Below are 71,926 nucleotides of genomic sequence, written 5' to 3'. Positions count from 1 at the left end.
TTTCTCACAGCAACCTACCTGGAGAATCAGATTTCTGGGGGAAATGCAGGGTCAGAGAAGTGAAGTGTTTTCCTGTATGATCAGGCCCAGCCGGATGGCTGCTCTCTTGCTCTCTGTACATCCCCTGCCTGATCAGTCCCTGCCTCACCTACACCCCACTCACCTGACTGACCTCCCTCTTAATCATAAAGCCAAATCAGTAAATGCCTACATACTCCCCCCACCCCACACCCCATCACCTCAGCTCGCAGGACTTTGGTTCCCCGACCAGGGCCACGATAGTGAAAGCGCGCAGTCTTAACCACTGGACCACAGGGAAGTCCCTGTTCTAATCTTTAGATTAGGACTGTCTCCACTGTGACAGTTTATCAAAGGGACTGTGAGGGGAGTGCTCCTCTGCCAGTTTTCCTGGCAACTTGTGAACCAACCTGATGTCAGTTCTTCCTGGAACAGGCAACCTCCCTCTTCCCTGTGAGAAATGGAATATTTCCTGCCATGTCAATAAAGGATGTCACAGTCATCAGTGATTGCAGCCACAGTCTATGGTAAGCTGGTGAGCCCCGAGGGAACTCAGGAAGGAAACAGAGAATACCTGCCATCTAGCAGCATCAGACTGCAGCTGTTCCCCACGGTGAGCCCTGAGGGAACTCAGGGTGAGAAAACACAGGACACTGGCCTTGGGTAGCTAAGGTGCATATCAAAGGAATGATTGCAATGAGCCCAGACTCTTGCATCTTCCCATACACAGAAAAGCGCTAAATTCCTTAACTTGAGATTTCTAATTTTCTTTTCTTTTTTAAATTTTTATTTTAAAATATATTTATTTATGGCTGCATCGGGTCTTCGTCGCTGGCGCGGACTTTCTCTAGTTGCGGCGAGCAGGGGCTACTCTTCCTTGAGATGTGTGGGCTTCTCATTGTGGTGGCTTCTCTTGTTGCAGAGCACGGGCTCTAGGTGCGAAGGCTTCAGTAGTTGCGGCATGTGGACTCAGTAGTTATGGCGCACGGTCTTTGTTGCTCCGTGGCATGTGGGATCTTCCCGGACCAGGGCTCGAACACGTGTCCCCTGCATTGGCAGGCGAATTCTTAACCACTGTGCCACCAGGGAAGTCCCTAGTTTTCTTAACAGTAATCTTTTGTTCCTACCACCTGCCCTTTGTTGCAAAACTCCTGTATATCCTAGCTCCCCCCTCGCCTCCTCGGAGCAGTTCTTTCAAGGTTACTTGAGATGCTGCCACCCGGGCTTCAAGTTCGAAAAATTTCCACTGCATAAAACATAACTCTCAACTTTTAGGTTGTATGTATTTTTTTAGTCGACACCTGGTAGCGAAGACAGCTGCCCTGTCCTGCCCGCCATCTGCTGCACACAGTGGGGTGTGGCACCAAGAACTTTATGCTTCAGGTGGGTGAGATCCCCCCACATATTAGACATGTCTCTGCTGCTGACCTCAGGCATTCCTCAGTCTTGAGGCTGGGCAAGTACAGGGCTTGCAGGACTGCTGGATGCAGCCCAACACTTCCCCAAGGTCACACAGCAGGAAAGTTTTAGGGTCTAGAGGCTGAATACAAACTCCCAAGACTGACCCCAGAGCTGGGTTTAAACATTTTATCAGGGCACGTGAAGCGCTTCACGCCCCACCAGGGCTGGTGGCAGACAGCAAGGACCCAGGGAGGCCCAGCTGCTGCTGTTGCTGCTGCTTTTTGCGTTGTTTGAATTCTAATCATGACCGTTTTCCCTCATTCCTCTGAATCCCAGAGCACTCACTGTCTGTCTGCACAGTCCTCAAGGGGAGGCCATCGTCTGTCAGCTCCTCGGGCCTCTCCCATGGGAGGCGTTTCTCTCAGCCACAATTTCATTATGTCCAAAGGCTGCGTCAGCTTCCACCTTGAGCCCAGCACACAGTCGGCTGACCAAGAAACTGGTCTGAAAGAGAACTAAATGAAAAGCAGAGAGCTCTTCACACGCATGTTGACTGAAAAAAAATGCACAACCTAAAAGTTGAGAATTCTGTTTTATTTGGCGGGTTTTCTGAGGACTTCAAGCCCGGGAGGCAGCCTCTCAGATAGTTGAAAAGGTCAGGGAAGAGCCAGGATCTAGAGGAGTTTTTGCAACAAAGACCGTGTAGTCGGAACATCAAAAGATTTTTGTTAATTAAAGAAAAGCAGGACTTCCTTGGTGGCGCAGTGATTAAGAATCCGCCTGCCAATGCAGGGGACTTGGGTTCGAGCCCTGGTCCGGGAAGATCTCACTTGCCACAGAGCAACTAAGCCCGTGCGCCCCAACTACTGAAGCCTGTGCACATAGAACCCGTACTTCACCACAAGAGAAGCCACCACGAGGAACCCGTGCATCTGCAAAGATAGAGCAGCCCCCGCTTGGCACAACTAGAGAAAGTCCTCATGCAGCAGTGAAGACCCAACACAGCCAAAAATAAATTTAAAAAATAAAGAAAAGCAGATATCTCAAGTTAAGGAATTTAGTGCTTTTCTATATATGGGAATAAGCAGGAGTCTGGGCCCATTGAAATCATTCCCTTAATCTGCACCTTAACTACCCAGGGCCAGTATCCTGAGTGCCTGAGTGGGGGGCGGGGGCAGGTCTGCTTCCTGCAAAAACAACTTAGGAATGTGTGTCAGGCCTTTATATCTTACGTGGCGGATTTACAGCCCCGCTTTTGTCCTTTGGAAACTATGTACATACATCAGTGGAACAGAGATAGAGCTACTCTTTTAGTCCTATGGGTCTCTGGTTATTGACTCAAAGACCAGAGCCTTGGGGAATTCCCTGGCAGTCCAGTGGTTAAGACTCCGCACTTCCACTTCAGGGGGCCCAGGTTCCGAAGGCGGCGTGGTGAAGCACCCCCCCACCCCGCAAAAAAAACAAAAAACCCGAAGTCTTCAGGTGTTGGGCCTGTTTGCTCAAGGTCATCCCCCAGTCATTTTCCAAGATGGCCATGCTCTTGTCTTCCTGTCTCGATTATACATATATGTCTGTGTCTTATTAAGATATTTAATATGTCAAAGTGCTGCATTTGGGGGTAGCATGTATAGGGAGTGTGAGTTATGCATGTCTCACCTGGATGGACTCTGACCTTTTGACCTGATGAAGTCATAGAGAACACCTGTCAGAAACTCAAGCTATTTATCTGACTCTTACCCTAAAATAACTCGGGATTCCTTAAGGACAAATATTTTCTGAGTGAGAGTCAATTACACTTCTCAATCAGGCAACTTTAAAAACCTCAGGGCTTTTTCCTTTTTAAGCCCCTGACTCTTTTTCTTCCCTGAACACTCTTTAGGGGTTACCTGTATCTGTGTCTCCTGAATTGCAAGTCTTAAGACTCCAAATAAACTCTTTTTAAAATTTGAAGCCTCTTGCATTGTATGTATATAGATATATATTTTTTAATTTATTAATTAATTTATTTTTGGCTGCACTGGGTCTTTGTTGCTGCACGTGGGCTTTCTCTAGCTGCGGCGAGCAGGGGCTATTCGTCGTTGCAGTGCGCAGGCTTCTCATCGTGTTGGCTTCTCGTTGTGATGCACAGGCTCTAGGCGTGGGGCCTTCAGCAGTTGTAACGCATGGGCTTCAGTAGCGCAGGCTCAGTAGTTGTGGCACAAGGGCTTAGTTGCTCCGCTGCGTGTGGGATCTTCCTAGACCACGGCTCAAACCCGTGTCCCCTGCATTGGCAGGCAGATTCTTAACCATAGTGCCCCCAGGGAAGTCCCTTGCATTATATTTTTTGCTACAGGCATGTAACAGGCATTCTACTGGCATGTAAAAAGCAATTAGATAATGTCGATGAAATACTGGTAGTCAGTTTAAGAAAGAAATAGAGGGATTTCCCTGGTGGTTCAGTGGTTAAGACTCTGAGCTCCCAGTGCAGGGAGCCCAGGATCCCTGGTCAGGGAACTAGATCCCGCATGCATGACGCAACTAAGTGTTCGCACGACTCAACTAAATATCCCGCACGCTGCAACAAAGATCCTGCGTGCCACAACTAAGACCCTATGCAGCCAAATAAATAAATAAATATTAAAAAAAAAAAAAGAAATAGAATATTGTGGGCAGTCTTGTGGGCATGACTGGCCCATAGACTAGTTGGTTGTCAGGCCCTGACTTGTTTGGAGGCTGCCGTCTTCTGGTGGGTGGGACACCTAACCTCTACACAGCTAAGGGCCTGGGCAGAGGAAGGGTTGAGCTTGTGGGCAAAGATGGGCAAGATAAGAATTTTGAGAATGACCACTGCTCTGCTAGATCAGAGAAGGTTGCAGGACAGGCCGGGAACTGAGAACATCACTAGATTTACCTCTGTAGTTGCCATGTGTTTAACAGCAAGAGGAACTGGATTGTAATAATCTATTTTCCTGTTTAAGACAATTACTTATATTTGGAAAGTGAATCAATTAAATTGTTCAATGATGATAGTATTTAGAAATGTCCCTTTGGATGTAAATGCCCAGGAAGCCCTGTGTTTCTCTCATTGTAGCCATATCACTGTCAGGACTTGAATATTTTATTCATTTGTCATCCACATGGCTTCCTTCCTCACTTCACTCTAGACTCATTCTGTATTCCCTCCTCTGAGAGGCCTTCCCAGGCTGCCCCTTCTAAAGTTGCCCCAGGGAATTCCCTGGTGGTCCAGTGGTTAAGACTCCGTACTCTCACTGCCAAGGGCCCAGGTTCAACCCCTAGTCAGGGAACTAAGATCCCGCAAGCCGTGAGGTGTGGGGGCAGGGGAGGGGGAATTGCCCCAAACTCTCTAGTCTCCTCTGTTTTATTTTTGCTTTACTTCAGAATCCTTAGGACCATTTTACATTTTCTTGATTGATTGATTGATGTGGGATCTTAGTTCCTTGACCAGGTATCGAACCCCTTTCCTTCTGCATTGAGAGAACGGAGTCTTAACCACTGCACCACCAGGAAAGTCCATTTATTTATTTATTTTAAATTGAAGTATAGTTGATTTACAGTGTTGTGTTAATTTCTGCTGTTCAGGACAGTGATTCAGTTACACATATATAAACATTCTTTTTCATATTCTTTTCCATTATGGTTTATTACAGGATATTGGATATAGTTTCCTGTGCTATACAGTAGGACCTTGTGATTTATCCACTCTATATATAATTTTTTACATCTGATAATCCCGCACTCACACTCCTTCCTTCCCCCATCCCCCCTCTCCCTTGGCAGTTACAAGTCTGTTCTCTATGTCTGGTAGTCTTTTTCTCTTTCGTAGATAGGTTCAGTTGTGTCATATTTTATTTTATTTTATTTTATTTTATTTTTATTTTTTATTTTTTTGCCGTATGTGGGCCTCTCACTGTTGTGGTCTCTCCTGTTGCGGAGCACAGGCTCCGGACGCACAGGCTCAGTGGCCATGGCTCACAGACCAAGCCACTCTGCGGCATGTGGGATCTTCCCGGACCGGGACATGAACCCGTGTCCCCTGCATCGGCAGGCAGACTCTCAACCACTGCACCACCAGGGAAGCCCAGTTGTGTCATATTTTAGATTCCACATATAAGTGATAGCATATGGTATTTGCCTTTCTCTTTCTGATTTACTTAGTATGATAATCTCTGGGTCCATCCATTTTGCTGCAAATGGCATTATTTCATTCTTTTTTATGGCTGAGTAGTATTCCATTGTATATACATGCCACATCTTCTTTATGCATTCATCTGTTGATGGACATTTAGGTTGTTTCCATGTCTTGACTATTGTGAATAATGCTTCTGTGAACATAGGGGTGCATGTATCTTTTTTTTTTTTTGTGGTACGCAGGCCTCTCACTGTTGTGGCCTCTCCTGTTGCAGAGCACAGGCTCCGGAGGCGCAAGCTCAGCGGCTATGGCTCACAGGCCTAGCTACTCCTCAGCACGTGGGATCTTCCTGGACCAGGGCACGAACCTGTGTCCCCTGCATTGGCAGGCGGACTCTCAACCACTGTGCCACCAGGGAAGCCCAGGGGTGCGTGTATCGTTTTGAACTATAGTTTTGTCGGGATATATGCCCCAGGAGTGGGATTGCAGGATCATATACTAGTTCTATATTTAGTTTTTTGAGGAACCACCATACTGTTTTCCATTGTGGCTGCACCAACTTACATTCCCACCAACAGTGTAGGAGGGTTCCCTTTTCTCTACACCCTTTCCAACATTTATTATTTGTAGACATTTTAATGGTGGTCATTCTGACTGGTGTGAGGTGGTACCTCATCATAGTTTTGATTTGTATTTCTCTCATAACTAAGGATGTTGTGCATCTTTTCATTTGTCTATTGGCCATGTGTATTGGGTTGGCCAAGAATTCCTTTGGTTTTTAAGTAAAAATAAAGGACATTTTTCATGTTCAAGAACTTTATTTATTTATTTATTTTTTTCAGACAACCTCAATGGTATTTTTATTTTTTTTATTTTTTATTTTTTCAAGAACTTTATTGAACAGTGTATTCACCCTTTTGTTCCACTACCTTCTACCATTTTTCAGGCAACTTCATAATTCCACCTTCTCAAAACTTTTTATCTTTTTGAGCAAAGAACTGTTCCAGGTGCCTTTTACAGTCTTCAGGGAACTGAATTTTTTTCCATTAATAGAATTTTGTAAAGACTGAAATAAATGGAAATCCAAAGATTCAATGTCTGTTGAATATGGCGGATGAATCAGAACTTCCCAGCCAGGCTATAACAGTTTCTGCCTGGTCATCAAAGAAACATGTGGTCTTGTGTTATCCTGATGGAAGATTATGTATTTTCTGTTGACTAATTCCGTACGCTTCCGTCGAGTGCTGCTTTCAGTTGGTCTAATTGGGAGCAGTACTTGTTGGAAATAATCATTTGGTTTTCTGAAAAGTGCTCATAATAGAGAACTGCCTTCCAATCCCACCATATACACGTCACCTTCTTTGGTCGAAGACGGTGCTTTGGTGTGGTTCGTGGTGGTTCATTTTGCTCGCCCCATGATCTCTTCCATTCCACATTATTATACAGTATCCACTTTTCATTGACCATCACAATTTGTTTTAAAAACAGAATGTTTTCATTACATTTCAGTAGAGAATCGTGTGAGGAAACATGGTCAAGAAGGTTTTTTTCACTCAATTTATGTGGAACCCAAACATCAAAGCGATTAACATAACCAATCTGGTGCAAATGACTTTCAGCACTTGATTTGGATATTTCGAGTATGTCAGCTATCTCCTGCATGGCATAATGTTGATTGTTCTCGATATCTCAGTTTGATCGCTATCACGTTTAAGTGTTCTACCTGATCATGGAACATCATCCGGCGAGAAATCTCCAGCACAAAACTTTGCAAACCACTTTTGACACATTTGATCAGTCACAGCACTTTCTCCATACACTGCACACATCTGTCCTTTCTGTGTTTCATTTGCGTTTTTACCTTTCTTGAAATAATAAAGCATAATATGCCGAAAATGATGCTTTTTTCTTCCATCTTCAATATTAAAATGGCTGCAAAACAATTCACCAATTTTGATGTTTTTTTCTTTAAATGCACTCTGATACGACAGCTCTCATTATACAATCTAACAAAATTGTTTCGAATGAAATTAAAGACAACTAAGCACAATCAGAGCCATCTTACGGAAAATACCGAACGAATTTTTTGGCCAGCCCAATTTTTTTTTTCCCCCGTTGAGAAATGTTTATTTAGGTCTTTTGCCCATTCCTATTGATCACTTATTTAGTTTCTTTGTGAGAATATGACTCCATCCCTGAAACATGACCTCCTTTTCATTTCACCCAAAAATATGCCTTTTTGACATATTTATTTTGAACTAAAGGAAATTAAGAAGCAGTTAATGCAAGAAAGGCACTGTGTTCTCCTCCTATTTGCCTAAAAGCAGGACGTAAATTTACAAATGACAAAAATTAATCACAAGAGACAACTTTAGACCCTTATTAGCCTGGAGACAACACAAAAGGATTTACATAACAAACTTTGCTAACTAGTGGCAAAAAACAAAATTCATCTGATTAAATTTGAAGATCTAATTGGCTCTATTGAATGATTCATGTATCAGGGACCATCCCATCTAGCGATTAGAAAGGAGTTCCAAAGGGCTACAGAAAGGGAAAGGTTTTTTTTTTTTTTTTTTTTTTTTTTTTTGCGGTACACGGGCCTCTCACTGTTGTGGCCTCTCCCGTTGCGGAGCACAGGCTCCGGACGCGCATGCTCAGCGGCCATGGCTCACGGGCCCAGCCGCTCCGCGGCATGTGGGATCCTCCCAGACCGGGGCACGAACCCGTGTCCCCTGCATCGGCAGGCGGACTCTCAACCACTGCGCCACCAGGGAAGCCCAAGGGAAAGGTTTTTAAGGGCAGAGAGGGGGGTGAGACAAGGAGGTCATAAAGAACGAATTTGTGAATACTGATAAAGGGAAACCTCACTAATACGTGGTCAAGAGGCCAGAAGGGGAGCTCTCAGGAAGTACCACTGAACATCAACTACAGGAAGAATTGTCAATTATAAACTCCAACAGAAGAATCATCAACAGGAAAGAATCATCAGTTACAGGCCCCAACAGGAAAAGATGTACATCGCATCTCCTACAAGAAACCTAGTACCCCAGCAACTCCACCAATGAGAAACACTCATTACCCTAAACTCTCGCTTTTCTCCAATAGACTTTCTTTCAAAATAATGCCTACTGACTTCCTCCCTTTTTCTGTAAAATAACATCCCTCTCCTTTGTTGGACTTGCCTATGGTTTTTGCCATTGCTTACTTGTTCTGATTTATAATTCTCTGCTATTTCTGAATAAACCCATTTCTGCTGGTAAAATAACTGTTTTATTTTATTATTATTTTTTAAAATTAATTAATTTATTTTTGGCTGCATTGGGTCTTTGTTGCTGTGTGCTTGTTTTCTCTAGTTGTGGTGAGCAGGGGCTACCCTTCACTGTGGTGCACAGGCTTCTCATTGTGGTGGTTTCTCTTGTTGCAGAGCATGGGCTCTAGGAGCCTGGGCTTCAGTAGCTGTGGCACATTGGCTCAGTAGTTGTGGCTCACGGGCTGTAGAGAGCAGGCTCAGTAGTTGTGGTGCACGGGCTTAGTTGCTCCGTGGCATGTGGGGTCTTCCCAGAGCAAGGCTTGAGCCCGTGTCCCCTGCACTGGCAGACAGATTCTTAACCACTGCACCACGAGGGAAGCCCCTAACTATTTTATTTTTAAGGTCAACAGATTATTTCACGAAGGGCACTCTCCTTTGGGAGATAAAAAGCGTCTAGCCGGCATATTACCTCACTAGTGCTGGCCAGGAAATTCAGACTGACTGGTTAAGATTACATTCTTAGGAGAAGCTAAAACTGCAGTTAGGTTTGATATTAAGTCTTGCTATGCTGACATGCATTTAGCACAAGTGACTCCATTTGGGGCCTGTTGTCTCTTTTTTTTTTTTTTTTTTTGCGGTACGCGGGCCTCTCACTGCTGTGGCCTCTCCCATTGTGGAGCACAGGCTCCGGACGTGCAGGCTCAGCGGCCATGGCTCACGGGCGCAGCCGCTCCGCGGCATGTGGGGTCTTCCCGGACCGGGGCACGAACCCGTGTCCCCTGCATCGGCAGGCGGACTCTCAACCACTGCGCCACCAGGGAAGCCCCTGTCTCTTTTTTTTTAACATTAGCTCTTACCCAACGTTACTTTCCCACATTATTTGGCATCCCTAGCGACTCAAGTACTTTTTCCTTTCTTTGTCACACCTCAAATGTATTGTTCTTTGTCGAAGGTAATATATAAGATTGAATTCTAAGCCACTTCTTTTTCTTTTTTTAATGTCCTAAATTATTTATTAGGTAAGAATTTTACAAACATTACTTATATTAGCAGTAACAGTGGAGCCGGAGAGTAACTGCACCTTCTCCAAACTTGCGGCCCTTTCTAAGGCCGCGGTTCTTTCTGCCTGCAGATGTCAGCCCTCACATCTCCCTGTGTCTAACTCAATTCTTTGAGTTACTCAACCCTGTCTCTCTCATGTATGTATAAACATGTCAATAAACACCTGTTTGTTTTTCTCTTGTTATTGCCTTTTGTTACAGAGCTTGAGCTGAAAAGGTAAAAACTGGGTAGAGGAAAGTTTCCCCACCTACATCTCCAAATACTTTACAATGCTGAAGAACTGCAGACAACACTCCCCTGCAGTCCGCCTTCGGCCCCTTTAAGAGGAAAGGAAGCCCCTCCCTTCACTCTTGAAGCCTGGACGCCTTTTCCCAGCGTCCCTGGAGGTGCCTAGGGCTTTTGCTCCGCGGGGGCGGATGAGGAGTGCCCCTTCCCGCAGGCCTGTGGAATTATGGGAACTACATTGCCCAGAACACACTGCACCAGAAGAAGAGCAGTGTTGCTTCAATGAAAGACCAGGACAGGGGCATTTCCGGTCTTAGGAAGCGTGTCAGGGCTGGACTTCCGGCTACTTCCTGGTTGAGGCCACTTTTGTTTCCCTCGGACTTGTTTACCGTGTCAGAGGCTGTAGATCTCTAAGTAGAGGTAGGGACTGCTGCTCCCGGCCCCGCTCTGCCCACAGAGTCCGATGGCGGCAGCGGCGCTGAGGAACCCGCCTCAGGTAAACGCTCGTCCTGCGGGCCCTCACCGCCCTCCCCCTACCAGACATGGAAGACCCGAGTGCGGGGCGCCTGCTCACGTACCCGCAGCCCAGGCCGCGGTGTCCAGGAAGATGGGGTCCCTATTTCTCACAGAGAGTGTGATGGCGCGTGGGAGAGGGTTACAGGCGGAGGTACCGGCATGTATAAAGGCTTTGAGGTAAGACTGAGCCGGGAGGCTTCTGAAAACTCGGGGTCCAGCCTTTGTTTTTAGGGGACAATGAGTGTGAGGGGGAGTCACGCCTGGATTGGCAAACAGAGGGACCTGGGAGCCATGGAGAGTTGTGAATGGAAGAGGGACACAGTCTGTATTAGGGTTTTATTTATTTATTTTTTGGCCGCACCACTCGGCATGTGGGATCTTAGTTCCCCAACCAGGGATAGAAACCAAGTCCCCTGCAGTGGAAGCGCAGAATCTTAACCACGGGACTGCCAGGGAAACCCCTATATTAGGGTTTTAAAAGTTTACCTAAAAGCTGCTCAGAGAGGGAACAGTCGGAAATGTGCGTGATGAGAATAGTGAGGCACAGATAAGTAGAGTCCTTGTCTAGGGTCAGAGATCTGGTAATAGGCAGCTCTGAAGACTGAAACACAGAGGTTAGTAAGTTAATCCGAAGTCACCTGGTTCCAGGGCTGGGTGGGGATACGGGGGAGTCCTGTGCACATGGAACCCAGCCATGGTTCCTTCCTCTTCCCACATATTCTGGAGGTTAAAAAAGAACTTAGGGAATTTACACAAGGAAAGAGAGTATGTCCCAGGCCCTCACTAGTCCTAACATCAGCGGTATAGTGTCTGAAATTTGGTGTCTTGAGGCACTTCCCGTGCTGATTTCCTGTCTCTTGCCTGTGGGGACCCTGGCAGTACCCCAATGCAGGCCAATCGGTAACATAGTGGTGTTCCTATTTCTGGCAACCAGTGTAAACATATGGTGTGGGAGTTATCTCAGGAACATATAGCAGCATGAGCAAATGCTCAGTGTGACTGAGTTGGGAACAGGGTACAGTAGGTCTCCATTCTTTCTGTTAAGAACAAAGAGCAGGGAATCAAGAATCAGGCCTGTAATGTGGCTGCCTGAGAATCTGGGCATCTATTACGGAGATAATGGGAGATTTGTATAAGAGAAAGGAGTTGGTCTTATTTAGGTTTAAAAGGCTCCACCTGGCTACACAGTGGAGAAGAGATTATGGGGTTAAGGCAGGTGGCAGGGAATTCAGGAGGAAGTTACTGCTATAATCCAGATGAGTGTTGATGGACCAGAGTTATGACCATGGAGGTGGGAGAAAAGGTTGGATTCCAGGTCCATTTTTAATGAAAGAGCTGAGTAGGCTTTGGATGGTGTAGGTGAGGGAGAAGAAGGAAGAGCCAGAGATGATCCTAGAGTTTTTCATCCTATCAGCTGAAAGGATGGAAGCTCCAACAAACTGGGATGGGAAAGTTGGTGGTAGGTTAATTTTCCTTGGGAACATCAGAAGTTTTGTTTTGGTCTTGTTAAGACTCTGAAAAGTTTCAGAGAACAGTTAGTGGAATGGGCAGTTGGACACACAGGTCTGGAAATCTGGAGAAGGCTTTCAGGAGGGAGACTTCCAAAAGTGGTGGCTATTATGTAGACCAGGGTAGAGCTGTGGGTGTTGTTTAGGAAGGGAATGCAGGTTTTATTGACAACGCTATTGGAGAGTCAGAAGGACTAGGTTGCATACTAAGGAGTAGTTTTCTTCCTTGACACTATTGGGGTTGCTGGACCTCACAAAAAGAGACTAGGGAGAGGGGTGATAGTGGAAATGGTGTGGATTGATCTAGCAAGTAGCCAAGGCTTCCATGGGATGAATGGACTGGAGATAGCTGCTCCTATGTCCAGGAGGCATAGGAGTAATTGAGACAAGATGACACTGAGGCAGGGCTCCTGCTAATTCAGTACTGTGTGAATTCACCAGGATTTGGTGGTGAGCTTTGATGGGTTGTAGGATGTTTCATTCTTGCTAGTGAATAAGGTCTGGGGTGAATATGGGCTTGGGAGAGTCACTGTGCTGGGCATGTGGGACTGGGCATTTAATGAAGTTTGGGTGGAGAGCAGAAGGTTGTGGTGGCTGAATGGACAGCAAGTGCAGCATGGAAGTGGAAGAGGGTCATGGGTATCTGAAATTCACATGTGGCTCTGGGTGGTTAATATTGAAACAAAGATCACAGGCAACATCAATCATCAAAGCAGCATTGAGAATTTACCTGGCTGTGGGATCCATCAGAGGATTGGGGTTGTACTAAATCATGTTAGTAATTTTCAAGCACTCTTCTGGATGCCGTTTGCCAATTACATGGGTGAGTCCAGGGAGATGTCTGTGGTGTGGGGCAGGAAGGTGGCAGAGCTGGGGAAGTGCAACTGTGGAGTCTGAAGATGTGAGAGATGTGTCTGCACAATGATGTGCACAAGGGGAGAATTGTGAGCTGACGGTCCACAGGCCCTGGAGTTGGGGCCTTAAGGGTGAAACATGAGCCCAAATTTGTGTCTTGGAGGCACAATCTGGGAGGCCCCAAGGGAATTGCTTGGCAGGCCCAGAGCTTAGATGGCATTTATGTGCTGCTGCGGCCCCCCGCCCCGCCATCTTTTGTTGCTGAGCACAGTAATCAATGGAACCCTGAGGAGAGCATGGGCATCAGTGGCACCAGGGCCTGGTATCTCCTTTGAGGTGGGGAGCTTTGAAAGAGGATGATCGTGGAGATGTATGAGGAGTTGGATTGTGGGTTCTCAGAGAATATTCGTAGTTTCATTTGTACTAATCATGACAGGGTGGTGTGACCTTTCAGGACATTGCCATGTACTTCTCCTGGGAGGAATGGGGCCTCCTTGATGAGGCTCAGAGATGCCTGTACCTTGAAGTGATGCTGGAGAACTCTGCACTTGTATCCTCGCTGAAGAGTAAGTCCCTTACTCTTTTCCTTTTCCCCCTTACTCTTCCCAGTGACCTGGACTAGGCTCTTTCTTTCCTCCCTTCCTTTTCTTCAGAGGATGTTGTCTTCTTCTCACATGTGGACCATGGGAACTGCTTCCTTGCCTAGCTTTCTGAGTAGTTGCTGTCATAGCCAGGGCTGCGTTGTTTACACTGCTTTCTCCTTTCTTTTGTAGCTTAATATCTGCTGTACTGATCTCTAATAGGTAATGATTTGAGGTATATAATCTTGTAGTGAGCCTAATGAAGTCTACCTTATTAGTGAAGAGCATTTTTCATATAACTGTGGGCTGTTCGTATGTATTCTCTTCACGTCTGTTGCCCATTTTTTAACTTTATTTTTTTTGTTATTAAGTCTTGAATACCTTGTATATTTTGGATGGTAACATCTTATCAGATACATGGCTTGCAAATATTTCCTCCCATTCTGTAGATTGCCTTTTTTTGTTGTTGATTGTTACGTTGTTATGCAGAAGTATCTTCATTTGGTGTAGTCCTAGTTGTTTATTTTTGCTTTCATTGCCTGTGCTTTGGTGATATCCAGAAAAATCATCACTAGGACTAATTTCACAGAACTTTTTCCTTAGTTTGTCTTTAAGGGATTTTACGTTTTTAGGTCTTACATTTAAGTCTTTAATCTATTTCAAGTTAGTTTTTATAAGTGGTATAAGACAGGGGTCCAGTTTCATTTTTTTTTTACCTGTGGATATCCAGTTTTCCTGACACCATTCAGAATTTGCTCTCCCTGCCACCACCACATTTTCTGTTTTTGATGTCACAGTTCACATGTTCTTATATTGTGTATCCATTAACAAATTATTGTGGCTATAATTATTCTAATCCTTTTCTTTTAATCCTTTTGTTTTTAACTTTTATACTTGAGTGATTTAAACACCACCAACACAGTATTATAGTAATCTGAATTTTACTACATACTCAGTTTTACCAGTGAGTTTTATATTTTCCTATGTTTTTATGTTTCTATTTATTATCCTTTCATTTCTGCCTGAAGAACTCCCTTTGGCTTTTTTTTTTTTTCAAGTTTCAGATATTTATTAATCACTGTAAACCCCAACACAAAACAACAAAGTGATTTCATGCATTTAGAGGGGAAATATTTCCTGGTTAAGTGGAAAATTGTGCAGATGGCTTCTGGAAGACCTTCATTCTAAGAAGCATTATAGTGAAACATTTCATTTAGAAATCTGGAACTTCTTTCTTCAGTTTGCTGTAATCGACATTCACTGAGTAGAACTTGTATTGATCATTGGGACCCAGTTTGTTCCAGGGTTCTGGGTTATTCTTTCTTTTTTTCCTCATTGGCCATGCTGGGTGGCTTGTGGGATCTTAGTTCCTAGACCAGGGATTGAACCCCAGCCACAGAAGTGAAAATGCCAAGTCCTAACCACTGGACTGCCAGGGAACTCCCTGGGTTATTCTTTCTGTCCCAGCTAACATCTGGATTGAACAATTCCAGGTGCAAGACATACAATGCTGCTCCAGTACCTCCCACTCTAATAAATACAAAGAGGGGGATCAAGCTAGGATGCTTCTTGGCCTGACCAGTGATCTGGTGGAGCATGGTTGCAACAGAGGCCTTGAGTTCAGATGGAGAGAAAGAAAAATGTGCAAGGCCCAGGACTAAGTAGTCTCTTTTCCCTTTGGCATTTCTTAGAAGTCAGGCTGAGTGTCAGTGAACTCCCTCAGCTTTTGTTTGTCTAAAGTCTTTCTTTAATTGTGCAGGACAGCTTTGTTAGGTAAAGTATCCTTGTTTGGCAGTTTTTTCCTTCAGTGTTTTGAATACAGTATCTACAGGATATTTGTTCCAGGAGCCCATGTGGATACCAAAATCTGTGGATGCTCAAGTCCCTTATATAAAATGGCATAGTACAGTGAACAGAGTGAACCCTCTATATCTGCAGGTTTAGAATTCACAGATTCAAAGAACCAACTGTATATCATCCCACTCTCTCCTAGGCTGCAAGATTTCTGCTGAAAAATCTACTGATAGCCTTATGAGGGTTCCCTGAGTGAAGGAGTTTCTTTTCTCTTCATGCTTTCAAAATTCTGTTTGGGTTTTTTTGCTTGTTTACTGACAGTTTTGTTTATAATGTGTCTTGGTAATATCCTCTTTGGAATGAATCTGTACATGGACCTATGAGCATCATGAATTGGGTGTCCACATCTCTTCCCAGACTTGGGAAGTCAGACATTATTTCTTCAAACTTTCTGACACTTTTTCTTTCTATCTCTCCTTCTCCTGGGACTCCAGTAATGCAAATATTGTTTTGCTTGATGGTATTCCATAGTTTACCTATGCTGACTTCACTTTCTTCCCCCCTCTGGCTGGATGATAAATGACCTGTGTTTGAGTTCACATATTCTTTCCACTGCTTGACCAAGTGTGTTGTTGATACTCTGTTGCATTTTTCTTTTCATTTGTTGTATTCTTCAACTTCAGAATTTCTGTTTGATTCTTTTTTATGATTCCTGTCTCTCTGAACTTCTTGTTTTGTTCCTGTATCATTTTCCTTATCATGTTGAGTTATCTATCTGTGTTCTCTTGTAGCTCACTGAGCTTCCTTTTTTTAAAAGTTATTTATTTTTGGCTGCATTGGGTCTTCGTTTCTGCACATGGGCTTTCTGTAGTTGCAGCAAGTGGGGGCTACTCTTCGTTGCAGTGCGCGGGCTTCTCATTGCAGTGGCTTTTGTTGCAGAGCACGAGCTCTAGGCGTGTAGGCTTCAGTAGTTGTGGCTCATGGGCTCTAGAGCACAGGCACAGTAGTTGTGGTGCACGGGCTTTGTTGCTCCGTGGAGTGTAGGATCTTCTTGGGCCAGGGCTTGAACCCGTGTCCCATGCATTGGCAGGTGGATTCTCAACCACTGCAGCACCAGAGAAGCCCCCTCACTGAGCTTCCTTAAAACATTTATTTTGAATCCTTTGGTGGTTCGTAGATCTCCATTTCTTTGAGGTTGGCTACTGGAAAATTATAATGTCCCTTTGATGGTATCATGTTTCCTTGTTTTTCATGTTTCTTTTATCCTTGTGTCCATGTGTGTATGTGTGGTGAATCAGTCATTTCTTTCAACATTTTGGGGTGAATTTTGGTTAGAGAAATAGCTTCACCTTCATGTGAATGCAAGGGTGCTGGCTGGGTGTGGTATTGTGGTGTTGACTCCAGTGAAGACCCCGGGAATATAGTCTCTGTGCAGATCTGTCAGCTGAGATCAGAGTGGTGAAGACTGTAGGGGTCCTCAGTGACCATGGCAGCAGTAGTATGCAGTGGTGGCAATGGCTTTTGGAGTCTTTGGTGACAAAGAGTGCTGGGAATCCACTGATCTCCTTTTCTCCCATTGAGGATGTTATGGCTAAGGGGATTTCCTTTGGAATCCATGCTGATGAACTCTACAGGATCCTCTAATGTGAAAACTGGGGAGTCTGCTGCTTGTTGTCAGTTTGTTGTCAGTGACAAAGCCTGCAAGGGTCCTTCACAGAGCAGGCCACTAGGGACCGTGATGGCACAAGCCCAGTGGCTGACACAAGTAGCTCTCACGTACTTTGATCCTAACCATCCAGGCATCTCTGCTAAGCCAGTTTTCCCAGCGATCCTTTCTGTGCAGTTATTCTCCTTCTTTTGCTCTACTGTGTTGCTGTTTGTCTTAATTGGACACTTATGCTGTACCCCGCATCCACCCCAGGGTTATTTTTATTCATTGATAGCTGTCTAATTGTTTTTGGAAGGGGAATGAATGCTAGTATCTCTTATTCTGTCATCTCACTGACATCACTCACATAGATCTCTTTTCTCTGGTCGTTTTTTGTGCTGAGTTGCTCTGGGACAGTGCTGGCTATTTTTTTGGCTGTACGCGGGCCTCTCACTGTTGTGGCCTCTCCCGTTGCGCGGAGAACAGGCTCCGGACGTGCAGGCTCAGTGGCCATGGCTCACGGGCCTAGCCGCTCTGCTGCATGTGGGATCTTCCCGGACTGGGGCACAAACCCGTGTCCCCTGCATCGGCAGGCAGACTCTCAACCACTGCACCACCAGGGAAGCCCCCTGGCCATTCTTTTGTGCTGTTTTTCTCTTAGGACTTGCATCATGTGTCCCAGGTACTTGCTCAGCTAGGAGTTGGGGGGAGAATCCTGTGTGCATCACAGGATAGACATGACTCCAGTCATGGAATAGTGGGCTCAGAGGGAGCCTGGCCTTGGTGAATGGCAGTTGGTGAGGTTGTGACACCAGGGCTGTGTGTAAGACCATACCAGAGATCTGTCCCATTCAACCAGTGTTTTGTTTCCATTGCCTGTGTCCACATCCCATTGCCATTTGTTCTTCCACATTGTTGATACTTTGCCAACTTGTCAGTTCTAGTAGTTATCATTTCCACTCTGGCTTCTTTCCAGCAGTAATCTCCATCTCTCTAAACCCCCACATCTCAACCATTTCTTTGACAGGTCTCCCTGTAGTGTTCTCCAACATCAGGCCATACATGCTGTGCTTGGAGATGTGCATATCTCCTTATATTGACTTTCAACAGTATCTACTCTGTTACAGTTGATTTTCATGGGATGGGTACATTCACATTCTTCTACACAGCCTCATGTCAACCAACAGGAATGGTTCTGTAGGAAGCCAATGACAGAGGAGTAAGTTGTAAACCCTACCTCTTTTCCTTCTGTTATACACTGTCTTTGTGTCCTTCCCTTGGTGGGGTTTCCACCATTCGGTGACTTTAGGAGCCCAGCAATGCACAGCAGCCATTTCTTCAGAGTTCAACCTGCTTGTCTTCAAAAGTATCCCTGGACCCATGCCTAGATATGACGGATGCACATTTGTGATGGGCTTGCCCCATTCCTATAATGTCAACATATACTTCACCAGTATTTCTTTGGGTTCAGGTTGCTGCTATGGAGCACAGGATGCAGAGGTACCCTTTTAACAAAGCATTTCTGTAGGAATCTCACAGGCCAGAACTCCCAGTCCAGCTCCATTTTCCCAGAAGGCTCACCCCTGTCAGATGTGTGGTCCAGTCTTTTTTTTTTTATTTTAAAAAATATTTATTTATTTATTTTTGGCTGCGTTGTTGTGCACGGTCTGTGCACGTTCTGTGCACGGTCTTTCTCTAGCTGAGGTGCATGGGCTTCTCACCGTGGTGGCCTCTCCCGTTGTGGAGCACAGGTTCTAGGCGTACGGGCTTCAGTAGTTGTGCCTCATGGGCTCTAGAGTGCAGGCTCAGTAGTTGTGGCACACAGGCCTAGTTGCTCTGTGGCATGTGGGATCCTCCCGGACCAGGGCACGATCCCGTGTCCCCTGCATTAGCAGGTGGATTCTTAACAACTGCGCTACCAGGGAAGCCCTGTGGTCCAGTCTTGAGAGTCATTTTCCAGTTGGCTAGGCAGCAGGGAACACAACACAGCCAGAAACTCGAGGTGTGGGGCATGTAAAAAATGTTTTTATTTCAGGGCAAGCAAACAACACCAGAAGCAGCACGTGGGAGAAAAACCCTTCTTAGGCAGTGTAGACAAGGCTTCACTTGTGAAGAGCTGCAATTTCCAGGAGTCATGGAAGGCTTTTACCTGCAGGGAGCTTGGGAAGGACTTCCTAGTCTTGTCAGGACACCTCCAGCAACAGGCCACTCACTCCCGGGAGAAGCCAAAAAAAATCTCTGAGTGTGGGGTGACTTGTCGAAGAAGAAAAATTCATTATACCCGGGGAGAATGCAAGAAAGCCTTCAACCCCCAAAACACACTTGATCAGGACCAGGGTGTCTACACTGGAAGACAGTGTTTTGTGTGCCAGGACTGTGGGAAAGCATTCAGGTTCAAATCCTTGTATGTTGTGCATCAGAAAGTCCACACTATAGAAGGGCTTTACATGTGTGGTGAATGTGGCAAATCTTTTAAGTGGAGCTCGACCCTCAGTCAACATGAAAGAGTTCATACTGGGGCAAGGCAGTACAAGTACAGCAAATGTGGAAAATCCTTTAGCTGCAAATCTTTGCTTGCTTATCCCAAAAAAAGTCACATTGGAGAAAAATGATACATGTGCAGTGAATGTGCAGTCTTTTAGCTATAGCTCTATCCTTACTCAGCAACAGAGTATTCACCCTGGAAAATGGCCTTATGTGTGCACTGAATGTGGGAAGTCTTTTACTGATAGGTCTGTCCTCCGTTATCATCAGAGAGTTCACACTGGAGAAAAGCCTTATGAGTGTAATGAATGCAGGAACTCTTTTACCTATAGCAAAAACCTCCGTTATCATCAGAGAGTTCACGAAGGAGATAGGCCTTATGAGTGCAGTGCACGTTGGAAATCTTGTACTGCTAGGTCTGGCCTCCATGATCATCAGAGAGTTCACACTGGAGAATGGCCTTATGAGTGCAATGAATGTGGGAAATCTATCACCTTCAGCTCCAGACTTCACCGTCATCAGAAAGTTCACACTGGTGAAACACCTTGTAATAGTAATGAATGTGGGAAATCCTTTAGCAAAAAATCTACTTTCTTTCAACATCAAAGAGTTCACGCTGTGTAAAGGCCTTAGCTTTTTAGGAAATGTGCGATTGTCCTGTTGATTATAATGGCACTAAAGGAGCCATCTATCTGAATTCAGTGTTGTACAAATGTTCACAGTTAGGAGATCCCCTGTAAGTTTGAGTTATATGAAAGCATGTGTGGCTTCTTATACTCTCTGATCTGCTCAGGGCTCTTGCCAAATTTAAGTCACTGCCAATTTCTATGGCCAAAGACGTTTTACCTTTACTACCTGGCAGGTCCCCACAGTTTGCATCAGTCACCATCCCAGTGTGCTCAGGGAAGTTGACCACTGGTCTCCCATGTAAAGGTTTGTGGATTCCTGTAGTCTCTCACTGATATTCTCCTTAAGGCCGTTACTGCAGAGGCGGGAACACAAAGGTAGTGAAAATGGAGATCTGTAGTCCTGGGATGTAGCTTTGTGGCCCAGGCTGTATTCCTGTTGACATGGTTGGAAACATCCTTCATTGCTCACCAATGTTGGCTTCCACTGAGGCAAGACTGATTCTCAGAGGGCATGAGGAGAGACATGGTGGTCATTATAGCATTCCCAAATTTATTTTCTTAAAAGGGATGCACAGATTTGTGAAATGTAAAGCCATTTTTTATAGCTTTATTTAAAGGTATAATTTACACTGAATTAAACTTTATACATTTTCTTATATACATAATTTAAAGTATACTATTTGATAAGTTTTGATGTAGGTATGAACCTGTGAAACTACCATCATAGTTATAATGGCCATATCCATTGCTGTATATTTACCTCATGTCCTTTTATAATCTCACCCTGCCCTTCCCTCCCTCCAAATAATTGATACCTTTGCATTTTGTAGAATTTATATGGTGGGAATCATTAAATATTTACCCCTTTTCCAGGTTTACTTTATGTTGTATAACTACTTTGAGATTCATCAATGACATTATGTGAATACTTCACCTTTTTCTTTCGCTGAGTAATCTTATATTTGGATAAATCGCTATTTGTTTATTCATTCATCTGTTTATGGACATTTGGGTTATTTCCAGGTTTTTGACAATTTAAAAATAAACGTGATACAAACATTTGTGTACATTTCTTAAAATGAATATATTTTATCTTTTTTCAATAACTTTGAGTGCAGTGTCTGAGTCATAGGGTAGGTGAATGTTTAACTTTTGAAGAAACTAACAAATTTTGATCTAAAATGACTATCTTTTTGCATTCTTACCAGCAGTGTATGAGGGTTCCATTTCCTCACATCCTAGTGAATCCTGATTTGTTTAATTATTTTAATTTTAGCCCTCCTTTTAAAATTTATTTTTATTTATTTATTTATTATTATTATTATTTTTTTTGCGGTACGCGGGCCTCTCACTGTTCTGGCCTCTCCCGTTGTGGAGCACAGGCTCCGGATGCGCAGGCTCAGCGGCCATGATTCACGGGTCCAGCCGCTCCGCGGCATGTGGGATCCTCCCGGACCAGGGCACGAACCTGCATCCCCTGCATCGGCAGGCAGACTCTCAACCACTGCGCCACCAGGGAAGCCCAGCCCTCCTTTTAAAAAAAATATTTATTTATTTTGTTGTGCCAGGTCTTAGTTGTGCCAGGTAGGCTCCTTAGTTGTGGCATGTGAACTCTTAGTTGTGGCATGCATGTGGGATCTAGTTCCCTGACTAGGGATCGAACCCGGGCCCCCTGCATTGGGAGTGCAGAGCCTTATCCACTCTGCCACCAGGGAAGTCCCCAATTTTAGCCCTTTTAATAAGTTTGTCATGCTATCTCAGTGTTGGTTTAATTGGATTTCCTTAAGGATTCATGATGAGAATTTTTTCGGATGTGCATATGCTATCTGTATGTCTTTGGTAAAGTGTGTGCTCATATCATTTAGGCTATTTTCCTTTATGAGTTAGGGATATTTCCTTTTAACAAATAGGACAGTGAAATAACAAAGATATATTGGAATTTTACCCATTTTACTGCTTGAATAACATAAGTGATTCTTTTGCTTTATGGAATAATTGTTTTCAATTCCGGAAAAATATTTTTTAATTTTTGCAAATTTGGGGACTTCCCTGGTGGTCCAGTGGTTAAGAATCTGCCTTCCAATGCAGGGGACATGGGTTTGATCCCTGGTTGGGGAACTAAGATCCCACATGCAGTGGGGCAATTAAGCCTGCGTGCTCTAGAGCTTGCGCACCACAACTAGAGAGAAGCCCACGCACTGCAATGAAAGATCCTGCATGCCGTAACTAAAATCCCACGTGCCACAACTAAGACCCGACGCAGCCAAATAAATAAAATAAATTATTAATTTTTGCAAATTTGTATGCTATACACAATGTAATGTTCATATTTATCATACACAATTAATTTGCATTATAGATTTATCTGCATTATTAACACACTTCATCACTTTCCTAAGTTAGACATTTAATAATATAATAAAGCCCTGCTTTGTAGTTTTCACCCATTTTCTTGGTCTATCTTGGGGATTGGTGGGTTGGAGCAGGACTTTAAGGTGGACCAGGTGTGGGACTTCCCTGGTGGCACAGTGGTTAAGAATCCGCCTGCCAATGCAGGGGACATAGGTTCAAGCCCTGGTCCGGGAAGATCTCATATGCCCCGGAGCAACTAAGCCCGAATGCCACAACTACTGAGCTTGCACTCTAGAGCCTGTGCTCTGCAACAAGAGAAGCCACTGCAATGAGAAGCCTGTGCCCACAACGAAGAGTAGCCCCTGCCTGCTGCAACTAGAGAAAGCCTGTGCGCAGCAACAAAGACCCAATGCAGACAAAAAAAAAAAAAAAGGTGGACCAGGGGGTATTAGGATAGACATTCTGAAGCCCTTCTGGAAGCCAAAGAATAAGTCAGTGATCAGACTCCCCAAACGTGGGCCATACAATGTGGGTTTAAATCTCGTCACCAGCCATCACTGGGACAATAGGCAAAACAATCCACTATCTGGGTTGTCTCCTGTGTAAAATGGGGATAAAGAGCAGCCCTGTGCCCAGGCCTTTGGAGGAGCTGAGGTGCCCGTTCTGTGTGCAGTGGCTACACCACCAGCCACACCTGCAGGTGATATCCCCAAGCCATATACCTCTGGGCCCTTCTGTCCCCAGGTGCTTCTGAGAAACAAATGGGGCTTGCTAGAACCCTCTGGTCCACTGGAAGACGTGTCTTCAGGTTACTGAGGTCTCATTGTGGAATCCCAGGGAATCTGTGGGCCACTCTAGAGTTCCCCAAGATTTACTTCACTGACTGTGACAGGGAGGTGATGAAGGTGTTCACCGTAGCCTCTGTGACGGTCAGTCAAAGCAACAAAATACAGCCTGTACTGGTACCAGAATTCCAGGATTTGCATTTTGAGAATTTCTTTTTAATTTTCACAGCACTCTGGGTATTGGGAGCTATTACTGTATTGCTGGGGAAATCCAGGATCACAAAGATGAAGTGGGTCCCCCAAGGTCACACTACAGACAAGTATCAGATTCAAGAGGCTGGATTCAAACCTGGGAGTCTAGCTGCCGAACTGGGGACAGTCCCTTTATCATGGCACTTGAAGCCTTCAGCCCGGGGCAGGTGCACAGTGAGGTTCATGGAGACTCAGCTGCTGCTGCTGTTATTGTTGGATTTATTTTCGTGATCGTTTCCCCATTCCTTGCATGTCCCAGAGCAGTTAATGTCTACTGTGGAAAACAGAACGGAGGTTTCTCAAAAAACTGAAAATAGAACTGCCATGTGATCCAGCAATTTCATTCCTGGGTATATATCCAAAGAAAACAAGAATAATAATTTGAAAAGGTACATGCACTCAATGTTCATAGCAGCATTATTTATAATAGCCAAGATATGGAAGCCACCTAAGTGCCCATCAACAGATGAATGGATAAAAAAGATGTGGTACACACACACACACACGCACGCATGCCCACACGCAGTGGAATACCACTCTGCCATAAAAAATGATATTCTGCCATTTACAGCAACATGGATGGACCTGGAGGGTATTATGCTCAGTGAAAAAGAGAGACAAATACTGTTTGATATCACTTATATGTGGAATCCAAAAAATACAGCAAACTAGTGAATATAACAAAACAGAAACAGACTCACAGATACAGAGAACAAAGTAGTGGTTTCCAGTGGGGAGAGGGAAGAGGGGAAGGGCAAGATAGGGGTAGGGGACTTAGAGGTACAAACTGCTATGTAGAAAATAAACAACAAGGATATATTGTACATCACAGGGAATTACAGCCATTATTTTGTAATAACTTTAAATGAAGTATAATCTATAAAAATTTTGAATCACTATGTTGTACACCTGAAACTAACATAATATTATAAATCAACTATATGCCAATAAAAATAAATGTTTAAATCAGGGAAAAATATTGAGCTCAGCTTAACTCATCTCTTCTCAGACTTTAGTATCTCCTAATAAAAATTATTGAGGTCTTAACTTTTTTCACCCTTCTCAGATGCTTCCCCAGAGTTATCTCTGCCACTATCTTTGACTAACTACATAATCATTATAAATAGTTCCTTATAATTTGCATTTCACAACTTTTTTTTTTCGATATCATTTATTCCTCATGCACAACAGCCCCAACAATCACTGGAGAAATGATAACCCCCTCCCAGCAAGGAGATGAGATGATGGGGTTCAGATGCCACTTTTGCACATGCCCTCTGCCTGAGAACACTATCACTCATTGAGCAGGCACTACACTGTACCAAAACAATTTCATAAGTTGCTCTCCATTTGAGATAGATGTCAGATTCCTAAAGGAACTGAATATATCTTTGGTCATTGAGTAAGAAATATTAAGTGACTAGACAGTTCTGCTTTATGGTTTAGAGACAATCAGTGAGGATACAGGCATGACAGATGTTCTCTGGGAAACAGAGGCAGCGACAAGTTCTTGTCCTATTTCAGGGAGGCCTAAACATCGTTACTCATCTTCCAAGTCATGGCCCTAACTAAACATACAGAGATAAAAAACAACCAACACTTCTAACTGTATGTATTTGAATAGCAATAAAACGTTTATTACATTCCAGCTAAGAGCGGATGCATTTTGAGTCTGAATGAGAATATGTCCGCTCGCATTTGTAGCCTTTGGAAATAATTGGAATAATCTTTTTAGCCACAGGGGGCCATTTTGACTTACAGAGACCGGAATAATGTTTCTAAACAAATGATCCGTGGCAGACAACACTCCCCGGAAACCTGCGAACCGCCCCTTTAAAAAGGGATAATCACATTCCTTTCCCCCCAAGGTTAGTCATTTCCCAGCGCCACTCTCAGTGCCCCAGAACCTTTCTTTTTTTAATTTAAGTATGGCTGATTTACAATGTTATATTGGTTTCACGTATACAACATAGTGATTTAATTTTTTTTTTTTGGCCCCGTCAAGCGATATGTGGGATCTTACCCTGCAGTGGAAGCGCGGAGTCTTAACTACTGGACCGCCAGGGGTCTCGTGATTCAGTATTTTTATAGCGTGTACTTCATTTAAAGTTATTACAAAATAATGGTTATACTTCTTGCTGCGCAGAACGTTTCTTGGCCAAGGTAGACTCCGGGAATCTCCTCCTGCGCAGCTGTGGAAACTACACTACCCAGAGGGCAATGCGCCCAATGGTGGCGGAGTTGAGCCAATGAAAGCCCAGGGCAGAGGTACTTCCGTGCGTGAGCTTCGCTTCGGGGCGGGATTTCTGGCGTCTTCCTTGTGGCGGTCATTTTGGCCTTTCTCAGGTCGGGTCGCTCACTCAGAGGCTCGGGGCCAGGGGTCCTAAAAGAGAAGGCGTCTGAGGCCTCCACAGAGGCGGATCCAAGGCTTGGCGGTGGCGCACCTCGGGGTGACCCGTAACAGGCTGAAATCGGGACCTCCACGCCTCACAGACTCCGCTTCGTCCGCAGACTCCGATGGCGGCGGCGGCGCTGAGGGACCCGCCTCAGGTAAACGTTCGTCTTCCGGGCTCTCACCGCCCTCACCGCCCCCAGACACTAAAGACCCAAGTGCGGGGCGCCTGCTCACGTGCCTGCAGCTCGGGGCGCGGTGTCCGGGACGGTGAGCCGGTTGTGGGTAGGTCTTTTTCTGACAGTGTGATGGCGCGTGGGAGAGGGTGGCAGGCGGAGGGACCCGAAAGTGCAAAGGCTGGGAGGTCGGACTGAGGCGGGAGGATTCAGGAAACCTGGAGTCCGTCTTATGTCTGCAGGACACAAAGACTGTGAGGCGAAGTTGTGCCTGAGGAGATTTACTTTCATTCTGAAGGGTGTGAGCAAAACAGGACACTGAGATAGGATTCTAAAAGTTTTCCTAAGGCTGCTCAGAGGAAGAAGAGACGAGGAGAGAGATAATAGATACGGGAAAGGTCGAATCCTGTAAAAGATTACACAGCTGGCAAGAGTCTACTCTCAGGACTGAGGCCCGGAGGTAATTCAGACATCTCGAGCTCACCTGGCTCCTGGGCTGGCCAAGGGTACTTAGCGGTCTGAGCCCAAGGATGCTGGCCGTAGTGGTCAAACTCAACCAACCTCTCTTTTTCCACAGATTCCTGTAACTACGGAATCGCTTAGTGATACTGGTTTGTGGAGTTTATTTCAGGGTCTCGTTAGTCCTCACCCCATCCTTGTGGTCTCTGGGGTAATAGCGTCCTGGTACTGTTCTGCCACTCTTCCAGGCCTTGAACAAGCACCAGGCCTAGAGTTATGTAGGATGGTTCCTATTTTTGACAACGAGTGGAATCAGATGAGGAAAGTACCAGATCTGGCATAGGTACCAGAATGTGCAAAGGCCTGGAGGTGAGGTGAGGGAGGGTTCAGGGACGTGCAGGTATCTTTTCTTTCTCATGGTAGCTGAGAGCAGTGGAGCAGGAGGTAGGTCTGGAACAGCTATTTTTTTTTGGCTGCGTTGGGGCTTCATTGCTGCGCGTGGACTTTCTCTAGTTGCAGTGAGCGGGGGCTACTCTTACTTGTGGTGCGTGAGCTTCTCATTGCAGTTGCTTCTCTTGTTGAGCATGGGCTCTAGGTGAACTGTGCTCTGTGGCTCAGTAGTTGTGGCACACAGGCTTAGTTGCTCCATGACATGTGGGATCTTCCCAGACCAGGGATTGAACCCGTGTCCCCTGCATTAGCAGGCGGATTCTTAACCACTGCACCACCAGGGAATTCCCTGGAACAGCTTTGTGAGAAATTGGGTGTCTCTTCTGGAGGTGATAGGAGCAATGAAAAATTTGGAGCAGTGGAGACAGGTGATCTGACCCAGGTCTCAACAGGCTCCCTGTGGCTGCAGCATGGAGAACAGTATTGGCATAAAGGAGGTGTTAGGAAGACCAGGGAGAAGGATACTCCTATAGTCTGGGTGAGTGTGCTGGTAGCTGGACCAGGGTGGTGGCCATGGAGGTGGGAGATGTGGCTGGATTCTGGATTGGTGTTTTAGGTATGGCAAGCTGGATTTTCTAATTTTGAGGTTGAAAGAAGGAGTCAGGGATGAAGTGAAAGTATGGATTTTGCATGTGGAAGGATGGAAGCTCTACCAACTGATATGGGAAAGTCCATAGTAAGAGTAATTTTCACTGGGGATATCAGAAGTTTTATTCTTGACCTCTTAAGGATATGAGGTGTTTCAGAGTGCAGTTTGTGGGCATCCTCCTCTGAGGAGGAGTTTGGGATGGAGACTTATCCAAAAGGTAGTAGACAGTGTGGACCAGGGAGGAGCTGTAGATCATTTTAGTATAGGGAGTCCTGGTCAGGAGGATAATGGTAATAATAGCCTAGGAAGAAGAGAATGGGTCTGCGGACTGGGCTTCCTGTTTGGACCCCTGGTTGTGGGAGGTAGGTGTCACAACATGGGTGAAGGAGTTAGTCACAGAGAGGGTTATAAGGGTAAATGGTTTGGCATGCAACCAAGGCTTCTGAAGGATCAGTGGACATGAGATGGATGCAGAGGCATCATCAGGAGTAATTCAGACAAGCTGGTGTTTATTCACTGCTCTACCAACTCACTAGGGTTTTGTTGTAACCCTTGGTGGGACCTGGGGTGTTCTAGTCAGGCTGGCAGATTAGCTTGGGGACACAAGCGGTCGTCTGGGAAACTCACAGATGATGTAGAGGGCCAGGCGCTGGGCCTTGAATGAGGGTTAGGTGGAGAAAGGAAAGCTATGACTGGTGAGGGTTCATCAAGTGCAGCACAAGTGGAGTAGGGCCATGGGTATCTGAGATCTGATGTGGTTCTTAGTGGGTGAGGTTGAAGCAAGGGACAGTCAAGGAAGGAGGCCTTCATAGCAGGATTCAAGGCTGCCTTTGTCAGTGGGGACCGTCACCGTCTAGGGTCGTACTTGATCATGTTTGAATTTGCCAAGCATTCTGTGGATCACATATACTGAGTAATGAATAGAGAGGCTGAGGAGATGATTTTGGTGTAGGGCAGGAGGGAAGCTGTGGCTGTGGGAGTGAAGTTGTGAGACAGTTGTGGTGGAAAGAGTGATGTGCACATGGAGAGGGAGCATGAACTCATGGTTCCAGAGCCCTGGTGTTGGCATAAGTGTCAAGGGTGAGCCCAAGTTTGGTGGTGTCTGGGAGAAATGATCTGGGGAACCCCAGGGGAATTGCCTGAGAAGAGTGGGGTGTTGTGGCTTTATGTGCTAGGTCCAGAGCTTAGATGACATCTGTCTACCCACCTGCCTGTTATTGAGGGCTGATACAGTGATCAATAGGACCATGATGAGACAATGGGTATCAGTGCCACCTGAGCTTGGAAATCTTCATGAGGTGGGGAAGGGAGAGGGGTAAGCAACTGATAGATTGGGGAGGTGGTGAAATTAGGATCCTAAGGGGAAAGCTGGTCATGAAATGAACTATCCCCATCATGGCAAGGCTGTGTGACCTTTGAAGTTGTCCCTGCGGGAATGCAGCTGTGAGAGCGAAGTGTGGTTCAAAGAAAGATGTGCATGTGAAGAGGTAGTGTGAACTAATGGCCCTAGAACCCTGTTGTTGGGGTCATAAGGGTGAAGGAAAGACCAGTGTCAGATCACTCACACCCTCCCTGTGGCCAGTGTCTCTCACTAACCTATGTTTGTGACACCCACCTTATTGACAAGAGGCAATGTGGCCTACATGCAAGACCCAGAGGTCAGATGTCACCTATCTGCTCATCTGCCTATTGATGTGGGAAGACACAGAATCAGTGGGAATATAAGGAGTGAGTGATTCTAATGGCACCAAGGTCTGGTATCTCCTCTGAGGTGGAGAGTAGAGTGAGCAGAGGATAGATTGGGGCTGGGGGTGGGGGGAGTGGGGAATGTGACATGATGATCTTGGAATCATAGGAGAGAAGCTGATGGTGGAATGAACTGTCTCCATTATGACAGGGTATGAAATTTGAGGATGTGGCCATTGACTTCTCCCAGGAGGAGTGGGGGCTCCTTGATGAGGCTCAGAGACTCCTGTACTACAATGTGATGCTGGAAAACTTTGCACTTGTAGCATCCCTGGGTAAGACCTTCACACTCTTTCCAGTGTTCTGAGATGATGTCCTGTTTTTCCTTTTTTCCCTGGAGTTAGCATTGTCTTTTCCACAGCTGGATCATGGGCTCTGCTAATTTCCTCTACTTTCTTGTCAGATGTGCTGTGGATGTCAGCACTGAGCTGTGTGTCATGCCCTGAGTAATGGACTCCCCAAGCATCCGTAACACCTGTTGCCTCCAAAAGTGCAGAGATGGGTCTGGGAGTCAGGAATCTTGTAGTTGGCTTAATGAATCCCAACTTGCTTGTCCTCTCCCTGGTGGAGTGACTATGTCCAGATCCATGGCCTCCAGTTCTTCCCCCTTCTTCTAGCTAAAGTTCTTTGTGACTCCCTGTGCCAGATCATGGTCATTACTTACATGATCCATGGGCTGTTTTTGTAAGACTCTCCTTTAGTTGTTTTTTGTAATGTTTTCTTTTTCTTCTCCAGGAATATCTCATTTTAGTAGAGACTTTTTAAAAAAAATGAACTATAGTTGATTTACAATGTTGTGTTAGTTTCTGGTGTACAGCAAAGTGATTCAATTATATGTAATGTTTTCTTTACTGAATACTGTCATATGGCAAGTTGCTCTAGGCCAATGCTGGCCACTCCCCTATGCTGTTTTTCATAAGACTTGCGTTATTCAGGTTCTGAGTAGTTGTACAATGGAGGGTGCAGAGAGAACCCTGGTTGTTTCACAGAGTAGACATGGTAAGATGGTCTCAGAGGAGAGCCTGCCTGGGCCTGGTGAGTGACAGCTGGGGGAGGATATGACATTATGGCTGTTTTCTTATCAAACCAGGAGCCTGCCCAGTGACCAGTAGTGCCACTGACTGCACCTCATTTCTACCTTTTCCCCATACTTGACACTTTGCTGACTTGTTAGTTCATCTGTGACTTCCAGCTCCTGACTGCCTTCACCTTTGTGGCTTCCATGGGTCACCTGTTCCTCTGTACTGCTCTCTCTGCAGTGTTCTCCCCCACTGACCTGCACATGTATCATGAGGTGTGCGCATATCCTTAAATATTCCTTGAATGCCAGCTACTTGATTCCATTTGGATTTTACTGGGGCAGGACACAACCAGCCTGCCCCACATCTGAAGGTTGTTGGGAGAGGAATGAGTTGGAAGCCTTGCCTCTGCTCTGTGTGGTGCAACCCATCCTTGTGTCCTTTGTCTGGTGAGGTCTCCCCTATTTGTGATCTTCAGAGGCCTGCCCACTGCTGCCAAGCAACCACTTCCTCAGCTTGCCCCCAGCTTCCTTGTTTTTAGAACAAACCCATGGCTCATTCTTTGTTGTGTCTGACACACCTTTGTAATGCGGCTTCACTTTCCCACCAAAGTAAACATGCATTTCCTCAGCATTTCTCTGCTTTCAGGTTGTTGCCATGGAACAGAAGATGAGGAGGCCCCTTCTGAGCAGAGTATATCTGTAGAAGGAGAGTCACAGGTTAGGGCTTCTAAGGCAGGTCCATCCACCCAGAAGACCCACCCCTGTGAGATGTGTGTCCCCATCTTAAAAGATATTTTGCAGCAAGCTGAGCACCAAAGAGTATACCCTTTGCAGAAACCAGACTTGGGTGGCACATATGTGAGATGCTTCTGTTTCATTGCAAACCTTCTCCAGCAACAGAAGCATGACAGTGGAGAGAAGCCCTGGAAGAGAGATGTGGACAGGGCCTCGCTTGTGAGGAGCTGCAACTTCTTTGTGCCAGGGAAGCCTTTCACCTGTGGGGAGGTTGGGGAGGACTTCCCAGCCACCTTGGGCCTTCTCCAGCACCAGGCCACACCCAACAGTGAGGAACTACAGAGTGGCAGCAAGAGTGGACAGGCCTTTCACAGTGAAAAAAGTCATTACAAGTGGGGTGAATGTGAAAAAGTTGCCAGCCACAGCCACACACTTGTTCAAGATAAAAGTGTCCACTCTAAAGAAGGGCTTTATGAGTGTAACAAATGTAGGAAAGCCTTCAACTGCAACTACAGACTTCTTCAGCACCAGCAAATTCACACTGGACAAAGGCCATATGAGTGTGGTGAATGTGGGAAATTCTTTAGCCATATCTCTGGCCTTGTTAAACACCAGAGAATTCACAGTGGCACAAAGCCTTATGGATGCAGAGAACGTGAACAATTATTTACCCACAAGTTTAGTCTTAGAAAACACCAGAAAATTCACACTGGAGAAAGGACTTATGAATGCAGTGAATGTGGAAAAGTCTTCAGTCACAAATCCAAACTCATTCACCACCAGAGACAACACACTGGAGGAATGCATTTTGAGTGTGGTGAGTGTGGGAAATTCTTTAGCTACAAATCCAACCTCATTGAACACCAGAGAGTTCACACTAAAGAAAGACCTTATGAGTGCAGTGAATGTGGGAAGTCCTTTAGACAAAGTTCTAGCCTTTTCCGACACCAGAGAGTTCACACTGGAGAAAGGCCTTATGAGTGCAGTGAATGTGGGAAAGCCTTTAGACAAATATTTAATCTCATTCGACATGGTAGAGTTCACACTGGAGAAATGCCTTATGAGTGTAGCGAATGTGGGAAATCTTTCAGCTGCAAGTCTGAACTCGTTCAACACCAGAGAATTCACAGTGGAGAAAGGCCTTATGTGTGCAGTGAATGTGGGAAGTCCTTTAGACAGTTCTCTAACCTTATTCGACACCGGAGTGTTCATACTGGAGAAAGACCATATGAGTGCAGTGTTTGTGGAAAATCCTTTAGTCGCAAATTTATCCTCATTCAACATCAGAGAGTTCACACTGGAGAAAGACCTTACAAGTGCACTGAATGTGGAAAATCTTTTACCCGCAAATCTGACCTCATTCAACACCAGAGAATTCATACTGGCACAAGACCTTATGAGTGCAGTGAATGTGGGAAATCCTTTAGACAACGCTCTGGGCTTATTCAACACCGGAGAATTCATTCTGGAGAAAAGCCTTATGAATGTGGGGAATGTGGGAAATCCTTTAGCCAAAGTGCTAGCCTCATTCAACATCAGAGAGTTCACACTGGGGAAAAACCATATGAGTGTAATGAGTGTGGGAAATCCTTTAGCCAAAGTTCTAGCCTCATTCAACACCAGAGAAGGCACACTGGTGAGAGGCCTTATGAGTGCAGTGAATGTGGGAAACTCTTTACCCACAAATCTGACCTCATTCAACACCAGAAAGTTCACACGGGAGAAAGACCTTATGAATGTAGTGAATGTACGAAATCCTTTAGCCGCAAACCTAACCTCCTCAGACACTGGAGAGTTCATGCTGGAGAAAAGCCTTAAATGTGCAGGGAATGTTTTATTTCCTCACTCAGTATAGCAATACTGGAGGAGACTGTGTGAGAGCCATTTAACTGAATTTAAACCTCATTTATTCAAACATCCACCATGCAAGATTGCTCATAAGTTTCAGTTACATCTGAGGCTTTAAGGAGATGCATTATACCTTGTAACCTGCCCAGAGCTGCTGTTAGATTTATGTCACTGTCACTTTCTGTGGCTGAAGCCATTTCACCCCTGTACATAAGGCACCACTCCAACAGGCTCAGGAAAGCTGAACTCTGTTCTCCCATCTGTGTGAGGAAATTATGAATAGCCCAAACCCTTAGCAGGATCCTCATTCCTTTCTCTCTGATGTTAGGGAATGGACCTTACCCAGGTTGGGTCCAAAGGACCTATCCTCAGCTTGCTAAGAAGGACTACCTTTTTCAGGGACATCATTGTTCTCACATCATACTTGTGATGAATTTTTCCAGGTTCTAATTTACCAACGTGGAAACTGCTTGCTGCATGTTGCTCTGGTTTGTGATCTTTTGTAAAGGCCTCCTCTTGCATCTTTAATTTTGGCAGTTCTTTTCTCTCTTCCATGGGGGTTTGGAAGCAGAATTGTGATCTGTTAGCATGTAGAGGTGAACAGATTAATTTGCATTGCTTCCCAAGGCCTTGAAAGGAAGACTGCAGGTCTCTGTGGTCCTAATTGGTGGACTGGTGCCAGGATTTTCGGAGAGGTCAGAAGCCACCCTGAAGAGGAGGCCTTTGTTGTGAGAACCCCCAGTGCTTCTGTGATCAACGTGAATTTTATTCCCTTGTTCACATAATTTCCAGCACCATTGAGGGGACCTCGTCCCCAGGTCCTATAAAGGAGCCATGTGCCACGATATACAAATTTTCAATGACATTTTCAGTGTCACTTATTGTTAGACTACAAGGGTCAGGTAGAACCATAATTTGTGTTACTGAACCAAACTCAGGTCCACTTGCCCATGTGTAGCACAGCCAATCTACTGATGCAAGGTTGTGATGAAGTGAAGTACAGCATTTAGTGTAGAGCATCAAGCAAGAAGAATGGGCAGCTAATGTTCAAAAGACCTGAACTCCCCAGTGGTTTTCAAGGAAGGGTTTTTTTTTTGTTTATTTGTTTGTTTTTTTTGCGGTATGCGGGCCTCTCACTGTTGTGGCCTCTCCTGTTGCGGAGCACAGGCTCCGGATGTGCAGGCTCAGCGGCCATGGCTCACAGGCGTAGTCGCTCCACAACATGTGGGATCTTCCCGGACCAGGGCACGAACCTGTGTCCCCTGCACCAGCAGGCGGACTCTCAACCACTGCGCCACCAGGGAAGCCCACAAGGAAAGGTTTTTAAAGGCAACATTTGATTTGAGTGTTGCAGCTCATGAACTTTCTTCTGATTTCTTAGTATTGAGGTAACAGGGTGATGTTTTAGTTATCTTATCTGGGGTCTATGTGCTTGTGGACAGCATGTAGTCGCCATCTTCCACCTGGGTGGGGGTCTTGGTTTCTGCTGAACAGCACAAAGATATGTGTCAGATTGTTGTTATATGTATCACTTGAGGAGGAACAAGGACTCTGATTTATTGCTGAACTATTGTTTAAGCTGTCATTACTTTTCTTCCTTGACTGCTTTTCCTTTGTTTCTGTATTCCCTCACTTCCCTAATTAGGAACTGCTTGAGTCTGCTCTTTGGAACTCAGGGAAGACCTTGGAGACTAAAACCTCTTTCTACTAACAAACAAGGGTTACATGGAGGGGCTTTTGTACCCAGGAGGGCCTGCAGGGTCCTGCTTTTATTTGATACCCCTCAATCCTGAGGGGAACAGGGTCAGGACAAGAAAAGGAATACAGTTTTGTGTAGAGATGTTAATCATAAATTTACCAGGGGGACTTGGTTTTTTTTGGGGGGTTGGTTTTGTTGGTGCAGAAACACTGGATTAATAGGGAGTTGAGGAGACTGCAGTAAATTAGATGGAATGTACCTCTTCTAAAAGTTCATCCACAAATGCTCCAGTGACTATTCCTGTGTGATCAGTGTGTACAGAAATTCTCAGGATCTCCATAACTGTATTTCCTGTAGCTGAGGTTTGTGGATTCCTATAGCCTTTCTGGGCTGTTCCCTCAAAGGCATTGCTCTACTGGTGGAAAAACAAGGATAGAGAAAAGGGCAGTCCTGTAGTCCAAGGATGTGTCTTTTGTAACCCAGCGAGCAGTTCTGTTGATTCAAGTGGCAGCAGCCTTCATTGCTCACCAGTATTGGCTGCCACTGAGGCAAGGCTGCACTTCCCAGGGCATAAGGAGAGAGATGGTAGAGACCATATAGGGTTGCCAACCTAATTTTCCAAGAGAAGTGGGATATCTGCGCTTTTATTTGGAACCACATTTTAAGGCTTTCCTAAGATTTAGCAAAGGTTAAGGTAACCCTTGAACAACATGGGTTTGTATAGTTGATGTGCAACAAAGAGCACTTAACCTAATGGGTACAATTTGATAAGCTTTGACATACATATAAAGCTGTGAAACCATCACAATAATGAAAGTAAATTTATCTATCACATATTTACCTCATGCCCTTTTGGAATCTCATTCCCTACTCTCCTCAGCCCTACAGACAATCATTGATTCATTGATTCACTTTCCTTTACAATAGGTTAGTTTGTATTTTCTATAATTTTAAATAGGTATCATAAGATGTATACTCTTTTTTAAAACTGATTTACTTAATGCTGCACAATTATTTTTAAATTCAACAATGATGCTTATATTAGTAGTTAATTCTTTTTATTGCTGAGTAGTCTTCTGTTCTATGGATAACGTCTTTGTTTATCCATTCATCTGTTTATGGACATTGGATTATTTCCAGGTTTGGGGTATTATAAATAAAGCTGCTTAAAATATTTGCATTCATTTATTTATATGGATATATGTTTTATTTCCCATGTGTTAATAACTCAGACTGTTGCAGTGTAGGTAGATGTTTAACATTTTAAGATATGCCAAACAGTGATCTAAAGTCGTTCCCTTTTATCTTCCCATCAACAGTGTATGAGAATTGCAGTTCCTCTACAAGGTAGCCAACACTTGATACGGTCAGTGTTTTAAAATTTTAGCCCTTGAAATAAGTGTGTAGTTTTAACTCTCTTTGGTTTTAATTCCATTTTCCTAAGAATTCATGATGCTGAGCATTTTTTCATGCATTTGTTTGCCCTCTGTTTATCTTCTTTGGTAAAAAGACTATAACTTTTGAGTACTTTCTTTTTATGTAATTTATTTATTATTTTAACAAGTAAGACTTATGTTGGAATTTCACTTATTCTTCAGTGATGTGAACTCTTTGCCTTATGGGACAATCATTTTTGAATACTGGAAGGAAATTATATTTCCTCAATTTTTCGCCCTTTGCACAACTGAAAGCCCACATGCACCATATATTTTTTTGTTTAATCTGCACTATTAACATATTCTCCACTACATTCTTAAGACTCAGTATTCAATAATACATTAAATCACACCTAGGTTTGTAGTCTTTGTGCTGATTTCCCTGGTGTAAATACCCCTGTTATGGTCCATTTCTTTTCTTATTTTTTTTTTCCTTGTCATGGTCAATTTCAAACTGCCAAAATGGTGTCACTGAACATGAAGTTGGTAAGATATTGCAGTAGCACACTATTTTTTTTAATTTTTAAAAATTTTTAAATTTTATTATTTTTGGCCATTTTGGGTCTTCATTGCTGTGCGCAGGCTTTCTGTAGTTGCAGTGAGTGGGGACTACTTTTCGTTGTGTGCGGGCTTCTCATTGAGGTGGCTTCTTGTTACGGAGCAAGGGCTCTAGGCACATGGGCTTCAGTAGTTGTGGCATGGGAGCCCAATAGTTGTGGCTCGTGGGCTCTAGAGTGCAGGCTCAGTAGTTGTGTCGCATGGGCTTAGTTGTTCTGTGGCATGTGGGATCTTCCCGGACCAGGGCTCGAACCTGTGTCCCCTACATTGGCAGGTGGATTCTTAACCACTGTGCCACCAGGGAAGCCCCAGTAGCACACTACTAATTATATTTCCAACATACTGATACAGTAGCCACAAATAACCTCAAAAACAGACAATAACAAAAGAGTCAAATGATTAGGAAGTGGCAAGTTTTAAATATTTGTTTTTTTTTTGTTTTTGTTTTTGCGATATGCAGGCCTCTCACTGTTGTGGCCTCTCCGTTGTGGAGCACAGGCTCAGTGGCCATGGCTCACAGGCCCAGCCACTCCGCGGCATGTGGGATCCTCCCAGACTGGGACATGAACCCGTGTCCCCTGCATCGGCAGGTGGACTCTCAACCACTGTGCCACCAGGGAAGCCCAATATTTGCTTTTTAAAAGCAGTTTGATTTAAATACAGTTAACTTTGGGAATTCCCTGGTGGTCCAATCGTTACGACTTGGTGCTTTCACTGCCGTAGGCCCAGGCGCAATCCCTAGTCAGGGAACTAAGATCCCACAAGCTGCGTGGTGTGGCCAAAATGTACACAGACACACACACACACACACACACACACACACACATGCACGCACGTGATACATATAATTAAACTGTACATATTTAAAATGTACATTTTGATATTTCCATACATGCTTGCATCCCTGAAACCAAGTTTTCTCCTGGCCACTTCAATTTATGTTTCTCAATATATCAAATTATAAGCCCATAGTCTACCATTTGTAATGGCTATTTTCAAATGTATCCATAAATGGAAAAGACTGTTATGAAATCCCATGAACCCTCTCCCTATCTTCATCATGGTATATATCATTTCATGGTATTCTTTATCTCCATGTACATTAGTGTGTTATATTACTTAATAATCCCAGATATGTCAATGTATAACCTCTTCAGAATGCATTTCTAAAACGTAAGAACTCATAACTGATCATTTGGCACAGTCTTGATACTTTCAGCTCTTTTAACAGTAATTCAGCCTTTTTTGGCTTCAGTTTGAAGGATAGCAGTTGTTTTTTCATAATTCTTTTTAGGATCATCAAAGGAAGTATGGGCAATCCATCTTGATACAGGCTGCTTAAAATATTCCATGCATTTAGGGATATAGCCTTTTGGAATTTCTGCTAACTCAATTTCACCAATGAATACATTCACCAGAGTAATCCCAAATGCTACTGGAATCCCAGTCAACAAAATGTGGGATTTCACTAAATTCACAAAATCCATGTCATACAAATATCTAATCATCCTGTTGTACACCTGAAAGTAATATAATATATGTCAATTATATCTCAAGTTTCTGGTTCTGTTTAGTATGTTTACCATTCCCCCATATTTCCCCTTTAGTATACTAGATATTGATGAGGTGGGTGCCTGAGGTCTTTTCCAGATGGACAATTTTGTGATGGTGACAGACCTGGAAATACAGTGTGTCTTTTGCTTCCACACTTTGTGCAGCCCATATGTGCCAGGTATGCAGCAGATGGTGACACTGCATCACAGCCCAGAGATCTGCAACACATATCTGTGGAACACAGTGAGTTAGGTGTGTGGCACAACTTGAGAGTGCCCCACAAACACTCTAGGGACACAAGTGTAACAGGTATGGAATGCTGATGCCCCTCAGCCTGGAGGCAGACTTGCACATACCACATCCACAATAGAAAAGATGTATGGCAAACATGGACCACACACACTGGCGTATGTAAAGCACACCAGGCACTTGTGAGATGCATGGAGGCACTGTTACCACCTCAGTCTCCATGGAAATTGGACAGACATGTGATAGGGACGCCCAATGGTCATATGTGGGCCACGCACAATTGCACAGTTCCCATAGACCAAGTGAGATGTGGTCAGCACAGTCTGGCCTGTGGAGGACACACCTGTCCCCTACGTACACCCCATCACTGCAAGTTTCATGATGGGCTGATGAGAATCCAGATCAGGAGCCTGATGTACATCCCTGCACAACCCAGAGATCAAAATGTGAGCAGTGGTTTGATCTAAGCAGGAGAGCAGATTTTCATGAGTTTTACAGGAGGGAACATTCAGTCGTTTTCAGGAATGGTTGATCAAGTGTGTTCCCTAGGAGGGCGACAAGGGCATGTTCTTAGGGATTAGCGTCACAGTCAGTCAGTGATTTGCATTTCACCTAGAGGGGTGGGAGGTGCGGTCATTACCAAGATCACCTATTAGGGGGAGTGAGGAAGAAAAGCCACAGGGACCCCAGTATATGAGGGCCACAGTGGAGATTCTCAGTCCTTCAGTGTCTATTCCAACATCCAAAATAGTGATGGAGGTTACCAGGTGACAGCTCTGTCTGCGTGTACTGAGTGGCGGGGGGACCCTAAGGTGGTGTTTAGAAGGAAAACTGACAGGACCTTGGAAATGAATCATGAGTGGGTAGTGAGGGCCAGGGATGCATTTAAGATGACATCAGTGGCAGTGTCAGGGGTGTCCTGCTGGTGGTGGTACCATCCATACTAAACACTCATGGGTGGGAAGGGAGTTGCCAGAAGGCCTTTGTGGGGAGGAACTTGAGGTCTGAGAAGGAGTCTTCTGTTTTAAAGGAGAGTCTGGGGAGCACATGACACCTGGGGATGGATTCCACAATGCAGGCGAATGAAACTGCTGGAAGAAGGGGCCAGAGGGGATGTGTGAGATGGTAAAAGAGTTGTATGAGTTAAACGACTACATAGAAGGGGACAAACATGGCTTTAGAGGGAGAAACATCATCTACAAATCCACAGAGCGCACACCCTGGAGTTCACTGTCACTCTTAAATGTTCTTCCAATTATGTAATATGTTCAGTGACTCTGTTCTGTCTCAGCCTCTATTTTTAAAAATTATTTATTTATATATTTGGTTGTGCTGGGTCTTAGTTTTAGCAGGAGGGCTCCTTAGTTGTGGCATGCATGTGGGATCTAGTTCTCTGACCAGAGATCAAACCTTGGGACCCCAGCATTGGGAACTCGGAGTCTTGTCCACTGCATCACCAGGGAAGTACCCTCCTGTCCCAGTCTCTGATGTGCTAGTTTTCTTCAACACCTAAGACGTGACCTCTTAGATATCACCTGATTCTCAAATGCATGAACTCCCCCACTCCACCCCATTTATCCATCTGAATCGGGTTCTCCTGTTCTTCTCTGCGTGGTTCTCTTGGTCAATACGTCCAGTAAACTCCTGTCTCAGATCCTAGCCCCATTTTAGTTCCATTTTCCTCACTAGGAGAAACACCAGTTCTCCAGTTCCTCTCTGCCTGCCATGAGGCAGTTTTATGGGGCTGTAAGATATCAGTGACCTGCAGATTGTGAACAGTAAAACTTCATAGTCCTGAACCTCTGTTTTCTAAGCTGCTGACTCAGTTTAAATTGTGCCAAAATCTATAGTATTTTACTAAACCTTGGCAAAACCCTCCCTCACTGCTTCATAGAAAAGCCTCCCAAAGAGGGAGGAGTTTATTCTCACAGCTGAAGAGTAATGCCATATCCCTACTGGTCTTTCCAGAAATGCCCCTTCAATTTTGCCCTGTCTTATTTCTGCCTAAATTCCCTTCCCTCTTCATCTACAGTTATATCTCATGGATTTTATTGTATTAATATGGTTTATGAGACCCAATTATTACTATAGTTTATTTTTATTTATTTTTAATTGAAGTATACTTGATTTACAATATTAGTTTCAGGTGTATAGCATAGTAATTCAGTATTTTTATAGGTTATTCCATTTAAAGTTGTTAGAAAATATTGACTATATTCTCTGTGTTATCCCACATATCCTTGTAGCTTATTTATTTTGAGCATTGTAGTTTGTTCCTCTTAATCCCCTACCCCTATCTTGCTCCTCCCCCTTCCCTTTCCCCACCAGTATCCACTAGTCTGTTTTCTATATCCGTGAGTCTGTTTCTGTTTTGTTATATACACTCCTTTGTTTTATTTTTTAGGTTCCACATATTAGTGATACATAGAGAGTATTTTTTCACTAAGCATAGTACTCTCTAGGTCCATTCACATTGCTGCAAATGGCAGAATTTCACTCTTTTTATAGCTGAATAATATTCCATTGTATATATGTATCACATCTTTATGCTTTCATCTGTTGATGGACACTAGGTTGCTGCCATGTCTTGGCTCTTGTAAATAATGTTGCAATGAATATTAGAGTGTGTATATCTTCTCAAATTACTGTTTTGGAATTTTTTTCTCCTTTTTCTCTTCTCCTCCTCCCTCCTCCCTCTTCCCTCCTTCCTCTTCCTTCCCTCCTTTCTTCCCTCCTTCCTTCCTTTCCTCTTGGTCTTCTTTTGAGAAAATTTTTGAAGAAGAAAAGCTGGTCCTGGGTCCTGGTCGTCCCTCTAAACTGAGACCAGATTTCTAAAGTTTGGTTTTGGTTACAGTCATTGCCCAGTTTGTCATCTCTTATACTCTCAGTACTGTCTCCCAGTACTCTGCTCTCCCATGTGATACAAAGTATCTTGGAAGAAAAGTCCCCAGGCAGGGCTGTGCTTAGCCTGATGTCAAGTGCTGAGTGGGGATGGAAGGAAATGGCAGGATTTTAGTGCATATTTCTTCAGGTGTTCTTCAGCCCTGAACCCACCTCAGGGATGCATCAGTCACCTGATCATTGATACTTGTTTGTGTCTGTCTATTCCTCTGTCTTGGAGCCTTCTTCATCCCCATCACTGCTTGATTCAGGCTTCTGTGAGTAGTGCCATTGATGTGGTGACTCAGGAAAATGTACTCTTCACAAGGCAGGTGATATTCTATGCCAGTCATCCTCCAGATCTCATTAAAATGTCTGAATTGTTCGTACATTTAGTTTTCTCTACTGGGGATTCGTACTTGCACCTCATTCATCATAACTAGTTTTCTCTAAGATTGTTTCTTTTTTCTTTAAAGCTTATATTTTATTCAATGTTTATCATAAGTTTTTTGCCTTGTTTTCTAATGTATTCATTTTATTTATTTTTGGCTGTGTTGGGTCTTCGTTGCTGTGCGCGGGCTTTCTCTAGTTGCGGCAACAGGGGGCTACTCTTCGTAGCGGTGAGTGGGCTTCACATTGCGGTGGCTTCTCTTGTTGCGGAGCACAGGCTGTAGGCATGCGGGCTTCAATAGTTGTGGCTCGCGGGCTCTAGAGCGCAGGCTCAGTAGTTGTGGTGCACAGGCCTAGTTGCTCTGCAGCATGTGGGATCTTCCCAGACCAGGGCTCGAACCTGTGTCCCCTGCATTGGCAGATTCTTAACCACTCTGCCACCAGGGAAGTCCTCTAATATAGTTTCTTATTATATTCTAGTTTAGGTTTGTGTAAATCTTCACTCTCTACGTGTGTATGATTCTTTTAACTATGAAGCTTTTAGAAAATATTGCTTGAATGAAGGTAGACACATAATATCTATGGATCCCCCTCTTTCAGGCCACTTACTCATGATGTTCCTCTGAGTTATGACATCTCCCAGGGAATTAGGTGTTGGAGAAACCCCTGTGAGTTATCCCAAATCTGAACAGAGCCAAATAAATGGCTTCCACTATCCTAATTGTCAGGCTTCCATGCCTTCTGCTTCCCTCCCTGTGATAACCCTGGGCACTTCAAGGACTCTTGGAAAAGTCGCTCTCCCACGTTCTCCCAATTGCTTCTTTGGATATTGTCACATGAGTTGTACTTGTTTTTAATGATAGTTAATTGGGGCAAAAATTATTTAAAAGTTATTCTCAGTACCCGATCCAGCCACTGTCATACATTTGCAGACTTGAAAATGAGTGGCCTGGTGGGAAAGAGGATTAGGGAATAATAAAACTATAGCTCAAGGCTTGAGTTCCTCATCCAAATCACAAGACAGACTCGACTTGTCACCATGGGCTTTCCCTTGTGGTGTCAGACAGAGATGGGTATCTTTTCCTTTTGTACCAAGATGTGAGTTAAACAGAAACTTAAGGAATAGATAAGATAGGGGAAGGTTACTCTGTTACTGGTATTGGAAGTGAGACCCTAAAAAACTTTATACATAAAGTGAGGGGTTGTTTCCTGTTAGATGCAGAGTGTGCTGTATCCACCCCATCCCACCCTGTACAAACCCAGTTCCTTCTACGGGCTGCTAGAGATTCTCCTTGATACCATCCTTTTTTTTTTTCCCATAGAAAGTAGAAAAATAATTTATTCCAAAAGAGGGCAGAAATAAGAAATTCATCCTGAAAATATACTTTGGTATAATTCTGGTGGGACACATTTTCCCTCTGAACATGTTCCCCTACTGATTGCCCCACTGGAGTCTTGCTGTCATGTAACAGTTTTTAAACACTTCGCTGATTCTCATGTTTTGAGCAGGCAGGAGCCATCTTCACATCCACAGGTTCTAAGGAGAGAGTAACGTTATTTCTCAGAAGAACAGCACTTTCTATCCCGTAAGAGTACATTAACATTTTATAGGGACTTCCCTGATGGCACAGTGGTTAAGAATCTGCCTGCCAGTGCAGGGGACACGGGTTCGATCCCTGGCCTGAGAAGATCCCACATGCCGTGGAGCAACTAAGCCCGTGTGCCACAACTGCTGAAGCCCATGTGCCACAACTACTGAAGCCTGCGCACCTAGAGCCCATGCTCCACAAGAGAAGCCACTGCAGTGAGAAGCCTGTGCATCGTAACAAAGCGGAGCCCCTGTTTGCTGCACTAGAAAAAGCCTGTACACAGCAATGAAGACCCAATGCAGCCAAAAAAATGAATAAATAAAAAAAAGTAGGGGCTTCCCTGGTGGTGCAGTGGTCGAGAGTCTGCCTGCTGATGCAGGGGACACGGGTTTGTGCCCCGGTCCGGGAAGATCCCACGTGCCGCGGAGCGGCTGGGCCCCTGAGCCATGGCCGCTGAACCTTCACGTCCGGAGCCTGTGCTCCACAACGGGAGAGGCCACAAGAGTGAGAGGCCCGCGTACAGCAAAAAAAAAAAAAAGGAATGGTAAAATAAAATTAAAAAAAAACATTTTATAGAGGCAACACAGTTTAGATTAAATAAGCACATCATTCATCAAAGTGCAAAAAAAGCTGACAAGAAAAAATGCTGCATTGTAGAATAATATATTCAAATGTGGTGTGAACATTTAAGGCAGCTGATGGCCAAAGTGGGCAAGTCAAGGAGGGTGGTCTTTGTATGGAGGTGATTTTGCATCTAGAGGAGGTCTCTTCGTGACAAGAGATAGCAGCAAACTGAACAGATTACCAACATGGTGATGATAACTCCCTGGTTGGGACCCTTAGGGATGAACCAGGGCACCAGGAAGCCGACCAAGCCCCAGAACATGCTTATCATGATGAGAGGCACGGTGAGGCCGGCATATGCCATGATTGCTGCGAAAGGTACCAGCCCCTGCCCCACCGCCTCACTTTGGTCCCACCCGGAAGTGTCAACTTGATACCATCCATCTTTAAGTTTTTATTCTCTTCCTTTTTCTTCCCTCCTTCCTTCCTTATTCTTTTCTCATGTGCACAAAAATGAATATTTACATACCTACTTCTCAAAATGTTTTAACTAAATGAGATGAAACCTATCAAAAATATGAATTATCACACTTCTTAGGAGCAGATTTTACATAGTCAAATGGGAAAATGTATGCTTAGAAACATGGAAAGCACATAATGAGTGTGAGTGGCTCTTCTTTCATTTTGGACTCTGGCTGAGAATCAATGTGGAAAATAGGTTTATAATGAAAATTTCCTTCAGTTAGTAACTTGAGAAAAGGTTTTAGGCACAATCCATATTCTCCTCCTTTAGATTGTGGGGTATCAGGGGGAAGAGTTCGTTACTTTTTCTTAACTCTTCACAGTAGGTAGAACAATTAAAATAGTTCTAGATTGAAATCCAAATGGAGTAAGCTGTTTGTTGACTAATTATCATCCCTGATGTCCTCTGAATCTAAGAGTTTTAGGATATAAGGTCATGATTCTAGAAGGAAGGTACAGGAGTGTTCTAGTCACATGCATTCAGATCCCCAGTGCATAGCCCTGCCATCTCTTCCGCACAGTAATAGAACCTCAGATGTCCTGATGGGAGGGGGAATGCCAGGCTTATAGCCCAACATGGACTGAGATTCAGAGAGTAACACCCCAGCACGGAGCACAGCAGTGCCTGGCTGCCTGGCCGTTCCTGTAACTACTCTTTCTGAAAATATTTTCTTTGTGAATCCACTGCATTCATGCACTGCTCCTGTCAACTCTCTTTATGTCAGGGCTCATAGACCAAGCTTGCCGGCTTAGAAAACTAAACCTTTATAGGAATTGTATTTTGATGATTCTCTTTGGAAGTCCATCTCATTACAATTTTGTTAGAAAATGAACTTACATTCAATTCCTGACCTGCATTTATGTCTGTCCTTAATTGTCATTGTTGAAGACGTATCCTACTGTCCCATCTGTCTCAGAATCTGGATTTTCTTGAATCTAGATTTTAGTTTCTCTTTTTTTTTTAAAGATTTTTTTGATGTGGACCATTTTAAAATTCTTTATTGAATTTGTTAAAATACTGCTTCTGTTTTATGTTTCGCTTTTTTAGCCATGAAGTATGTGGGATCTCAGCTCCCTGACCAGGGATCGAACCCACACTGCCTGAGTTGGAAGGTGAAGTCCTTTTTTTTTTTTTGGCTGTGTTGGGTCTTAGTTGCGGCATGTGGGATCTTCGTTGAGGTGTGCGGGATCTTTCGTTGCTGCACAAGGGGTTCTCTCTAGTTGTGGCATGTGGGTTTTTCTCTTCTCTAGTTGTGGCGCACAGGCTCCAGGGTGCATGGACTCTATAGTTGTGGTGCGTGGGTTTCAGAGCGCGTGGGATTTGTAGTTTGTGGCACACAGTTTCTCTGGTTGAGGCGTGCGAGCTCAGTAGTTGTGGAGCGCAGACTTAGTTGCCCTGCACCATGTGGGATCTTAGTTCCCTGATCGGGGATTGAACACACGTCCCCTGAATTGGAAGGTGAGTTCTTTACCACCGGACTTGCCAGGGAAGTCCCAGTTTCTCTCTTTATAGCTCCTCCCTCCCCTCCATTCTTTCTGATGAATTGCTTCTCTTATACATTGAAGAAACTATAATATTTTGTAAGCTTTTTGTAAGCTTTCCATATTCAAAAGTCACATCTGTAACTCTAGCAGTCTCTTATTTTCCAGAATTGTGCCACTTCCTTTTCTTTTTTCTTATCTGCAATTTCTGAAATGATTCTTTCTCTCTCTCCCTCCTCTCCACTCTGTCCATTTAGTGACTCTCTTTTGCTTTGCACTGTATATTTGCTTGCTGTCTCCCTGATCCATGGTCACAGATAATTTTTTCAATGTGTGTATTGGCCCTGTATTAAACTTCCACAAAAGAGAGCATGGGAGGGGCTTCCCTGGTGGCGCAGTGGTTGAGAGTCCGCCTGCCGATGCAGGGGACACGGGTTCGTGCCCTGGTCCGGGAGGATGCCAAATATCGCGGAGCGGCTGGGCCCGTGAGCCATGGCCGCTGAGCCTGCGCGTCCGGAGCCTGTGCTCCACAACGGGAGAGGCCACAACAGTGAGAGGCCCGCGTACTGCCAAAAAAAAAAAAGAACATGGGAGAATGATATGCCATCTAGATTGTGTTCCAAGACTTGGAATCTTTATGTGGATTTATTCCTGGCAAATGATGAGAAAGTGTTCCTCACTGAGTTCAGGACAAGATCCTGAATGCCAGTCATATCATATCTCTTTGTTTCTTTTATTATTCAGTGGACGCCTCAAGGACAAAGTTCAAGTTTTGATACAGTTATGAAACCTAATCTTTATAGTGCAATTACGGACCGTATTTCTGTCTTTCGTCTGCTCTTACAGCTGCCTTCTGGAGACCTCATGTTGCCTCTTCACATTGCAGAGCTATGGGCATTTCTATAGTGCACTCTTGCAGATGATGGTAGATAACACGGTATGTGAGAAATTCCTGATTCATGCAGAGACTCCACATCTCATGACACCATCTTGAATGTGGTTAATGTTTCCCTGAGAGAGCAGGATATACTTAAGAAATCAGGATTGTGCTTCCGTAGGAAACCTACTTCTGGAGGTTCTCTGAGAATCCTCCTTTTGAAGTCCCATATGGGAGTAGCTTGCCAATTGTGTGGAATTCGGAATCTTTTCTTTAGTTGTGAAATGTGAACCCAGTGAGTGACTCCCTGGAGTTTCACTGCTCCACTTGTCAACAGAACCCGAAGGGTCCCTTCCAAAGAGGTTCAAGAGTAGTTATTCTCTGATGTCCCTTCCAATAGATGAAATCTACTAGCTGAATATCACGAAGTAGCTGTTTAAAAGGTATTTTCAGGAAGTGGCCTTAACGAGTTGGTGATTGGGACTGGGTGTAATACATGAGTTCATTGGAATATTTTGCCATGTCTGCATATAGCAGGGCAGAGTCTAGTATTGGAGGTGAAATCCCTAGACACATGGGCCTTCCAGTTAGTAATTCATAGGGGGTAACTGATTTGTCAGTGGACTGCGTGAATGTAAGGGCTAGTGGGAGTACCTTTGGTCAGGGAGCTCAAGAATTTCTGAAAGTATTGCTGATTTTAATTTAAGAATGCCATTGATCCTTCTGACTTTTCCAAAAGATTGTTGGTAACACGGACAGTGTAGTTTTTGAGTCAGGGGAAACACCTTACAGGGTTCTTTTACAATGGTTCCCATGTGACACAGTCACTTGATATAAACATTGGGATAACCCAAGTTGGAAACAAAATCAGTCAGCTTTTTTTTCAAGGACTGTAGCTTTTCAGCAGAGAAATGGTTTAATCCAGCCTGAAAACAGACAATAACTAAAACATAGTCAAATTGCATGGAGGGTAGAAGCTGGATACAATCCATCTGAAGGTGTTCAAATTCTTCTTGGTGGTGCCTGAGCAGGCAGGTCATGCATGCATCCCCCCATCACCGCCTGGGGACTGTCCACTGGGGATCAGGGCTTCGGTAAGAGCCAGCTGTAAACCCCATCCACCCCCTCCCCCCAACCCCCAGCCCCAGTGGCACTCGGCCCTTCTCTTCAAAGGCACGGCTGCCCCTATGCTCCCCTCCCCTCAGGACGATCAGGACTCTAAGACTAGCTCCTCACTCCAAGCCCCTTCCCTAGGCCTACGAGCTATTAAGCATCCTCCTACAGCCCCTGAGGCAGGTCTGCTCCCTCTCCCCATTTCGTACTGGGGGAAACTGAACCTGGGGTGGGGGTTAGAGGGAGAGTCTCTTGTTGCAACCCCCAGCGAGGGGTGGGGATCCAGGAATCAATCCCAAGCTCACAACCCAGTGTCTCAGGGAGTCTGACCCACTGTGTCCCCCTTCGCTCCTGGCCTGTTTCCACCCCAAGAAAGCCCTTCTGGTTCCCTCAGGCTCCTCTGAGTGTCCTTCTCAGCCTCCCCCCTCCCTGGGGTGCCCTCAGACCTTCTCCTTCCTGGATGCTGATGGCCCCTGTAATAGTTTGCTAAGGTTGCCATAGCAAAGTACCGCAGACTGCGAAGCTTAAACAACACATTTTCTCACAAACATGGAGGCTAGAAATCTGAGATCAAGGGGTTGACAGCATCATTTTCTCCTGATGCTGCTCTCCTTGGCTTGTATATGGCCATCTTCCTCCTGTGTCTTTACATTGTCTTCTCTCTCTGTGTGTGTATCCTAACTTCCTCTTTTCTTTCTTTGGCTGCATTGGGTCTTAGTTGTGGCATACGGGACCTTTCGCTGTGGCACGTGGGCTCTTGGTTGTGGCGTGCAGGCTTCTCTAGATGCAGTGCGCGGACTTCTCTCTAGTTGAGGCATGTGGGCTCAGTAGTTGCCCTGAGGCATGTGGGATCTTAGTTCCCCAACCAGGGATTGAAACCGAGTCCCTTGCGTTGGAAGGCAGATTCTTAACCACTGGACAACCAGGGAAGTCCCTAACTTCCTCTTCCTTTAAGGACCACAGTCACGTTGGATTAGGGTCCACCCTAGTGACTTTATTTTACCTTTTTAAAGACCCTATTTCCAAATACAATGACATTCTGGGGTACTGGATGTTAAGACTTCAATATATGGATTTGGGGACATACAATTCAGCCCATAACTGCCTGCACCCTTCTTTTCATAGGGAGCTAACATTGAGGAGCTCTCCTGAAGAGTTCCTCATTTACCAGCCCCCAAATTATCCAGCAGAGGAAAAATTTATTACTTCCACTTCTCAAAGGAGGGAGCTGCAGCTGAGAGAGGATGACTTTGACAAGGGCACACATCTGCCAAGTGGCTGAGTTAGGGAAGATTTAGTGAACACTGCTCTGATTCAACTCACCTACTTCCTTTGTTTTTTCGTTTTTTTAAAGATTTTTAAGTTTTTAAAATTTTTTATTTTTGGTTGCGTTGGGTCTTCGTTGCTGCACGCGGGCTTCCTCTAGTTGGCGGCAAGCGGGGGCTACTCTTCGTTGCAGTGCACGGGCTTCTCGTTGCGGTGGCTTCTCTTTTTGCAGAGCACGGACCCTAGACACGTGGGCTTCAGTAGTTGTGGCATGCGGGCTCAGTAGCTGTGGCTCGCGGGCTCCAGAGCACAGGCTCAGTAGTTGTGGTACACGGGCTTAGTTGCTCCGCGGCATGTGGGATCTTCCTGGACCAGGGCTCAAACCCGTGTCCCTTGCATTGGCAGGCGGATTCTTAACCACTGTGCCACCAGGGAAGCCCTCACCTACTTACCTTGTATCCGCTCCCTGACAGAAACATCTGGGGACTCCAGCCACACCCCCAGATACCTCTCCTGTGAGATCATCTGCTGAGCACTGAACCATCACACCCCGACATTTCAACCTGAGGAACCCGGCCCCTTCCCCATGGGCATGCAGTGCCTTCCCTGCAAACTCACTTCTCTCCTGTGAATAGTATTCTCATGGACAGCAGCACCATCACCCTGGTATCCCTAACAGGGTCATCAATGTCACCCCACACACATCACTGGCCCTCACCTGACACTAATATTGTAAATCAACTATAGTTCAAAAATATATATATGAAAAATTTTCACTTCCTAATCATTTCACATTTCATTATTTTCTATATTCTTGAGGTTATGTGTGGCTACTGAATTAGTATGGTGGAAATAGACTACATTTGTGTGCTACTGACAACTTTTTCCAACTCCATGGTCAGTGAGTTCATATTGACAGTTTTAAATTGGCCACTGATGGGAATATATACATCAGAGAAACTGGCAACACTACAAAGTATGGCTTGATTTATTGGGGTTTTTTGTTTTTTGCTTTTTGTTTTTTTTGCTGTGAAGTTTGCAGGATCTCAATTCCCCTACCAGGGATTGAATCTGGGCCACGATGGTGAAAGTGCGGAGTTCTAACAACTGGACTGCCAGGGAACTCTCCTTTATTTATTGTATTGTTGAATATTTAGACTTAAAGTAATGGAAAATATATTAAAAATGCAGATTAAACTTAAAATTAGCTCTAAGTTATATGTGGTCATTGCAATGTACCAAAGAAAATAAATAAATAAGGTAGGGTAGATATCTTCCAATATTCCAGAATAGTAAATACAATTATTCCTTAGTTAAGAAGTCACATCATTGAAGAATGAAGTTGCAACATGTCTTTATTGTTTCACTATCTTCTAATTGGTTAATGAAAAGAAAAATAGCCAAAATTCATTTTTAAAAAACAGGCAAAGGATATGAACTTTCTTACCAGACATACAGGTGGCAAATTAACAAATGAAAAATGCTCAACATCATGAAACATCAGGGAAGTGGAACTAAAACTACAGTGAAATACTGTTACACACATTTATTAAAAGGGTCAAAATTGAACTTTGGCACAGTGGTTAAGAATCCACCTGCCAATGCAGGGGAAACAGGTTTGAGTCCTGGTCCAGGAAGATCCCACATGCCGCGGAGCAACTAAGCCCGTGTGCCACAACTACTGAACCTGCACTCTAAAGCCCGCAAGCCACAACTACTGAGCCCGTGTGCCACAACTACTGAAGCCCGCACGCCTAGAGCTCCTGCTCTGCAACGAGAAGCCACTGCAATGAGAAGCCCGTGCACTGCAACAAAGAGTAGCTCTAGCTCACTGCAACTAAAGAAAGCCCGTGTGCAGCTACGAAGACCCAATGCAGCCAAAAATAAATTAATTAATTAACTTTTTTTTAAAAAGCTTAAAAAAAAAAAGGGTCAAGGGGCTTCCTTGGTGGCACAGTGGTTAAGAATCCACCTATCAATACAGGGGACACAGGTTCGATCCCTGGTCCGGGAAGATCCCACATGCCGTGGAGCAACTAAGGCCGTGCCCCACAACACTAAGCCTGTGCTCTAGAGCCCGCAAGCGACAACTACTGAGCCTGTGTGCCTAGAGCCGGCTCTGCAAGAGAAGCCACGGCAATGAGAAGCCCGCACGATGAAGAGTAGTCCCGCAACTATAGAAAGCTTGTGCACAGCATTGAAGACCCAACACATACAAAAAAAAAAAAAGTCAAAATTTAAAAAGTCCCGCCATACACACCATTGGCAAAGATACGAAATAACTAGAAGTCTCTCACTGTTGGCAGGAATACAAAAGGGAACAATTGTGCTAGGTCACAGTTTGATTCTTCTTGAAAAGTTATACATTTATCTAACCTGTAAACTAACGCGCTCTGAGGTATTAGCACAAGAGAAATGAAATATATCAGTATTGAAGAATTGTACTAAAATGTCTATAGCAATTTTGTTTGATATAGCCAAAAACTGGAAACAATTCAGATATCCAAAAAACAGATGAAGGAATAAACAAATTGTGATATATCCCAGTATATAGTGATATACTCCTCAACAACATAAAAGGAATGAACTACCCACATAAGAACCACTGCTGAATCTCAAAATAAATACACTGCCTGAGGAGGACACCCGGGGGAAAAAAGACTAAATATTTTATAATTCCATTCATATAAAGTTATAGAAAACACAAAATATTTTATTATAGAGTAAATCAATGCTTGCCTGGAAGGCCAGGGAGGGCAGAGAGAAAGAGATTATTAAAGGGCATGAGGTAAATACTGGGTAATGCATAGCTTAATTATCATGATTGTTTGATGGTCTCATGGGTTTATATGAATGTCAAAACTTATCAAATGGTACAGTATAAATATGGACAATTTATTATTATTTTTTTTTTGTGGCTATTTTGAGTCTTTGTTGCTGCACATGGGCTTTCTCTAGTTGCCGTGAGTGGGGGCTACTCTTTGTTGCAGTGCACAGGCTCCTCATTGCAGTGGCTTCTCTTGTTGAAGAGCACGGGCTCTAGGTGTGAGGGCTTCAGTAGTTGTGGCACGTGGGCTCAGTAGTTGTGGCTCCCGGGCTCTAGAGTGCAGGCTCAGTAGTTGTGGCGCACGCGCTTAGCTGCTCCGTGGCATGTGGGATGTTCCCAGACCAGGCTCGAACCTGTTTCCCCTGCGTTGGCAGGTGGATTTTTAACCACTGCACCACCAGGTAAGTCCCAATTTATTGTTTATTAACTGTACCTAAAAAGCGTTAAGAAACAAAAAAATTCTTACTGTTTTAGAAAAATAAAGTTTAGCAAACCTATGTTAACACCACCATATCCCTTGTAATGCCCTGGGATTGGTGCCTAGCCTCAGTAGTAGCAAATATTGGTGAGCAATGAAGACCATTTACAACTGAGTCAGTAGGAATGCAGGCTGGGTCACAAAGGCCACATCATCGGACTAAGAGATCTTCCGTCATTCCCTCCCTGTTTCCCTGTCTGTGCAGCAATGGCCTTAAGGTGAACAGCCCAGAGAAGCTGGGCTGTTTATAGGAATCCATAAAACCATTAGATTACTTTCTGAGAAGGCCCTCAGCTATACAAGATACACAGTTCTGAAGGTCCTGAGAATTTCTGCAGTTTCTCATCCTTCAAAACCATGGTGCCTGGAACACTGTGGATACCCTTTTAAAAGAGGCATATTCCAGCCAGTTTGCTGCAGTCTTCTGTGATCTCTACTAATCAGCTGTTCCTGTAACTATTATCATTCCCCCTATAATCTTTCAACCAGGGATACTACCACACATACAGAATTCTGGATGTTAGGGCACATGGCTCCACTGCAGGATCTAGGGAACAGACTTCCCTCACTAGTGCTGAGCAGGATGCAATATCTCCTGTGAATAAGAGAACAATTTCATGTTGTTCCCAGAAGTACTGGAGGTTGTCACAACTGCTCCCTCCTCAGGATAAGCTCTGTCACCACAAAAAATACTAGCATTCAGCCTCCAAATTAGGACCAAGCAAGCAAACCAGGCCCAGACCTGCAGGAGCACTGCCACCATTCCATCCACCCGTGAGGCATATGAGGGTCAGGATCCCACAAAATCTGTTTCTTTTATTCTGGCAGAACCCAGTTGTTCTCAAACTACCCCTTAAAGGGAACAGAACCCTTGAGATTAAAAGTGACGGAAACCTTAATGCCTTTGTTATAGCAGAAAACCAGAACAATGTAGGCAGGCTGTTCCTGGGTCAGTGACTTGGAGGCTGGAAATTCCATCACAAGAGTCATGTGAGACCAACAAAATCCCCAGAAAAGGTAGTCCATCTTTACAAGTCACCAGCAGAACTCAGATGGAGTCCTCTTGGTCACAACTGGGTCAAGCCCCTGCTCTAAATAATCAGAGAGAAAGGAGAGTACTCCAGCTTCTCATGAAGTCCCTGAGAGAATGAGAAGACACTGAGGTTTCCTGCCCCAAACACACTGGGTTGGGTACATGATGTACAATCTGGGCACCTGCCAGGTGGTGGAGGTGAATGGCTTCTGCCTTAGATCTGACAGGACAGTAATCTGACAAGAATTCCAGTAATCTGGAAGGTTAAAACATGAAGTGCGCCTTCCACATATCTGACATTTATGTTGATGTTTGGATGTATGAGGTTCACTTCAGGCAGATGGCACCCTCAAAAGGCACCTCCTTGAGTGTTTTTATACTGAAGGAGGACATATGACGTTTCTGCATGTCTAAGTTGCTTTTCCTGTGTGAATTTTGTGGTAATCAAGAAGGTAAGGCCTTTGGCTTATGGCTTCCTCACATTTAACACACCCATAAGGCCCAATCCTGTATGAACTCTGGTGTTGAGTGAGGTTGGAGCTGTGGCTAAAGACGTTCCCACATTGGTCACACTTATAAGGTCTTTCTCCTGTGTGAACTCTCTGATGGTCACTGAAGTTGGAGTTTCAAATATGTGGGGTTTTTAACACCAAGCAATTCTCTGCACATGCCAACTGGGTGTCCTACAATTTAATTCAGTTCTGAAACTAGGTGCTCAGACTTAGCACAGACCCCACAGCTTAAGGGCTCCATCCTACAAGACTGCCCAATCCAAGGTGGATCCCTAGGTTACCCACACTTCTGTCCAAATTGACTACAAATCAGGGGGTTCCCATGACCACCCTACCTCGGTTTTGATAATCTGCTAGAATAGCTCACGGAGCGCCAAGGAAACACTTTTACTTACTAATCTGTTTATTACAAAGGCTATTTCAAAGCATACAAATGAACAGGCCAGACAATGAAGTACAGAAGACAATGTCTAGGAAGGTCCCAAAGCAGAAGCTTCTGCCCTGAGAAGCTTGGTATGCGCACCCTCCTAGCCCATTGATGCATTCTTGCTTACCAACCAGGAAGTTCTCTTAACCCCATCCTTTAGGGGTTTAATGGAGGCTTTGTTATCTAGTCATGATTGATTAAATCACTGACCATTGGAGTTTAACTGAAACTCCAGGTTCTCTTCCAGGAGGTGGGGGGAGAGAGGGCTGACAGTTCCAAACTCTAATCACAAAATTGGTTCCTCTAGCAACCAGTCACCAACCAGAGCTTTCTAGGGGCCTTTGAAGGGGTCTCCTCTTTATCATGCTCCAATATGAGAGGCTTGAAATGTTCTCTTCAAAATATCATCAGGTTATTTTTATCCGCCCAGAGTTTGTGAAACATAACTCCAGGCCACTCAATGTGATGATCTCACACTTAGTTTTGAACCACTGGTCATAAGAAACAAAAACAGCATGAAAAGCTTCTCCAATTACAGGACAAATTCCACTTCACTCTGTTATCAAAGCTACAACATATAGTAAATCCCACACAGTAGATTGTCCCAGGCCCCTTACATGTTTGTGACTAAATCAGTAATCTGAGGTGGGCAGGAACATTAAGGGCATCATGCCTCACAGCAAGTTCTTACAAAAGGATTGCTCCAAGATACATAGTTTTGTTTTGTTTTAATAGTATAAATGCTCTTACATATGGAATCTCATCTCTTTTCCCTGCTTTTTTTTTTTAATAAATTTTTTAATTTATTTACTTTTGGCTGCATTGGGTCTTCGTTGCTGCGCTCATGCTTTCTATAGTTGCAGCGAGTGGGGGCTACTCTTCCTTGCAGTGAGCAGGCTTCTCATTGTGGTGGCTTCTTGTTGTGGAGCATGGGCTCTGGGTGCACGGGCTTCAGCAGTTGTGGCATGCGGGTTCATTAGTTGTGGCTCGCAGGCTCTAGAGCACAGCAGGCTCAGTAGTTGTGGCACACGGGCTTAGTTGCTCCGCGACATGTCAGATCATCCCAGACCAGGGCTCGAACCCGTGTCCCCTGCATTGGCAGGTGGATTCTTAACCACTGCGCCACCAGGGAAGTCCTCCAAGATACACAGTTAAGTGAGAAAAGCAAAGTGCACATCTTTATATGAAATATGACTTTATTTTTACTAAGAAAAGCAGCTTGTATAGGACTATATTTTAACATATAGATAACACACAGACAGATAGCAATCCATGTGCAGAAGCAATCCTAAACTGATCCTATACTGCAAGCTTTGTTTTTCCTCCAAGAGGTTTAATTATCTGACACTTATGACATTCTATTTTATAATTGTATATGGTGTAGGACATCTTCATAAACACTACAAAACATTTTATACTTTTCTTTTTTTAGGAATCAAATACGTACTGATCCAGTTTTTTTTTCCAACTTCAGCTAAAAAATCCTACGTATTTAGACAGAGCACCTGTAAATTGCAAGAAATGCAGGTATATGTCTTTGCAGAATACACAGCAGAATGATACATATTTCTTGAGCATGTATCATTATCACTTGGAAGCTTGTTAAAACACAAATTCTTTGGCCTGGCCCACAGAGTGCCTCATTCAGGTCTGGGTTCAGAATTGAGCATGTGCATTTTTTTTCTCTTTTTTTTGTGGTACGCGGGTCTCTCACTGTTGTGGCCTCTCCCGTTGCGGAGCACAGGCTCCGGACGTGCAGGCCCAGCGGCCACGGCTCACGAGTCCAGCTGCTCCGCGATATTTGGCATCCTCCCGGACCAGGGCACGAACCCGTGTCCCCTGCATCGGCAGGCGGACTCTCAACCACTGCGCCACCAGGGAAGCCCCATGTGCATTTTTAATGAGTCCCCTGGTGACACTGATGGTGAAGGTCCTGGGATCAAACTCTGAAAATCAGGGTTCTAGGAAAGGTGAGCATGCCTGGTTTCAGGTCCCAGTTCAACATAGTGGAAATTTTCAAGCTCTGAGAGGCAGAGCCAAGACTTTCTACCCACATGCCCTGAGTGTCTCTGCAGTGAGCAAAGGAGAGGAATGGCCAGCTGGGCTGGTGTCCTGCACTCTGCACTGCTGAGGAGACCTGTGAAGCCTCCACCCACTGAACAACCTGGTCACCTACTTCTTCTCCCCAAAATTTATTGCAGAAGTACCCAGCGGGCTCATCTCTTACGTCCTTCAAGTGTTTTCTCAAAGGCCCTCTTATTAAAAAGATTTCCCTTTCTGTGCTGTGTAATATTATACTCCATACTGTACTTCTCAGGATACTCACCTTGCCGCCTTCTCCCAATTTGTCTGCCACATTATAACATATTATACAATTAGTCTTTTCTGTTTCTGGTCTTTCTTCCTTGAGTACAATGTAATTCCTATGAATTCAGGGTTTTTTGTCTCTGTTATGACCCAATGTCTCCCATGTACCTACAGTAAATACCTAAAACCAACTGTTTGCTCATTGATCATTAGTGAGACCAGGGACTAAATATGACATCTCAGCTTCCCTGTATATTTTTACAACTCAGGTTATTCTGAATGTCTCCTTTAACTCTCTCCTTCCATGCTGGTATTGCTCAAAAATTTCAAGAATAAAAGAGTCAGGACTTCCCTGGTGGCGCAGTGGTTAAGAATCTACCTGCCAGTGCAGGGGACACAGGTTTGATCCCTGGTCCGGGAACACCCGACATGCCGTGGAGCAACTAAGCCCGTGCGCCACAACTACTGAGCCTGCATGCTGCAACTACTGAAGCCCATGCTCCTAGAGCCCGTGCTCCGAAACAAAGAGAAGCCACTGCAATGACAAGCTCACACACTGCAACGAAGATTAGCCCCCGCTCACTGCAACTAGAGAAAGCCCACGCACAGCAACGAAGACCTAACACAGACAAAAAATTAATTAATTTTTAAAAAAGAATAATGGTAGTATTTAAAAAAAGAATGAAGAAGAGTCACATTTTGGAGATAAAACCTTCAGAGTGACCATTCTAGTCATGTAGTCATAGGCTCAGCTTAATTCTATGTCTTCTCAGACATCACATCTAAAACTCTGAGGCCTGACCTTTTTCCATCATCCACTGATGTTTCACCAAAACTATTTCTGCTACTACTTTGAATCACTACATAGACATTATGAATGGCTATTTGTAATTTGCATTTTACAACTATTTTTCTGAGATAACATCAGTTCTTCATGCAAACAGTCCCTGCATCAGAAAAGAAATGATAATCATTTCCCAGCAATGAAATTGTAAATTTAAGATACTCCCAGTATCTCCAGGGCAAGAGTGACCTTTGTATACATCCTCCAACTGTGAACACTGCAGCCATTGTACAGTAAAAGTAGCATGTTTCTCATTGTCCTCTTTTTGAGATTGATGGTAGATTCCTAAAAGGAACTGAATATATGTCAGCATATCAAGTAAGAGATATTAAATGGTTAAAAGTGTTGTTCAATGTATTAGACAGAATAATTGACTCTAAAGGCAGGAGAGATGTTTTCTTTGGAAACCACAGACTGATCTGTTAAAGAAAAATTACTCAGACGCTTGTAAAAAAGTTGGGATTTGTAGCCAAGGAGGAAGGGGGGTGGTGTCAGTGGATAAAAAATTACTAAGAGAGCAGGGAAATTCTTCCTAAACTGACCTAAACAATTCTTCCAGAAGGTGTAGGTCAGTGTGATCAGTTATTACCTGTGTGATGGTGAGGGATGAGGAAATTTCATCAGATATCAGTGGCTATCAGACATTTAGGATGGGAAATTCTTGCCAAACCCACTTAGCAGAATTCTTGCTTTTGAGGACAAGGCCCAAAGACTGGGTCTAATAAAATAAAAAATAAAATAAAATAAATAAAGAGAAAAAGCTTAGAGGGGCTTGACTAAAATTTAGTCAAGGAGAGACTCTGTTAGATCTATTTTTGTACTCCTGATTGAGGGTGGCCCAATATCCTTCCTCTGTCTTCCTTGACAGAACACGATCTGGAGTATTTTCTCTCTTGCCCCTGACCAAATGTACATAGACTGGAAAACTAACTTTATGCTTTGGAGTGCATGAATTTGAATTGAAATAAGATAATGTTTATTAGCTTCCGCTGACAAACACATTTTGTGTCTGATTCTATAAAAATATGTTCGTTTGGTTTTGTAGCCTTTGGGGCATCTGGAAATGTTTGAATCTCTCGGCTTGCGGGATTTTAGTTTCCCCACCAGGGATTGAACCCATGCCCTCAGCAGTGAAAGCCAGAGTCCTAACCACTGGACCTCCAGGGAATTCCCTGAAATAGTATTTTTAGCTTCTGGGAGCATGCCAATCTTCACCGAGTACGAAACTATAAGTCTCCAAACACTTGGGTGATCAGCTGCAGAGAGCATTTGGCAAACATAGGATCACGATACCTTTAAAGGTCGGGTGAAACTCACCTGGATATATCTTTTCCCAACTCCCCTCCTGGCAAAGCTAGTCCTTTCCAGCAGGAAGCCCAGTCTCCTCAGTGTGTGGATCTGTTGGGACTACATTACCCAGAATGCTCAGTATCGAGCGGCAGGAACGCTACCCAATGAACGCTTAGAGACAGGAGGCCGCATGATGTCAGGGCGGAACTTCTGGCTTCCTTTTCACAGCGGCCATGTTAGCTACTCTTGGTTTTGTTTGACCAGTGTGAGATTTGGGAATTGTGGGTCCATCTCGAGGTGACGGAATTGAGAAGGTCCGAGAGGAGGGGCTGTCTCCGCGGCATAGAGGCGGGTCTGAAGTTCGGCGACGCCGCACGGGGGCCCCGCGCCAGGCCCAGGAGAGGGTCCGGCGTCCCTGCGTCCCGCCTCTCCCGGCCCCGCTCCGCCCAGAGTCTGATGGCGGCGGCGGCGCTGAGGAACCTGCCTCAGGTAAACGCTCGTCCTCCGGCCCTCACCGCCCTCACCGCGCCAGACTAAAGCCCCGAGTGCGGGGCGCTTGCTCACGTGCCTGCAGCCCAGGCCGCGGTGTCCGGGATGGTGGTGGGGCGTGGGCAAGGGTGACAGGCGGAAGGACACCTGTTAAAAGGAGAACCGATCACTGAGGAACAGAGGTTGAATAGCTACCCTGAGTCCCAGTCTTCAGGGTCAGGCAGGGGTATAGGGAGGTCTGAGCCCATCGAACCCCGCCATAGACTCATTCCTCAAGACTTGGCTTTTTCCACGTTTCCCACGGCTGCAGAGGCGTATTTTGGAAACAACACAGCCAAGTGGAGGGTGCCCCATTCCCTCACTGTCCCTGACCTCCACCGACATGTTCTCTGGATTGTGGTTTCTTGCGACTCGTAAGTGCCGTGCCCCCAGTTTGGGGTCTGGAAGCCCTGGAGAAACCCTAAGGCCAGGGTTATGTGAAGGTGTTTCCGTTTCTGGCAACCATTGTAAACAGGTGTGAAAAGTTATCCTAGAAACTGGTAGCACATGTTTGAGGTAAAACTTAACTGGGAATTTCCAGGAAAGGAAAAGTCCCTTTTCTTTCAGGTGGGAATAAAGATCAGGGGACAGTAATTAGGACTGGAATGACTGCTGAGAAGTTGGTGATTGATGGGAGGTTTCAATCAGAGGGGGGAGGTAGTATTACCAACGTCTTAACTGGCTACATCTGGCTGTTGCATGAAGTATATAGACTGTGGGTTAGAGGAAGGAGTAAGGAAGATGGGTATGGAGGCTACTGCCATAATCCAGGTGAGGGTCAGTGGACCAGAGTCATGGTTTAGGAGGTATGATTGGATTCTGGATGTGTGTTTTTAAAAGTGACAACTATATTTTCTGATGTGAACCATAAGGGAGTAAAACAGGACTCAGGGATATTCCTAGGGTTGTTTTTTTGTTTGTTTGTTTTGTTTTTTTAGCAGGTGTGGGAATAGAAGCTCTATCAACAGAGATGAGGAAGTTGGTAGTAGGAGTAATATTCCCCAGAGATATCAGGAGCTTCTGAGATGTTTCCTAGAGCATTAAGTGGAGGCATTAAGTGAGCAGCTAAATACACAGGTCTGGAAGTCTGGGGTGTGGGACAGTGAGGTGGTGACTACCATAGTCATGGGCTGTGGGATCCAGTCTCAAGGGTTATGCGTACTTGAAGAGGGAGTATGCTTGATGACCCCAGGGCCCTGGTATTGAGACTTTTGTGACCTTGGCCACACCAGTGGAATAGCCTGGCATGAGTGTGTGGATCCATCTATGCCAGGTCCACAGCTTAGATACCTACTTGCCAACGCACCTCTTGTTGATGGCTGGTTCCAGTGATCAGTGGGACCGTTTGAAGACAGTGACACCAATGGTTGCCAGGGCCTGGTTTCTCCTCTGAGTTGGAGAGCTTGGGAGGAGAGTGGGCATGGGGCATGGATTGTTGTCCCTGAGAAAGGGGCTGTTTGTGGTTTCATCTGTCTCCATCTTGCCAGGGCAGTGTGACCTTTGAGGATGTGGCCGTGTACTTCTCCTGGGAGGAATGGGATCTCCTTGATGATGCTCAGAGATGCCTGTACCACAACGTGATGCTGGAGAACTTGGCACTTATAACTTCCTTGGGTAAGGCTGTCAAACCTGCCTCTGTGCCTTGAACTAGTCTCTGCCCTTCCTTTTTTCCCCAGGAGCAGTCTGTCCTCACATCAGGACCATGGGCACTGCTTCCTTCCTTAGTTCCCTGGGTTGGTGCTGTGGTTCATTGGGCTGAGGTTTGTGCACTTCCCTCTCCTTCCTTTAGCATGCCCAACATCATCTTCCCTGTTGACTTAACAGTTCTTTTTTTATTATTATTCTTTTTAAAAAATTCTTTATTTTCCATTATGGTTATCATAGGATATCGAATCCCTTGCTTCTTGTATCATTAAGGTGCCATGTATTTGATCAGTGAGGGAGCGGGATTGGGTTGGAGAGCCCACAGAGGTTCACAGTATGTATATGAATCAAGCAAGATGACTCAGAGGGAGCCTGGTCCTGCATAGAGGGCATGATGACAATGCCGTATTCAAATCATGCCAGAAACTTACTGTGTTTGACCAGAATTTTGATGCCAGTGGCCACACTTCATTTCTGTCTTCCTTCCCCTTTCTTGACACTTGGCCAATTCGTCATTTCTATTGTCACTGCTACTATTAATTTCCAACCTGAGGTTAACCTCACATCTCTGGACTCCTCTCTCACCCGTTTTTCTCACTACTCCAACTGCAGTGGCCCCTATGTATTCTTTTTTTTTTTAACTTTAAAAAATTTATTTATTTATTTATTTTTGGCTGTGTCAGGTCTTCATTGTGGCGCACGGGCTTCTCTCTAGTTGCGGCGGCACATGGGTTTCTCTCTAGTTGTGACGTGTGGGTTTCCTCTCTCTCATTGAGGCGCGTAAGCTCAGTAGTTGTGGCGTGTGAGCTTTGTTGCTCCGTGGCATGTGGTATCTTAGTTCCCCGACCAGGAATAGAACCTGGGTCCCCTGCATTGAAAGGCAATTCTTTACCACTGGACCACCAGGGAAGTCCCCCTATGTATTGTTTCATGAGGTGTGCACACATTCTTAAACAGTCCTTAAAGACTAGCTGCCCTACTATAGTCGTATTTTCTTGGGTCTTGGCACAACCCTTTTATACAGTGTTCATGTGTCCCCAGCAGACAGGTTCCTTTTCAAAGTTCTTTGTAGAAGAAGGAATTGCAGACCCTGTCTCTTCTTTTTGTGTCCACCACAAGGTTGTGTCCTTCACCTCATGAGACCTCTCCCATTCTGTGATCTTTATAGCTCAGTAGTGCTAAGCAGCCCCATCCTCAACTGGAACCAACTCCTTGCTCCTGCAAACAATCCCATGGACAGGTTCCTAGGTTTGTTATACACACTTTTGTAGTAGCTGTCCCCTCCGACCAAAGTCAATGTGCACTTCACCAGCATTACTTGTTTTCAGGTTGTTGGCATGGAGCAGAGGATGAAGAGGCACCTCCTGAACACAGCATTTCTGTAAATAGAATGTCACAGGTCAGTACTCCCAAGGCAGATGTGTCCACCCAAAAGGCCCATTTTTGTGAGATATGCGGCCCGGACTTGGGAGACATTTTGCACTTGACTGAGCACCAGAGGCAGAAACTGTATGATATTGGGGCATGGGAGCAGCAGTTGTATTTCAGTGCAAAACTTCAGCACCAAAAGCAGAACATTGGCGAGAAATGCTTCAGAAGCAACATGGACAGAGCCTCATTTATGAAAGACTGCAAATGTTTTGTGTCAGGGAAGTCCCTTTCCCATGGGGAGTCCACATACACCAGGGAGAAGTCAAACAGGGGAACTGAGTGTGGAGCTGCCTTTCACAGGGGGAAAACTCATTATAACTCTGGAGAATGTACTGAAGACTTTAGTTGCAAACACATGCTTTTTCAGCACCAAAGAGTCCCCACTAGAGAAAAATGCTACATGTGCAGCGAATGTGGGAAATCTTTTAGCAAAAGCTACAGCCTCAATGACCATTGGAGAGTTCATACTGGGGAAAAGCCTTATGAGTGTGGGGAATGTGGGAAAACCTTTAGGCAAAGCTCTAGCCTCATTCAACACCGGAGAGTTCACACTGGAGCGAGGCCTCATGAGTGTGACGAATGTGGAAAATTATTTAGCAACAAATCCAACCTCATTAAACATCGGAGAATTCATACTGGGGAAAGGCCATATGAGTGTAGTGAATGTGGGAAATCCTTTAGTGAAAGCTCTGCACTCCTTCAACATCGGAGTGTTCACACTGGAGAAAGGCCTTATGAGTGCAGTGAGTGTGGGAAATTCTTTACCTACCACTCCAGTCTTATAAAACACCAGAGAGTTCACTCTGGATCAAGGCCCTATGAGTGCAGTGAATGCGGAAAATCCTTTACTCAAAACTCTAGCCTCATTGAACACCGTAGAGTTCATAGTGGAGAAAGGCCTTATAAGTGCAGCGAATGTGGGAAATCTTTTAGCCAAAGCTCTGCACTTCTGCAACATCGGAGAGTTCACACTGGAGAAAGGCCTTATGAGTGCAGCGAATGTGGGAAATTCTTTACTTACAGCTCCAGTCTCTTGAAACACCAGAGAGTTCACACTGGATCAAGGCCTTATGAGTGTAGTGAATGTGGGAAATCCTTTACTCAAAACTCCAGCCTCATTAAACACAGGAGAATTCACACTGGAGAAAAGCCTTATGAGTGCAGCGAATGTGGGAAATCTTTTAGCCATAGCTCCAGCCTCATTAAACACCGAAGAGTTCACACTGGTTAAAGGCCTGATGAGTGCAGTGAATGTGGGAAATCTTTTACCCATAGGTCCAACTTCAGTGACCACTAGAGTGTTCATATTGGAGAAAGGCTTTAGGTTTATTTGAATGTGGGAAATTCATCTCCAGACTCCTAAAACACCATAGTGTCACATTGGAGCAAAGCCTTATGAGTATGGCAGATGGGGAAAATCCTTTGGCCAAAGTCTAGCCTCAGTACACTCCAGAGAATTCACAGTGGAGAAAGGCCTTATAACTTATAAATTCAGTGAGTGTGAGAAAGCTTTCCGCTGAAGAACATACCTCATGGGATACCACAGATTTCAAATGGGAGAACTACCTTCAATATGCAGGTATACATGATTTCTTTGTTCAGTGCAACAACACAGGAGGAGATCCCTTATGAAGATGCCATTTGCCTGTATTGAACCAGATACATCCAAACATCCACTTAAATTCCAGGTATGTGGGAGCTGCATTGCACTTTTTAACCTGTCCAGGGCCCTTGCCAGATTTATGTCACTGCCAGTTCTGTAGTAGAAGTCATTTCACCTCTAACCACCTGGCAGATGCCCATAGTGTGCAACATTCACCCAACCTAGTGTGTTCAGGGAAGGAAACCCCAGTGCTCTCCCACTTGTGGGATGATTCATGAGTAGCTTGAACACTTAGTCTTTCCCAGTTTTTTTTCCTCCCTTATGAGTTAAATCATGGGCCTTACCCAGTTTTGGCCTAGAGGACTCCGTTGGTGATTAAAAGATGGACTACATTTTTCAGTAATATTATTGATCTCATGAGACTCTAGTGATGGGATTTTCCTCCCTCCAAGTCACTAGCCTGGGGAACAGTCTGCCTCCCATTGCTCTTGTTTGTATAATAATAAAGGTCTTATTGTTTAAGACACCATTAATCTTAGGGGTTCTGTTCACTGTATGGGGTGGTTTGTTGTAAACTGGGTTTGTTGGCTTGAGATGAACTGCTCTGGTCAGGATCCCAAACTGTGTGCCTCGGCAGGGACAGTATGACGACAGAATATGCCTCTCCAGTTTTGGCCTAGGTTGCATTGCTGCTCAAAACCTTCAAGGAAAGACTGCAGGGCTTTGTGGTGTTAATTTTCAGACGGCATACCATGATGTTTTGTAGGTTCAGAGTTCAAACTGAGGAGGGGGCTGTTTCTGGTTGCTGTGACAACCTTTAGTGCTTTTGAGAGCAACATAAACTTATTCTCTTGTTCACAGGCGACATTTCATCGTGCTCAGCACTGTTGAGGGAAATCTGTTCCCCAGGTCCAGCAGCAGAGCTATGTGCCCTGATGTCCTGAATTCTGTAGGGTAACATCAATGATTTTAAGATTAAAGGGGCCAGGGAAGTGATAATTGTTACAGAAACACTGGATTAATAGAGAGTGGAGGAGACTACAACATAATGGTTAGAATGTGCCTCTTTTAAAAGGTCACTCATGACGTTTAGTCACTATGGTTGTGAAGGATGAGCAGGTACAGAAATTCTCAGGACGTCCAGAACTGTATATCCTGTGTAGCTGAAGGCCTTGTCAGAGAAAATAATCAAAACGTTTTGTGGGGCTTCCCTGGTGGCGCAGTGGTTGGGAGTCCGCCTGCTGATGCAGGAGACGCAGGTTCGTGTCCCGGTCCAGGAGGATCCCACATGCTGCGGAGTGGCTGGGCCCGTGAGCCATGGCCGCTGGGCCTGTGTGTCCAGAGCCTGTGCTCCGCAACAGGAGAGGCCACAGCGGTGAGAGGCCCGCGTAAAAAAAAAAAAAAAAAAAAAAACGTTTTGTGGATTCCTGTGGCTTCTCTGGGCTGTTCATCTAAGGCCATTGCTGTGCAAACAGGAAAACAAGGATAGAGAGAAGAAAGATTCTTAGTCTAGTGATATGGTATTTTTGACCCATCCAGTATCCCTGTTGAATGAAGTGGAAATAGTCTTTGTTTCCACTTCAAAAATTTCCCACTTATTTTTGCTGCCCCTGAGGCAAGTGCTGAACCTGCCCATTGAGTCAGTATGGTTGCCAAAACTGATTTTCTAGAGTAGGAAATCCAGAATTTTAAGTTGAATCATATTTTTAAAGTTTTAATAAGGTATAAATTATATGCAGTAAATATCTATATTTAAACTATAAAAGTTGATAAATTTTGATATCTATATAAATCCATGAAACCATCAATCATTATAATAAACGTTTCTGTCACCTCCATACTTACCTTTAATAATCCTTTAATAACCTCTTTGTCCTCCAAGCAGCCATTGATTTGCTTTTCGTTATAACAAATTAGTTTGCATTTTCTAGAATTTTATATGATTGAAGTCATAAAGTCTTTTCTTTTTTTTCCTTGGGTCCCCTCATGTGGCATATTTATTTTGCAGTTCATGGTGCTTACATGAGTAGTTCATCCTTTTTATGTTATTGAAAAGTGTGTTGTATTGCTATTGCACTATTTATTTATTCATCTGTTTATAGATGTTCTAATTGTTTCCAGTTTTGGCTATTGCACATAAAAGTGGTACAGAAATTGGATACAGTTCTTCGTATTGACATATTTCCTTTCTCTTGTGTTAACACATCAAAATGCAATACCTGAATCATAGTGTAGGTAATATATAACTTTTAAATTTTATTTTATTTTCTTTGGCTTCATTTGGCTTTCGTTGCTGCGCAGGCTTTCTCTAGTTGCAGCGAGTAGGGGCTACTCTTCCTTGCGGTGAGCGGACTTCTCATTGCGGTGGCTTCCCTTTGTTGCAGAGCACAGGCTCTAGGGCACGTGGGCTTCAGTAGCTGCGGCACATGGGCTCAGTAGTTGTGGCTCACTGGCTTTAGAGCGCAGGCCCAGTAGTTGTGGCACATGGGCTTAGTTGCTCTGTGGCATGTGGGATCTTCCCGGACCAGAGCTCAAACCTGTGTCCCCTGCATTGGCAGGTGGATTCTTAACCACTGTACCACCAGGGAAGGCCCTATAAAACTTTTTAAGAAACACCAAATTGTCCTCTAAAATGATTGTTTCCTTTTGTATGCTTATTAGCAGTGTATGAGAGTTCCAGTTCTCCCGTATTCTTGCTAAAGTGGATATGGTTAGCTTTTAAATTTTTGACTTTTTTAGTAAATATATAGCATTATGTCACTGTGGTTTTAGTTGCATTTCCCTGATATTTCATGATGAGCGTAGCTTGTATACAGGAAATATGGAAGAAGAGTGAGCATGTTAAACATTTTGAAAGACTCAATAAACCAAATTTAGATTGTGGCAAATTCTAATGAACAAATGGCTTAGCAGCTTCATCAAGTGAATAATATGAATTTAAAAATGGTAAGTGGTACATAGAGGTTAAAAAACATGCAAGACACACCTAATTATTGCCTAAGATAAATTTTGTATCCAGATTGCAATCAATCTGCATCAAATAATACAGTTGACAAAATTCAGCACTTACAACAGTTTATCATAATTTTAAGTATTTTGATTTTTTGCAACAAAGTTATTGGAGTTATATAAGGGCCTTTACATTTTAGAAACACATCCTGAAGGGGTTATATGTGAATTGACATGATGTCTGCGATTATAAATAAACCACTAAGTGCATTGGGATATAGAGAATAAGAACAACCATGAAATAATAAATAATGACAGAATCATTACTTCTTACTAGTCTTTTCCATTCTGGAATATATTTGAAAATAGCCATTACAAAGGGTAGAGTATGTGCAGGTAGGGTAATTTCATATGGTGAGAAGGATAAATTTTTTTTTTTTTTTTTGAGAAGGATAAATTTAAAAGGCCAGGAGGAAACTTTTAGTTTTGATACTCTAAGTGGATATTTTAAATATGAGCATTTTAAGTCAATCGTGTCTGAACTAAACTGTTTAAAAAACAAATCTTCAAAACTTGTCACTCCCTAATCTTTTTGTTTTCATTTTCATAGATATTTTTGTATGTGTGTCTGTGTGGCCATATTCCATTTTATTTGATCTGATATAGAACATCCTACATAGGTTTTTTTTGTTTGTTTTGTTTTTTTATGGTACGCGGGCCTCTAACTGTTGTGGCCTCTCCCGTTGCGGAGCACAGGCTCCAGACGCACAGGCTCAGTGGCCATGGCTCACGGGCCCAGCCGCTCCGCGGCATGTGGGATCTTTCTGGACTGGCGCACGACCCTGTGTCCCCTGCATCAGCAGGCAGACTCAACCACTGCGCCACCAGGGAAGCCCCTACATAGGTTTTGAGGGTGTTTGTAACTTTAAAATAGAAACAATTAGCATTATCCATAGAAAGTTAGAACAGGAAAAAACCTTAGATATCATGAGACCCATTTTTCTTCTTTCGCAGATAAGTAAATTAGGGCCCAGGAAGGGGAAGTGAGTGACTTGCACAGCTAGTTAGTAGCAGGATTGGAAGTAAACCCAGGTTTAGTAACCCTTTGATCCAATGTTTTGTTTTGTTTCATATTTACATTTTTAAATTTTTACTTAAAGACTTTATTTTTTAAGAGCAGTTTTAGGTTCATAACAAAATTAAGAGGAAGGTGCCCTGCCCCTACACATTCATCACCTCCTTCATTATCACCATCCCCTACCAGAGTGGTACTTTTGTTATAATCTTATAATCGATGAACCTACATTGATACATTTTTATCACCCAGAGTCTATATAGTTCATATTAGGATTTACTGCTGGTGGTGTATGTTCTGAGTTTGAACAAATTTATAATGATATGTTGCATCACTATAGTGTCACACAGAGTAGATTCACTGACCTAAAATTCCTCTATTCTCTGTATTGATCCCTGCTTTGTCCCCACATTACCTGGGAACCACTGATCTTTTTTACTATCTCCATAGTTTTGCCTTTTCCAGAATGCCATGTAGTTGGAATCATACGGTATATAGCTTTTTCAGATTGGCTGTTTTCACTTAGTAACATGCACTTAAGGTTCCTCCATGTCTTCTTATGGCCTGGTAGTACATTTCTTTTTTAAAACTGAATGATATTCCATTGTCTGGATATGCCACCATTTATACATTCACCTACTGAAGGAGACATCTTGGTTGTTTCCAAGTTTTGGCAATATGAATAAAGCTACTATAAACAATTATGTACAGGTTTTTGTGTGAACATAAGTTTTCGACTCCTTTGGGTACATACCAAGGAGCAAAATTGCTGATAAAAGTATGTTTGTTTTCTAGGAAACTGCCAATGTCTCTTCCAAAGTGTCTGCACTATTCTCACCAGCAATGAATGAGAGTTTCTGTTGTTACACATCCTCACCAGCATTTGGTGTTTTCAGTGTTCTAGATTTTGGATTCTAATAGATGTGTAGTGGTAGTTCATTGTTGAGGATTTTTGCATCAATGTTCATGAGCAATATTGGTCTGAAATTTTCTTGTAATGTCTTTTGTTTTGGTATTAGGGTAATGCTAGTCTGTGAAAATGAGTTAGGAATTATTCCCTCTGCTTCTAGCCCCTGAAACAGGTAGTAGAGAATTGGTATAATTTCTTCCTTAAATGTTCACTAGAATACACCAGTGAACCCATTTCAGTATGGTGTACTCTGTCAGGGGAGGTTGTTAATTACTGATTCAATTTCTTCTGTTGCTTTATCTTTATCTTTTCCCGTTATTCCTGTTACTCATAATTTATAGCTTTTGTAGTTGTCTAACAGTTCTTGAGTATTCTGTTTTGTTTTTCAATCCTCACCCCTCCCCGTTTGGGGGGTTTCTATTGAGATATCCTCAGGTCAGATTCTTTTCTTAGTTGCGTCCAGTCTACGAATTAAGCTCATCAAAAGCATTCCTCATTTTTGTTACAGAATTTTTACTCACTAGCATTTCTCTTTGGTTCTGTTTTAGAATTTCCATCTCAGTTTACATTGCATGTCTGTTCTTGCATGCTGTCTACTTTATCCAATAGAGCACTAAGCATATTAATCATAATTGTTTTGAATTCCTGGTCTCATAAGTGCACATCTCTGACTTGTCTGAGTTTGGTTCTGATACTTGCTCTGTCTCTTCAAACTTTCTTTTTCTTTTTTCTCTTCAAACTTTTAAAAACATTTTTATTATGCCTTACAGTTTTTTCTTGATAGCTAAGTATGATGTGCTCAGTAAAAGGAACTGCTGTAAATAGGTCTTTTAAGTGATTTTAAGGTGTGGGGAGAGGGGAAGTGTTCTATAGTCTTATGATTAGGACTCAATATTTCTTTTTCTTTTTGCATTATAACTTCCTCTTTAACCTATTAGGTCTTTAGAAATGTTTTCTTAAAAATTTCCAAACTTTGGACGTTTTGTTTGTGGTTTTAAGTTTTCTGTAAAAAAAATATTTAAACTTGACACATAATGTAGGTCCCAGTGTTTTAGTGAGGTTCTCCTACTGGACTGTGAACTTCACATGTGCCTTTTCAGTCTCTCCTCTATCTTAGGTGGAAACAGGATGGCTAGAGTAGGCTCGAGTTGGGTATTTTCCTTCCCCCCAGTCATTTAGGGTCTGATAAAACTTAAGGCTCTGCTTTAAAATTTTCTCCTGGAGCAGACTTTGCATAAAGAACAGAATGCTTTGGCATATTTGAAAATGGTTCCTTTTCCTTTCTCCCTGCTGGGAGTATGACAGGATTTTTCTCGGATATTCACTGCGAGAAACAGGTAGAACTCTAGGAGATAAAACTCAACAGAAGTGTGGGTTTTCTTCCCCATGACTGGGCTCCCCTGGAGTTCTTCTCTCTCAGATTTGTCCCCACTGAGAGGAATTTGTCAATTACAGTTCAGGTTTCCCTGTCCTGGCATTGGTTACCACAGTGATTTCAGCTTGTGGGTTTCTGCTTCAGTAACTTGTGATTCTCTGTGTTACCCTTTCAATCTCTCCAATTTGGGGACAGTGGTTTGCCCTGTGACCACACTTCATTTAGGAATCTAAGAGTTGTTTTTTTTTTCAGTCTGTTTAGGCTTTTGCTTGTTAGGATAGAGTGGCAAATGCCAGCTTTTTATATCCTTGACCGGAAACCAGAGGTACCTTCCTACCCTTTTTATTTCATCCTTCTGAACGGATTAAATTTCTGATGCACTGGCACTGCTATGACCTGAATGTTTGTGTTCCCTTCAAATTCATATGTTGAAATCCTAAGCCACATAGGTGATGGTATTGGGAGGCTGGGCTTTTTGGAGGTGCTTAAATCATGAGAGTGGACCCCTCATGAATGGATTAGTGGCTCATAATAGAGGCCCCAGGGAGATCCCTAACCCCTTACACCTTGTGAGGACAGAGCAAAAAATCAGCAACATTGAAGAGGACCCTCACCTGACCATGCTAAGCACCTTGATCTCTGACTTCCAGTCTCAGTACTGTGAGAAATAATTTATCTATTTACAAAACATCCAGGCAGTGATATTTTGTTATAACAGCCAGAACAAACTAAGACACATTCTATCTTTTGTTACAGCTATTTTCAAATATATACAGAAATGGGAAAAACTATATCATGACACCAAATGAAGGCTTCCTCAATCTTCCACCATTATTTATCATTTAATGGCCATTCTTGTTTTGTCCATCTTCACATACACTAGTGGATTGTTTAATTTATGATCTCAGACATTACATCATTTAATGCATAAATTCTTGAGAATGCATTTTTTTAATGTGAGGGCTATTTCATAACCCCAATAGCTACCACACAAAAAATATTTTAAAATATGATAAATATGTTATCACTGCTCAATTATCTCAAAAGTTTTGTGTTTCCTAAGTCAGATTAATCACATTTAGGATCCAAAATGTATTATGGCTTTCAGAAGCTGTCTCATAAGTCTCTTCACCTATAAGTTCCATCTACCTTTTTTATTCTTATTATTTATTTGTTGAAGTTGCTGAGTTATTTGTCATTTTCTAGGTGTAGTTTGTTGAATCTCTGATACTGTTTAATGATCACCCTTTCCTCGTATTTCCTGTACACAAGATATTGATGAGATGAGTGATTGAGATTTCATCCCAGCAGATAGATTGTGATGGTGAATGTTGGGGAAATAAAAACAAAATCTCCCAACCCACAGATCCTGTCCAAAAAGGTGGTAGAGACAGAAGACACTTTCATTGTTTGCAGTGTGTGTTTTCTAACCTCACCAAGAAATCAATTCTGACATTATCTCCCTGGAGGTAGCATGAGATCCCACAGGTAAAGGACTCAGTCCCACAAGTCTTCCTCCACTTCAGATATCTTTCAAAAGTCCAGGTTGTTAACCTCTGCTTCTGAGAGACTGGCTATAAATCAGAGGTTCCCATGACCCCCTCCT

General features: G+C 44.0%; 2 protein-coding genes and 1 pseudogene across 2 annotated transcripts; 2 read left to right on the top strand and 1 right to left on the bottom strand.

The window, feature by feature from the left end:
• Positions 1–14,761: 14,761 nt before the first annotated feature.
• On the bottom strand, positions 14,762–15,146 carry LOC112397996 (cytochrome c oxidase subunit NDUFA4-like). The gene is made up of 2 exons (XM_024742362.1): positions 14,979–15,146; positions 14,762–14,866 (listed from the first exon to the last, which is right to left on the bottom strand). The coding sequence occupies exons 1-2, from the start codon at positions 15,144–15,146 to the stop codon at positions 14,762–14,764; spliced, it is 273 nt and encodes a 90-aa protein (XP_024598130.1).
• A 2,631-nt stretch (positions 15,147–17,777) lies between these two features.
• On the top strand, positions 17,778–21,104 carry LOC112398008 (zinc finger protein 211-like; annotated as a pseudogene).
• A 4,718-nt stretch (positions 21,105–25,822) lies between these two features.
• LOC112397999 (zinc finger protein 551-like) lies at positions 25,823–65,282 on the top strand. Its single transcript, XM_024742364.1, is given in 5 exon segments — positions 25,823–26,042; positions 29,456–29,579; positions 30,972–32,770; position 33,805; positions 62,870–65,282. Coding segments are annotated over 5 exon segments (2,793 nt in total). The 5' UTR covers positions 25,823–26,009; the 3' UTR covers positions 63,706–65,282.
• Positions 65,283–71,926: the final 6,644 nt, after the last annotated feature.

The sequence above is a fragment of the Neophocaena asiaeorientalis genome, unplaced genomic scaffold, assembly GCF_003031525.2.
Source record: "Neophocaena asiaeorientalis asiaeorientalis breed wild unplaced genomic scaffold, Neophocaena_asiaeorientalis_V1.1 scaffold582, whole genome shotgun sequence".
Taxonomy (NCBI): domain Eukaryota; kingdom Metazoa; phylum Chordata; class Mammalia; order Artiodactyla; family Phocoenidae; genus Neophocaena; species Neophocaena asiaeorientalis.
This window is presented reverse-complemented; position numbering and strand designations above follow the sequence as displayed.

Excerpts from the sequence above, each read along its gene's own strand:
- LOC112397996 (XM_024742362.1), bottom strand. The coding sequence starts at position 15,146 with ATGCTCCACCAGATCACTGGTCAGGCCAAGAAGCATCCTAGCTTGATC. Across the intron at positions 14,867-14,978 it reads ACCCAGGGAGTTCCCTGGCA|AATAACCCAGAACCCTGGAA; the intron begins GTCCAGTGGTTA and ends AAAAAAAGAAAG.